Source organism: Mercenaria mercenaria, chromosome 17 (assembly GCF_021730395.1).
Source record: "Mercenaria mercenaria strain notata chromosome 17, MADL_Memer_1, whole genome shotgun sequence".
Taxonomy (NCBI): Eukaryota; Metazoa; Mollusca; class Bivalvia; order Venerida; family Veneridae; genus Mercenaria; species Mercenaria mercenaria.
In genome coordinates, this window is record NC_069377.1 from 10,933,186 (window position 1) to 11,005,022 (window position 71,837).

A 71,837-nucleotide genomic window follows, 5' to 3' on the forward strand; every position below is an offset into this window, starting at 1 on the left:
AAGCCAAGTTGATTCATTGACTTTAATATAGCATGGACTTGCATATAAATAAGTAAAATCTCATATCAATATACCGTGTTTAGGAGACTATCCTAGGAACAATGAAATTGCTTACATTGTGTAAGTTTTAAGGGGTACAAACAAGAGCAATACAAGACTTTCTTCTGGTTAGGAACATTAGAAAAAAATGAGGTATTATAAAGAACAATTACAAGAAACGGAGGAACTAAAAAGGAAGAAGAAGTAAAGAATGTGAAAATACCCAACGTTGCCAAATTAAAAATTTATGAATAAACTATCGGCTTTTACACTTGAACTTTTGATAACGATTTTGCATATTTTGACAGTCAACGTTTATGGCACGCCAAATGTCCAATAATTACGTGATTCCATGTTCATGGCCGAAAATCTAGGATTAACGATCGATAAACCAGGTTTTTAAATTTCACGATAATATCATAATGCTAGAAACATGCTGTGCCTTGTTCCATTCAAATGTACTACGTGTATTAATTTTGTTCACTTATACATCATGTATAAAGAAATAATTATAAATTTCGTAAAATAAATAATTTGATAAGGAAAACAGTTTTCTGTATAGAAATAGAAATTACCACTCAAGTTTGGTTGGAAGGACCGAAAACCATTTTTTTTTTTTTTTTGGTTTTGCCCTATGCCGGTTTAAATTAACCCCATAACACAATTGAATATAGATAAACATTTCCGAGTGTATGATTGAATCTTGAAATACTGGCAATAGCAACACAAAAATGTAGTGTTTGTTTGTTTATTTGCTAGTTTGTTTATTGTCGCTTTTCCAGAAGTCTGTTAGTTATTTAAGTTGGAGGATGATTTGTAAGATACAGAAGACGCTTCAATCCCAGAATCTTCCCTGGTTCCTTTTAGTTGGAACAGCGGGAATACGAACATACGATCCCTGATTTCGTAGTCAATGTTATCACTAGAGCACTGCGTCCGCTCAAAAATGTATTGAAATAGTAATCAAACTTGATGCTTTGGGCAAAATTACTGTAGTTTTATATCCCCTTTTTTTAATGTTTAATGATTCCATAAAACAGCACAGAAAATGGTCGATATTCTCTATTTTAATGTTTAAGGTTTATGTAAACAACACCAGTAACTGACTTGGTGACATGTTTAAGGACCCTGTTAACCGCACCAGTTAATGATTGAAGAATATATATATTCTCTTTTATTTTAAAGGTTCTGTTTACACATTCCAATATGACCTAGCTTTTAAAGCGACGTGGTAGAGTGCCCACCCTAGGAGAGGTCCCGGGTTCGAATCACGGTCCTCGCTGTAGTAAATATATCGTCACATATCCGTTACATTCACTGGTAAGAAATGACTGATGGGTTAAGTTTGTAAATATGAAATAGGAGGAATATCTGTTAATTTACATTAAGATCAGAGTTTCTTGTTTTTTTTTTTCTTGGATTTTACGTCGCATCGACACATTTTAGGTAATATAGGGACTTTCCCAAATTGATGGTGGATGAAGACCACGGGTGCTCCTCCGTGCATTATTTAATCACGGGCGGGTACCTGGGTAGAACCACCGACCTTCCGTAAGCCAGCTGGATGGCTTCCTTACATGAAAAATTTACCGCCCCGAGAGAGGCTCTAACCCACATCGGTCAGGGGCAAGTGATTCGAAGTCAGCGACCGTAACCAAACGACCATGGATGCCCCGATCAAAGTACCGATCCCTCTTGAAGGTAATATCTTACGAAATAAAAGTAGCTCATATTCATTCGGTAATCGGTATCATTCGTAAACACCATGTATCTTTTTTTTCACTCGTGGCTACGTCACTGGTTAACATATTGCATCCCATTGGTTCATTCGGTAATTTGTTTGCATTTGCTGATAAGGATACGGGGTGTACTGTGATTGACTGCATGTAATAATACAAGTTAAATCAGACGTAATATATGTTATCACCAAACCTTTTTCGTTTGTATACAATCTTTATAGGAAACAGCGTTAAACATCGTATTTTTACAACATAACGACATTCTCGCAACTTGTCTGCAAATATTTTTATATTCACTTATTGTAATTCACTAAAGCTGATCCAGTGTGGTGGTTTCTTTTGTGCTACGTGAAGGGTGAACGTTGTCACCTGTGCACATGGAACTCATGTTGTAATCAAAGTCATATACAGAATTCACAGAGTACATTTGCAAAAATTAATTATTTTACATGTTAATGTCGATTAAAAGCATATTCTCAAAATTTTCCCACTTCTCATTAATTAATAGTACATTTATTAAAAATATCTTGGCTATATAACTTTGACAGCACATACACTAAGTCAATGGAATGAACAAGAATAATGTTCGAGAATGTTTAGAACGTGCGCGGACTGTTCTACAGTCAGAACAGTCACGTGATAAATATTTATGAGGAGCTTGAGCAGGACTTGGTTCCTATCCACTATGGCCCTAATTTCAATAGGGCTGGGCACGAGACTAGAGCAGTAAGTAGTTAACCTCATCTGTATAGATCTAGGTCATTCTTCTTTATCTTCATAAATCCGCCATTTTCTTTTTGGTGGAGTCAATGTTTGAAAAATCGATATTCTATGTAGCAGACCATTACCTAACAATAGAGAGCCGCACCCAGAGGTGACTCATCGAGAAACAATAGGTGGCGCCTAAACGTGTTCGGACACGCATAAGGAGAACAATACAGTCCCTTTATTTTAAACAATAGGACGGATTCTATTTCAAGGATCTAAGCCCAGTTTCACTTTATATTGCTACTATTCAATTTAACCCCAAAATAAAGAACGTTTAATTAGTGAGTTAGTGTCAATTTTGACGTTCTTGGTATTTAACATTTTTGGTAAGCCCCAGTGGTGTACATTTCAAAACTCTGATTCCCAACCGGAAATGACGTCATGAAAATTCAAAGTCATCGAAGAGGCTCGAGACCGTCATCATTGGAAAGGTCTTGTTGAGTAGGTTCAGAAAATATATACTTTTATGAGTCTATCACGTATGATTTTCTAGATATCGGGGTTTAAAAGAAATCATTCATGCGTTACAACCCGGGTTTTCTCCTTCGTTATTAGACAGAACATAGGCATGTAGGGTATCTAACGAAATGTCTCGATGAGTGTTTTCCACTTTGAGAGTCAAATCGACGTTAAAATCACTCATGCGTAAAAACCACTTTGGAACCTAAGGTTGGGTTCGAACCTAGTGAAGTGTTAAGCCGTCATAAAGATCTCGTCGAGAAGGTTCAGAAAATATATACTTTTATGGGTCTATCTGGTAACCAAATAAAGGGATTTTAAGCGAAATCATTCGTGCGTTACAGCCACCACCACCGCAGCCACCACCACCACCACCGCCACCACCACTACCACCACCACCACCACTACCACCACCACCGCAGCCACCACCACCACCGCCACTACCACTACCGCCAACACTACCACCACCACCGCCACCACTACCGGGTGTGTGCGGAGGAGAGGGATTATTAGGAGGAGGAGGAGCGAAGATGAGGAGGAGGAGGGCCGTGGTGGTAGTGGTGGTGGTGGTGGTGGAGGTGGCTGCGGTGGTGGTGGTGGTGGTAGTGGTGGCGGTAGTGGTGGTGGCGGTGGTGGTGGTGGCTGCGGTGGTGGTGGCTGCGGTGGTGGTGGTGGTGGTGGCTGTAACGTACGAATGATTTCGCTTAAAATCCCTTTATTTGGTTACCAGATAGACCCATAAAAGTATATATTTTCTGAACCTACTCGACGAGACCTTTATAACGGCTTAACACTTCACTAGGTTCGAGCCCAACCTTAGGTTCCAAAGTGGTTTTTACGCACGAGTGATTTTAACCTCGATTTGACTCTCAAAGTGGAAAACACTCATCGAGACATTTCGTTAGATACCCTACATGCCTATGTTCTGTCCAGTAACGAAGGAGAAAAACCGGATTGTAACGCATGAATGATTTTGTTTTAAACTCCGATATCTAGAAAATCATACGTGATAGACTCATAAAAGTATATATTTTCTGAACCTACTCAACAAGACCTTTCCAATGATGACGGTCTCGAGCCTCTTCGATGACTTTGAATTTTCATGACGTCATTTCCGGTTGGGAATCAGAGTTTTGAAATGTACACCACTGGGGCTTACCAAAAATGTTAAATACCAAGAACGTCAAAATTGACCCTAACTCACTAATTAAACGTTCTTCATTTTGGGGTTAAATTGAATAGTAGCAATATAAAGTGAAACTGGGCTTAGGTCCTTGAAATAGAATCCGTCCTATTGTTTAAAATAAAGGGACTGTATTGTTCTCCTTGAGCGTGTCCGAACACCTTTAGGCTCCACCTATTGTTTCTCGATGAGTCACCTCTGGGTGCGGCTCTCTATTATTAGGTAATTGTCTGCTACATAGAATATCGATTTTTCAAAAATTGACTCCACCAAAAACAAAATGGCGGATTTATATAGATAAAGAAGGATGACCTAGATCTATACAGATGAGGTTAACTACTGCAGTGTACTATTTTACTCCTTTCACAACAATAAGTAGACTACTCTCAAATGTTTAGAACACTGTCAAGAGAAGTTAAAGAAACATGGCCGTTGTCAAATGTAGGCGTTTATTAAAATCTTTTATGTTTTTCCAACTGTATACGAATAAAACTAATCCGATTTTGACCCTCATAAGCGTTAACAAATCTTCGTGCAGGACAAAAATAGCTAATTTATTACGCATTTTCATAAATATAATTTCATGGATTTCTTTTTCCAAATGTTTGGATGAGGCGTTTTTATAGTCATAGGTGTACACGAAAATAATTTTAGGTTCAAATCATGACCGGAAGTTTTTTTGTTTTTTTTTTCAAAATTCTAAGTCTTTGGACTTCTCATTACGTCACACTTTCCGGCGAAGAACGCGCTTTTTATACTACAATGCTAAAGTTATTGACCTTTATTTTAAGCACATTTCTGATCCACTACATTTACATTGTAATTCACTTAAAAGCTATATCGAAGTAATAGCGCCCTTTTCAGCACTGGTTATTCACGCGACATCTAATCTAGAAATTATCATTACGACAAAAAACAACTAAAAGTGTGGAGAGAATTACTGTAACCTCTAGAAGCTTTCAATTCAATCCACTTGTCATGATATTTGTATTGTATGGATGTTATACGTATCCATGTTATATGTCATGTATATCTTAATAAATAAATATGTTTAAACCAACAACAAAAAACTTGTATTCAAGGTGAACAAGAAAACAATACGTTTAGTCTACGTGTCATATTTTTATGCAAGAAAAGCAACACTTCACATTTCTTTTGAACTCCTCTTTTAAGTTTAGGAAATATACAAACGCATGCTACGAGTGAAATCTAAAAGCATTTTTCGAGGCACACAGAAAACAAAGAACTCTTCCAACTTTCTTTTGCCTTAAAAGGATAGGCTTTATTGTTGAGTGCAGTGACACACTGCGTATTTGATAAAGTAAACATAATATAATATCGGAAGTTCACATATTCGTTTATATTCGCTACCGTATTCACATGAAAAACATTTAAGGCAAAAAGGATACACGCGATGGATAATTATCGAAAACAAAAGTTGATATGTTTTTTTCTATGTATGGTTGGCATGATAGCAATCATGTTCGAAGTGATCGGTTGTTTTACCGAAGCATGGCTAAGATATGATATGGACATACATATTGAACGCCTCTTCAATTCATATAAGAAAAAGGGCTCGGTGTCCATTGGATTATGGACAGTCACAGCCTGCGAAACCGAAGAAAGCAACTCCATTTATACGGTCAAACCTGTGACAGTATGCAAAACAGCTACTATTGAGCAATTAAACAAGGCCATTGCTATGTCTAATGGCACTTTCAAAGGTTTGTTTGTTAGTGATCTGTCTAAACGTAAATTTCCCAGAAAGGGTCTCTAGATAAAATAATAAATACCAGAAAAACTTGGATCAGTTAATTGCTGTAAGTAGTATACACGTATTGAGAGGCTTGCCAGTTAAAAGTCAACACTATTGCCCGGGGTAAGAAGGTCGAGGGTCAATAGTTTAGACTATTGACCGGCAACCCAATCAGTACTTTTTTTATGACATGACGTCAGAAAATAATTTTCACAGCTTTATTTTTTTAAATTTTGACTTAATAATTTTATCTAATACTAACATTTATTGTGCACATCATATACTAATATGCATCACATGTTCCACATGTTCTTTCTGTTTTGTTCTGTTTTGTACTGTAAAACCATGTTCTTTTTGTGTTCTGTTCAGAAAAATTGCACATTGATGTTTACAAACTATGGACCAGTGATTTATATAAATGTTTAAGTCGTAAGCACACTATACGTAGAGATTCGCTTAAACAACGATTCGGTCCAATGCACTTTGTTTAGATTGTTTACATAATTTGTAACTTGTTAAAATCTGGAAAACAATATTTGTGGCTATTATTTATGTTTGCTTCTTTGATTCAGAACAAGGGAAGGAATTTCTGAAGAGTTTTCTCCCGCAAAAGATTCTAACAGTAGCCGGTGGATTGCTAGCAATATGCAGCTTAGTGCTAACACACGCGTTCGCCAGGAATAAGCCGAATGAAACTACGGGATCTTACACAGTGAGCGCAGTTTCCTGCATAGTTTGCTGGGTCATATCAGGTAAGACATAGGAAGACTGTTTACACCAAATAAAAAGTTCCTGCTCATTGTTACACAATCTGAGTGGCCGAAAACAAAGTTCCAAATTGTTGAAGAAATATGGTATAATGAGTCATATAAGGATTCTTTAGTATAGTCAATTTGATGTATATGACTATAAAACATAAATCATAAAACATAAAATACTATGTAATTCATATATGAATTATAAGAGACTGCCACAAACAAAGTTGATGTAACAGTTATATTTTTGGCTTAGTTTTTTTAGAAAAGATATAGACCACTTCCATTGCGAATTTCTGGCTATATATGATTCTTGTATCAACGAATTGCTCTAAAGTACTGAAACGTGTCTCAATCAAGATTTAATTGTATATATGAAGTAAAGAAAATAATAAATATAATGTAACCAAACTTTGTTTTGGAGAACGATGCAACGCGCAGTGCGGAACTGAACTTTTGGGCCTTTACACATACACCTTGATCTCCCCGGACAGCACGGTAAGGCTGAACACCACTAAATCCGGCTGTTCTTTATTTCATATAAAATCCACTTACTTTATAACGGTTTTTCGACATTCTCTAGCATATCAGATTTTCAGAGACTTATATGCCCATATTGAATTATATAATTACTTTAGAAAAAGAAAAAGAAAAGAGGGTGTTAGCTTTTATATAAGAAAACTACAGTTCGTTAAATACAACCCGCTGAATTTACTCCTTTTCGCTTCTTTCAATTTCTCTTTTCGAGACCTTAAATTCTTACGCCGCCATTTTTACCTAGCATGCGATAGGAACATGCCGATTTCGACAGAATGTTAAGTAATACATGCTGAAACGCAGTAGAGTAAAAGAAAACACGATGCTATTGAGAAAGGGCACGAGGAAAGGGAGAAAGATTAGCACTATTTATATTTGGACTACTTGTGATAGACCAGCGGAGGCTTACATTTGATTTGGTAGTGATCTGCCTAAATGGATGTAGCGCTAGGGGAAGTAATCGCTGCGGGGGAGTACTTAGTACGAAAAATTAAAGATGAAGTAAACAACTTTATGTAAATTTAAAATGATTCAAGTTGTATATATTTTTATAATATTTAGGAAGTGTTAAACGTGCACATATTTTGGAAAGGTCCTTTAGATACCTAAACGGCTAAAACAAAACTGATCCTAATCCATCATTTGTTGGAAACCGGAAATTTACGGAAATCACCGGCAATTTTCTGCCATTTTACAGCCGTCTGCTCGCGAATTCATAATAAACATGTCAATAAAGTGAATATCATCATTTTTATTTGAACAAGACTAAACACATTTTTTATTGAATTTTATCCATTATTCACTACTGTCACAGATTTTTGAGAAAACAAATGTTTCAGTTTTATGATATATATGTATGATTATGGGGTTACTGCATAAATAGGGGTATAAAAGATATCAATTTTCTGCAACATGGTTCCCCCAAGAAAGGTCTACTGTATAGGTTACCCTTAGCTGTAACCTGAGAGATTTGTAAGATACAAAATGTATGTTATTCACTTCAGTAACCTACATTTTTTGTTGTCATAAGAATTTCAGTCACTTGTTTTATATGTTTAGAGATTTTAAAGACCTTTCTCAAAATTTATAGGTTTATATGATTTCTAAATATAATAAAAGGACATAAACAATTTGAGAATTTTAGCGAATAAAGTCTCATAAAGCTTTATGCTCAAGCTTAGAGAAAAGGTTTTCTGATCATTTTAACAATTCAGACAAACAAATACCGAATATAATTAATTTGTTTTCCTAATAAATGCAGTCTAATTATTTAAACAGATGCACTGCTGGGCATTTCACAACCGCACACGAAGTTATCGGTTGAATAGTGCACGTATTTTTAGTCAAGCTGAATGCAGTTTCATAGAGAAACTTAGTGTTAATGTATTGAAATAAGAAAAAATAGTGTTTAGCGGTTTTAAGTTTATTCGGAACGGTCAAAGGCGAGCTAGTAACCTTTACATTTTGTGACCCGGCGGTCTAGTGGTAACACGTTTGACTATTAATCCAATGGTCCGGTGTTCGAATCGCGGTCCAGGCACTAATTTCTGAGATGCTCTTGGGTGTCTCCCATCTAACTAAGAGACTAGTACTGGTTCTTCCAGGAAAGACGGCTTCTGGCTATGTGCCTGTACTAGTAGAGGATGGATTTGGCGCCCTAAGTGGCTGCGTTTGCGCTATGTATTTAGCGTCTTTGAACATGTTTATTAGGAAAAGGGCGCTATATGAATCTGGTATAATACATAACTCTGGTATAATATATTGTTTTCAGGTGCACTACTGTTTACAGCTGTGGGTATCCAGAACCACAACAATGCTAATTTTGAAAAAGAAACTCGAATGGAGGCTGATAAACCGGAAATAAGAGACATATTGACATTTTCAGTCGGTTCTCAGGCTTCCATCATTTTGTTGGGTATGTATACATCATGTGTAATAGTAATCACCCCTCAACAAAACTATATATAATAGTAATCATTCCGTAACAAACCTATGTGTAAAAGTAATCATTCCTTAACAAAACCATGTGTAATAGCAAGGACGTAAATATCTACGGTGAAAATTGACGATAAATATAACAAGCAGCTTCTAAATAAATTACTATTTCGTTTCCAAATGGATTTATATAACGTTTGGACCATTTATGTAGTGAATGATTTTTGTTGCGCAGGTTATCGAGATCGGCCGAAATTTTTTAGTGAAAATCGGAGCCAAATGACAGAATAAAAGTAATAAAAATGGCGAGAATGAAAATGCGTAAAGTTTTCACCGTAAAGCAAGATCCGGACAATGCCGATAAACTTGATCTTATAATGAGCTTGTTGACTGATTTATCTGCCGACATGAATAATACTTACATTTTTGATTTTTGATTTTCTCGGTGTTTAATTCGTAATTTAGCTTTATAGTACCTGTATGTTTTGGGTACATTTTCCAGCCTGATTTCGCAGAAGTACGGGTTTTGAGGCTATTGCCGTATATTTTTACTTATATTCAGACCTCGGTTCAATTTAGATTTATTCTTATTTGAAAAGAATTTTGTCAGCGTTTCATGTATTCCTTCGAAAAAAATATGCCAAATAATGGTTTACGGACTTGACGTGGGGCTGGGTGTTAATTTGTCGATCGCTGATTGATTATTCAATTACTGAACAAGTGCTCGGTGAAAATCGACGATTATTGTCGGAAATTGTCGAAGGTAGCGCAAAGGTTCATGAGAGAATTAAAAAGTTAGTCTCGTTTACTGATAATCGATAATTTCTTATTCAGTCAATTTATATGTCCTTGGTAATAGTAATCATTCCCTAGCAAAAACTATGTGTAATAGTAATCATTCCGTAACAAAACCTACGTGTAATGGTAATCATGCAATGGCAAATTACATGTCCATTACCTTTATCTATCTTGTTATGTTTCAGGAATTGGAGGTTCATTTGGAGTACTCCTGGCACCAGTTATAGCTATAATGATTGTCTGCCGCATTAGAAGTGGTAATGGTGTGGAGGGATATACAAAGCTGTCCGTAATGCAGAAAGATTGTGCTTAATACCTACGACAACACCACCTACAACCGCAACATCAACATAAATTTCAGGATTCAATGTCTAAAGTCTGTCTCGCCTAATTTTGGATGATTTATACTCCGATGCGTTCCAATACTTCATATCAGCCCAAAGTTGGGGAGACAGTCTTAGTTCCAGGTTACCGAAACAGTTTACTCCCTTTGCAAATCTTGCAGCCATTTGGGGGTTAAACTTGTATATGTGCCATAAGGATACTTTATAAAATCAGTTAAAAATCTAAGGACACTTGTCAAATTTCTTCCCATGTGCAGAGATTACATACGTAGCAACAACACAAGAACATTCTTTTATCGGTAAACAGAAGATAAATTCTTGTCTAATCTGTAGTAGAGGGCTGCCAGGGGAGATAATGTGTGCTATGTGAAAACTTTCACAGGGCTAAAACATTGTCATATTAAAGTATCTTCACAGTTAACCCCCTTTGCAAGGTAAATTCAAAGGTATAGTAGATATCTATAAGTTTTCCTCTGTAATAGCTGTCAGCTTCCTACCGTCTCCATGGCGTTTTATCATTCTTCCACATCCGCTTCCGCTTCAGACAGACAAGCTCTGTAAAAAGAGATCGAGGTTCCTAATGACCTATCGTTTTATATCTTTAGTTGCTGACAGGATGGATTACATGCTGATTTTTTTCATTACATGATTCATAAACTTACGCGTTATATTATGACGATGTTACATTTTTTTTGTATCGTTAATTCAAATAAAATTCTCTCGCCATCCATTACCATACTTCATTTCTTTCAGACTTGCACTTTGATTTGTTTTGTGTTTCTTAATTCACATTCTGGCACTGCCAAGCTTTTTCCTGCTTTAGCAACAATTCTTACACGTGCATTTAATGAGAATAAATTGAAATTGTATTGTTTTCGTTTGTCTTTATTAGTCTTTATTATGAATACCAAGAATTCTTTTGATGGGAACTTAAAACGAATTTATGATACCAACATTTCATTTAATGATATCTTAAAATGTATTTAGTGATATCACAAAACTGATTTATTATATGATATTCTTAATTCTATTTAACAAAATCTTAAATTCATTTTTAATTATTATTGGATATCTTAAAACTGAATTATAGATTTCATTAAATGGAATTAAGGAGTTCAGGATGTCCGATAATTGAACTGTAGATTTTTTTGTGAAATCTTTAAATCATATAAAAATGTAAATGATTAAGGATATCATAAAACAAAGAATTTGTGATATCAGAAAAATGATTTAATGATATCACAAAATGAATTAGTGATATCCATAAAGGTATAAAGGATGTCCAGAAATGAATTTAGGATAAAGCAATTAAACAGTGAATAAATAGTAAAACGAGACCCCATATAAAAATAATATTTATTTCTTGTTGTAATTGGTTCGCTATGTCATAAAAAGTGTAATTATAACAGGTAAGATGAAAATGATAAATAATTTTATATGTCTGAAGATATAATGTATACTGGTATCTACTTACAAAATATTTCACATATAGCGTATCAGTTGACAGCGGATTAAGCATCTCATATAACAGGCATTTTTGCCTGTTCTTTATCAACACGAAACGAAATTATATCAATTGGTAAAGGATTAAACATTTCATACAACATACATGTCTGTCTATTCTGTCTCTTTACGAAACGAAAATCAAGAATTATATGAACAGGTAAACAAAATATCTTGATTTGTTCTTGATAGTGAATATGTAATATATGTATGTGTTTTCTCGACAAGACTACTGTTCAATTACAGAGAACTGAAACATAAAATTTATAGAAATACAATAACAAACTGGTTAACTTTAACAAGATATATTTGTAAAACACGCACCCCAAGATCACTATGACTTTTGTCCTTTGACCTGCTGACCCCCAAAACAAGAGACAATCATCCGATGAAATTTGACAACTGTAGGCCAAAATGTTCTTCAGTTATCGAGCGGAAACCGTTTTCAGTCCAAGTCACCGTGACTTAAACCTTTGACCTACTAATCCCCAAAACAATAGGATCATTTACTGACCACAGGCAATAATCCTATGAAGTTTGACGCCTGTAGGCCAAATACCGATTGGAAACCGTTTTCAGTCCCAATGTCACTGTTAAATTACCTTGACATTTGACTTACTGACCCCCAAAAAAGAGGGGCCCCTAGTGACCACAGGCAATCCTCCTTTGATGTTTGACGCCTGTTACTAAGGCCTCTGCGATCTTCAGTTATCGATCAGAAAGGGGTAGACTGACGAACAGAAGGATGGTCCGACCCCGTTGGGAGGCATTATAACTATACAAAACTGAAGATCAAAATGTAAGAATATTGCAAAACATATCATAGTGTATTTATGTCTGGAGGAAATGAACATACAAAAATCATTCAGAACAGGATTTCATAATATTTTCTAAGTATATAAGTTTCTTTAATGCACCGATAAAAGGGACAAGTTAGGATGAAACAATAATCATTTTCAATTTTGATTAACACACACACACACACACACACACACACATATAAAAAAAAATAATAATAATATCTTTGATATCAGTACCAATATGCCTACCATTTTTTATCATTAATCAAAGAATGTTAGGGTTATAGCAAGATTGCGGACAGTGGTGACATCTGAAAAATCGTTCTCAGTTTATATGTTTTTATTGAGTAAATATTGAAGGATCGGTGAGACTTTTAGGTCGGGGAAGTATTTAGGAGAACTTTGCTTACCAATGTGTAAAAATTTGGGACTTTTAATTGAATAATGGATGTAGCAGCTGACTTTCAAATACCAGTGCAAAATCGTTTTCATTGTCTAAGTGCGCGAAAATATAGTTCTAAATATACACATGACAGGAAATACGTGAACAAACAACACGTATTTCAAATTGTTTTTTAATCTGCCATGGCAAAATGATGAATGAGCCGCTCCATGAGAAAACCAACATAGTGCATTTGCGACCAGCATGGATCCAGACCAGCCTGCGCGTCCGCGCAGTCTGGTCAGGATCCATGCTGTTCGCTAATGGTTTCTCTAATTGCAATAGGCTTTGAAAGCGAACAGTATGGATCCAGGCCAGACTGCGCGGATGCGCATGCTGGTCTGGATCCATGCTGGCCGTAAATGCACAATGTTGACTTTCTCATGGCGCAGCTCAATTTTTCTTTCCATGGTAGAATCATTTTGCTATGGCAATGCATTCTGCCATGGCAAAAGACGGCTTTGCCATTGCAAATTTATATTTGCCATGGCAAGTGTAATCTGTTCATACATATTGTTTTACAAAGAAGACTAGTTGTGTTACGAAATCAAATTGTTCTAACTTTCAAACTGGTTAATAAATATTACAATTTAAGACACTTCATTTTTGTGTGAAGCGTCTGAATTTGCCAAATACCGGCGTGGCGAAAAGAAACCGGTGGATATTTATGAAAGGTAGTTTCAGAAAAAGTACTAATTTCACCGACATATTTTGTTTGTCCAGTGACCAGACGTGTAGCCTTAACATTCTCGTGTGTTTCCAAGTTTCAGTACAAGAAGGTTATCTCCACTTGAAAAAGAATTTGAGAAATTATTTTAAAACGAACTTAACAGCTGAATCCATATGTATTGCATTCACACATCAAATGAACCACTTCCGTTCTTTTCATCAATAACGATATACATGTACCATTGACACTCCACTCCGATCTACAACGACTATATCTTAGAAAAATGAAACAAGCACAGTCAATCCAAAAAGAGGCATGTGCATTTAAAAATGCAATGACAAAATCGTGATGTCGACCTGTCAGTAGAGACATGAATACGCCATAAAGAGATCCAATTTCTACCTCGATACAGTTTCATAGATATCTGTGCACTACAAAATTGCCTTTATGGTTTGTCGATAAAGTGACGCACATACATACAAAAACACGAAGATTTTTTTTCTTTCTTGTTTGTTTACATTGCACAGGATAGTTATTATTGTTTTCAGATATAAATCGTAAGGCTAGACTTGTTGATATTTAATGATAATTACCGGCTATTATTTTTGTTATTTTTTATGTTATAGATAAATATTAAGATCGTTAAATTATGACCAATTTGTGCATGAGTAGCTTTAATCTTATATTTTGATAACAGAAGTTTGCACTTAGCCATCCATTTCTCTTTGATATGTAAAGTAAAGATATGTGCTTTGAATTTAGGACATATAAACGCATGCATCGAGTTAAATCTTAAAGTTTTTTTTCGAGGCACACAGAAAACAAATAATTCTTCCAACATTCCTTTCCCTTATCAGGAGTGGTTTTGTTGTCGACTGCACTGACAAATGGCGTATTTGATAAAGTTAAAGTTAAAAGTTCATAATGATATCAGAACTTCATCAAGTCGATTATATTGGCTACTGTTTTCATATAAAACATATATTTTAAAGCGAAAAGGATATACGCCATGGATAATTATCGAAAACAAACCCGGATAAAGTTTTTTCTAGGCTTGATCGGCATGATTTCAATCATGTTTCAATTCAGCGGTTGTTTTACAGCATCGTGGTTAAGATATGATATGGACATACATATTCAACACGATTTCAGTTCTTATAAGAAAAAGGATTCGGTATCCATTGGATTATGGACAGTTACTCTTTGCGAAAGGAATGAAAGCGGCTACGCGGCCGACCCAGTGACAGAATGCAATTCAGCTACTATTGACCAATTAAACAAGGCCATTGCTATGTCTAATGGTACTGTGAATGGTATGTTCATTTGAGATACATGTATATCTAAAACAGGTGTCAAAATATTACAAGAAACGTAGTTGACTGTACACCTTTTCTGCACTTGAAGGTTTTTCCTTCATTTCGTTTTAAATATAAAGCAATGTTTTAACCTGAAAATCCTCAAGCCCTAACTGAGAATGGAACCCGGAATTTCTCATACCTAAGATAGACACTCTAGTTCGCCCTTAGACTCTATCCTTCTATATGCACCCCTCAATTTTAGAATGTGTCCTCGAATTCAAGAAGTGAACTTAGACAAAAATATTTTCAATTTTTTCCAGAAGTCATTTTAGGGAAAATTAGCCCGCTCCCTAGCGGCCATGGTTTTAGATGGCAAGAACTGATAGAGAGGAACATTGCTGCGAATCTATTTTGAAATCAAGCCATAAATTTCAGAGGAGATTCTAAAATTACCCATATATCCATACAGGGATGATAACCATTTTTATAATGAAACACAATGATATGAAGGAATTTGGTAAATATTCACTAAAGGAACTTTGCTACGAAAATATTTTGTAATTTGGCCAACGTTTTTTTTTTAAAGTTTTCGATATAGTCATATCGTTAAAATTAACCAGCCCCGTTACGGCAATGTTTGGAAACGAACTGAATGATTTCAAGGAATTTGGTAGAGGTGTATCCAAGCCGGTACATTTCTGTGAAATTATTATATTTTTGGTTGCTATGACAACCAGAATTCTACATGGATGATCTACATTTCAAGGGCTCTGAAAGGGAACATTCTTATGAACTTTGGTTGAAATGTGGTTGGTGGTTTAGGCGGAGATATCCTCTAAATAAATTGTGGAAGGACGACGGCCGGCCTGACGACAAACATCGAACGAATCTAAAAGATCATCATGAGCTCTTCGTGACTTATAGTATTTTTTTTTTAAATATATGTGGTAATAATACAAAAAAGTGGAGCTTTAATGATTCTCCGAATATAAGATTTTTTTTTTCAATATAATGCCACGGTAAATCATCGGTTTTTTGCGTTCTTTCCGAAAATGCCATTTTCGGACGACATATTTCTCGCGTTTTTGTCTCCTTTCAGAAGAAGGGAAAGAATTTTTGAAGAGCTTTCTACCGCAAAAGGTTCTAACAGTGGCCGGTGTTTTGCTAGCATTTTGTAGCTTCGGGCTGACATCCCTTAATCCAGTGGAAACTGCAGGATCTGACATAGTGGGCGAAGTTCCCTGCGATGTTCCCTGCGAAGTTCCCTGCATTGTTTCCTGGATCATATCGGGTAAAACATAAAGAGGGCCGAAAAATACATTAAATGATAATATTACATGAATAAGGATATCACATAATTAAAGTAGTGATCGGTGGGAAGTTGGTAAAGCAGTAGCAGCAATGATAAAAAATTGTATAAATGATAAAAACTATGGTGTTCCGTTTGGACAATCGTGACTTTTTATTGATTCCTAAACAGCGATGCACGATGGTACGATGATGAGAACGCGATGGCGCCATGGCATGATGATGAAACAACGATAGTACGACGACGAAATCGCAATGGTACCATGGTGATATGTCGATGTAATATCGCGTTTTCATCATCGTAGCATCGCATTTTCATCATCGTACCATCATGCAATAAAAAGTCCAAATGGAACACTGTAAAAACAGAATTACAACTAAATTGAGTATTTAGCAGTCTTGAGTCATGTCTAAATTTTATATACAGTTCGTTGGTAAGCACAGGCCAAAGACCAGCTAGTAATTTTTACATTTTGTTTTCAGGGACGCTTGTGTTTGCTGCTGCGGGTATCCAAGATCAATACAATGCTAATTTTGAAAAAGAAGTGAAAATGGAAACTTCAAAACTGGAAATAAAAGACCTGTTGACAATTACAGTCGGTTCTCCGACCTCTATCATTGTTTTTGGTATGTACAAACTATGTGTAAGAACAATCATTCCGTAACAAAACTGTGTGTTATAGTTTTCATTCCATAACAAAACTATATATTTGTTATTTATCATAGTGACACTATGTGTGTTAGTAATCTTTCCGTAACAAAACTATGTGTGATAGCAACCATTCCGTAACAAAACTATGTGTGATAGCAACCATTCCGTAACCAAACTATGTGTACCAGTGATCACTAAATAACAAAAAATTAATATACTAGTACCAAATATAATTTTAATCATTAAATTACAAAAATATGTATAATTATATTTCGGGTGTATGTAAAAAGGGTGTGAGGGGAAGTGGGGGGGGGGGGGCACGTAAAGATGGAGGGAGGTAAAACCATAAAAATATAATACAACATACGCTGCGGAGAAGAAGCAAGTTTAAGGTAGGACTTCGCCTTAAAGCGTCAGTACCCATTGTGAAAACGAGAACATGAACGTGTTTGGGGCATGCCAACCTCATACTTGCCTTCTTTTCAACTTCTTGTAAAATAGTTCCCCATCCTGATAAGCTCTAATACAAGTGACAAAATAAAATATTTCATATAATGAAACATATAAAGAGGGACCGTCCGAGGTTTCACTACACCAAGATACTCAATAATTTGTCGGAATTTAGAGCACCAATAGCGTAACCTTTCGGGGCAGGACTAGACAGTTTGCTTTGTAAAAGTCCAGTCCCTCTGTCCGTTATGTGTAGGATTTAGGAGAAAAGCACAATGGAGTCTCACACTTCATAAAATAAGATAGCACTCTGACTAATTGCACACCAAACAGGCACTATATGCCCAACCATTTTTGCATTTTATCCTCGTTTGATAGATTTTCAACAGTTTTTCAAATATTTTATTTAAATAAATAATATGCTTATCTTTTCGTGTTCTCAATCCCTCATATAGTATTCGGGTGTGCAAGACTAACTTTAAGACGTGTTGTATTTCTTTAAAAGTTCGAATAACCCCGTGGTAAAATTTAGTGAAAGGCTTCGTGTAGTTTTTGATAGCGGTGACCGTGTTATAATAGTTTTCTTGTACTATACAGATCTCTGTGATTAACATCCATTTTAAGGATGCTCTTGCAGAAACGAGTAAGCTGTAATACATTGTTTATAGACCCCTTATGATGTTGCTTGCTGGACACTCTTGATGCTTTATATACAAGATTTCCACAAGGTATGTTTGTTCTATTTCAGGAGTGGGAGGTTCAGTTGCAATGCTTCTGGCAGTGACTATAGCTCTAATGGTGATCTATCGCACCAGAAAAAGTAAACCTACGGAGCGACATTCAAACCAGGCTATTTAACGTAATGGAACCGCGACGGCAATCGGCAATCTCCGCTTGATAACGTATTCGCCGAAGAATACCGAAGTAGAATTTGGAGATTGCGAAATCACACGGAAATTGCCGAAAGTCATTTCGGGTCCACTACCTAAAAACAGTTATCGGCGTCGAAGGATTGTGTTATACTCGCTGCCTACCTGAAGCCGTTTTCAAATCTGCCATTGAACAACAACCACAACAGCCACAACAACAAAACAACATTTATCTCTATGCCTGAGAGAGATGTACAGTTTGTATAGTGGCACAGGGTAAAAGGCAGTTAGACAAACTTGAATGTTGTTCAGTTGCTCAAATTATTGAGCTGATTCGTAGGATGCCATTATATTGATATGATGGAGGTACAGATATTTAGATAATTTCGACTCCCTCCTTTTTATAAAGGAATACTACTTGCTAATATGGAAAAAAAACACAATATATTGCCGGTAAGAAGGATAACTATGTACGTCCTTGATATTTGAAAGTCTTGTGTGTGTTTCCTCGTTATTATGACGTTTGACGCTATATGAAGTGATAGTTGCGACGTTCAAAAAGCAATTATTGCATAAAAATATGCAATCATTCAGTCTTATTCTTTTTTTTGATAGGAAAACAAAACGAGCCGTGTTAGACTGATCTTCAAAGTCAGCTTCTGGTTACGCAGTATTATAATAATAAAAGAAGCCGCAAAACCAAAAAAACAAATACAATGCTTTTTTAATATAGTTTATTTGACAGATAAAACAACTGAAGTAAAACAAATACGTTTAGAAGAAACAATGACAAAAGGGCAGAGTTATGAAATATTGCTCAGATATTTGGTCATACTTAGACGGAAAGTCACGCGTAGTTGGTGTGATTTATAAAAGAAAGAAAAAAATTCGAAATGCACAAACTTGCGATAGATTAACCCTTATCATGCTGGACACGATTTGCGACCAGTGTAGATCATGATCAGCCTGCACATCCGTGCAGACTGATCATGATCTGCACTGTTCGCTCTTCAGTCTGAGTCTGTATATTTTTGGTAATCACCCCTTTTGGCAGTTAATGGTGCTGTTCGAATTGAAAGATGGACAAGTTCATCATAGAAATTTAGCGTGGTACAGGTTAAGTGAGCATCCTGGACCATTTTTAACTATTAGAAACATGAACGTGGTCGAAGGTGCAAATGTCGAATGAAAAAGTTACAATTCATCATACAGAATCATTTATAAACATGTTGCATTGTTTACGAATCATTGTTCCCTAAGGTTACATTTTAACAATTCAATTCCTTATTTATTTCATATTAACAATAAAATATTCAGATCTCATTTTCAGCACTTTAGAGCATTTCAATGATATGAAAACCATATATGGTCATTTAGTATGACATGTCTTCTTATCAAAAATAGTAAAAATAGACATTTTATGTTGTATATAAGAAAAATAATCTGTTCTGAGAAACATCACCCTCTAAAAATGCCCCCATGAAAACAGCCGTTTAGCAATCAAGCGTAGGTAGAAAGTTTTCGCAAAGAATAAAACTTATTCCAGGAAATTCACAATGAAAATGGTCTAGATCTTTTCTCAATACAATAAGCAATAAAATTTAAGCAAAAAATGCAACTGTCACCTCCTCATGTCACTCATTACACCAGATTTCATCCATAGCATGGAACTACATTTTGGACTACTTCACATCTTACACTGGGTAGTCACTTCCGATTTGGTGTAATCCGTCCTAAACTGGAGGTACTTCCGGTTGCCTGTTGCCTCGCCAACAATGACGACACTGTCATTGAAAAATGATGCACAGTTAACCGGGGCATAGTACGTGCAAAGTAAGCTCATGCCATCTTTAACATCCCACACGCGCATGCTCAGTCCGGCTGACGTCACTAAATAATTTCCGGAAGTTGAAAATTTTATATCCTTTATGTACGACGCATGCTCAGTGGCTATTCTAAAGAGCGAGATATTTTTATTTGACGTGTCCCAAATGTAAAGTTTTCCTGATCCGACGCCGTTGACAAGATAATGACCATCGGGAGAAAATGCCACATCGTAAATATCTGTATCATGGTCACTCATATCACCAACTAAATTGACACTGCTGCCACTAGAAAAACAAATACAGGGTCCATTTAAAATGCTTGTAAGTATCGTGAACATGAATTTTAAAGGTCGGGTAGAGACGAAGGATTGCGGGGTCGTGAGTTCGGTCCCCGGGCGAGGCGTATGTTCTCCGTGACGATTTGATAAAAGATATTGTGTCTGAAATCATTCGTCCTCTACCTCTGATTCATGTGGGTAAGTTGGCAGTTACTTGCGGAGAACAGGTTTGTACTGGTACATCCAAGAACACTGGTTAGGTTAACTGCCCGCCGTTAGATAACTGAAATACTGTTCAAAAACGGAGTTAAACCCCCATACAATAATGAAATATCCGACATTAAGAATCTGACAGACTAAGTACTTTTTTACTTCCTGCATCTTTCAAATTCAATAGCCATTAAGTATAAAACTTAAAATTATTTGCAAAACACTTAATATGGGCAAAAATGTTAACCGTTCATGCAAACAAAAAGATGTTGAGCAAAGTTAAATATATACACTTATATAGTTACAACTCAAATACATCATCGAAGCTGGGATATCTGTTAGTATGTACCTGATCCAAGTAGTCAAGTTTAAACCGGTGTTACGGAAAATGATCTATATCTGTATATTTTTGTCTTACTTGAATTCCCACACTTGACACACTGTTCCAAAGCATGCTGCGATCATATATTTGCCCCCTGCATTGCACGCCGCCACCCTAGTTATAGCGCCCCCACTTCTTGACTTCCATTTTAAAATTTCTGAGTAGCTATTGATGTCAAAAAGGTGAAGTTCACCGTAAAATGTTCCTAAAACATAAAATATGAAATTTCAATAAGTTTGCACTAATTATCGTAAATTTATGTGAAATTACTCTATCATACGACAACAAAAGAATCATATACTGCTGTATTCGGGACTCACAGACGAACAAGATAAAAAGGGTGCCTCTAAATTCAAGACTTATCAAAATGTGCGAATGATTCCAGTAAGCATAGCAGGTCGAAATACACAGATCATAAGATCAAAAACATTAGAAAACAGACGCTTTAACAGAAACTAAAAAGCCATTTGTCATGCAGCCGCAGAGTGTAATGAAATGGTTGCTAGTTACGTATTTTTCTTGCAGAAACCAAAATCGATCAATCTATTCAGAAAATGAAATACTGTGAAACAAAACAAATAGAAAAAAAAACTGAATTCTTAAAATATTATAAAAGATACGTACATTCAACACTGACTGCCTCACTGAGACGAAATACTTTTCAGCACAGTAAAATGTGCGTTCTCCTACAAATCCAGCTGACCCCTCCACCCCCCAACCCGCTCACCTCCACAAAAAAATAAAATAAGCATGTTTCACTCACCTACGACGACGTGTGTATTGGTCAAAGTGAAAGAGTACGGCGACTGAACGTTTATGTATGAGCTAGAACCGCTTAGCAGTGACCTCACCTCTATAGCAGCGTATTTCTCTGATCCTGCCTACAAATAAAAAGATGCTGTATTAAGGACACAATAATTCGTTTGTTTTGTTCTGCCCGGGCCCAATAATTCGTTTATTCTGTTCTGCCCGGGCCCAATAAATTGTTTATTATGTTCTTTCCGGACCCAACATATATTCTGTTCTGCTCGGACCCAACAATTCGTTTATTCTGTTCTGTCCGGACCCAACAATTCGTTTGTTCTGTTTTACCCGGACCCAACAATTCGTTTATTCTGTTCTGCCCGGACCCAATAATTCGTTTATTCTGTTCTGCCCGGACCCAACAATTCGTTTGTTCTGTTTTACCCGGACGCAACAATTCATTTATGCTGTTCTGTCCGGACCCAACAATTCGTTTGTTCTGTTTTACCCGGACCCAACAATTCGTTGATTCTGCTCTGCCCGGACCCAACAATTCGTTGATTCTGTTCTGCCCGGATCCAGTAATTCGTTTGTTCTGTTTTACCCGGACCCAACAATTCGTTGATTCTGTTCTGCCCGGACCCAACAATTCGTTTATGCTGTTCTGTCCGGACCTAACTATTCGTTTGTTCTGTTTTACCCAACTTGAGCAAAACTACAGAGCGATACGAGGCACTTTTACAGAAACTTTTGGTTTTCCCTAGTTTGAAAATACAAACAAATCATGAAGCGATATCGGGAAAAGGGCAGTTTTAATTTTCCTTACTTGGTGCCTTCCAAGTTTAGAAGTACATGTACAAACACAACGAACCCGTATCAGGTTAAAACGATTATGATCTCTGTTTAGTTCTGGAAAGAAACAATTAAAACGGTGTGATATTGGAGAAAATTCTATTCCGTAATGCCTAGTTTTGTACCATATGTCCCTAACCAAAATAATCGTCTGAAAAAAGTCTGCCCGACTCCTAATCACAAATAAGAACGGCTACGTCATTTTTCCCCCTATTTTTCTTTATTCCATATTTCGTTCAACATTGATTAACCCTTACCATGCTGGACACGATTGATTCTGCCTTTGCGACCGGTGTAGACCAAGATCAGCCAGCACATCCGTGCAGTCTGATCATGGTCTGCACTGTTCGCTATTCAGTCAGTAAATTTTCAGTAAACACCCCTTCAAATGATTAACGGTACTGCCCAAAATGGACGATAGACAAGTCCATTATTGAAAATTAGCATGTTAAGCGTTAATGCTATATTGACGGCATTCTGATTACTTTCATTTCACTAAAAAGAAGTACCTCATATCCGCCTGAATGACCATGGTCAAGTACGAATAAACGACTGCTGTCGGATGAGAACTGGGCCATCTTGATGAAACCTTTATGGGCGTCAGTGTACGTTTCTGGAGACTGATCAAACTGTGCAGCGTCAAGCAATCCACACTGCTTCATCCAGCCTTGTGCTATAGCTAGAAAAGAGCCATTCGGTGAGATCACACATGTCAAGTAATGGCCGCCGCCGACAGGAGGTACTGCTCCGCGGAGAAGAGTTGCAGTGTCCCAAACTTTCAATGACCTAAAATAACAAGTATGACAAGAATTAGACAGTAAAACGTATGGTGCGTGTACTATTTTATATTTCCCTATGTTCCCTCATACAAGCGATTTGTATGAGTTATGACCTGTCATTGAACTGAGCACGAATACATCCAAGTTGACTGAAAACGTCTGGCAATGCAAGACGTGTTTATTTATTTATTTATTTATTTATTTTTATTTTTATTTTTTTTTTGTAACATGTGTTTATAACTAAACATGTGCTCAGCTCATAAACATAAAAATTCTAAATCACTAGGTTAGACAGAACACATTTAAGGTTTCGATGGAGGCCTTGAGAAACAAAAATAAAACAACACCAAATCATAGAAAGAAAGAGTTGTTTGACATGAAAATTGAACAGCATGTAAAACATGTATATTACTTTACGAAACAAGTGTCAGTATACTGATATAAACATTGAATTCCGGAAAAGGGCTGCCTAAAGGGGCTCCACTTCCGGACAGTTAAACGCCTTTAAAAACTCACCATTTTCAAAGAACAGTTACACATGTTCGTTTTGATGCATTTGCAATAGCGTGCGAGTGGTGAAATTTCGCATAACAAGATGGAACACAGTTTTCAGCAATTGTTTATCTTTATTTATTTACAATTGGCATTCATTTTCAAAGGGAGACAACTGTTCCCGATTGTTTAAAGTACAAATGACATTCATTTTCAAAGGGAAACAAATTTTTCCGATTATTTTAAGTAATCTTTGAGAAAAAGTTGTCTCCCTTTGAAAATGAATGCCATTTGTAAAGAAAAAAGATAAACAATTGCTGAAAACTATGTTCAACCTTGTTACGTGAAATTTCACCACTCGCACGCTATTGCAAATGCATCAAAACAAACACGTGTAACAGTTCTTTGAAAACGGTGAGTTTTTAAAGGCGTTTAACTGTCCGGAAGTGGAGCCCCTTTAGGCAGCCTTTTTCCGGAATTCAATGTTTATATCAGTATACTGACACTTGTTTCGTAAAGTAATATACATGTTTTACATGCTGTTCAATTTTCATGTCAAACAACTCTTTCTTTCTATGATTTGGTGTTGTTTGATTTTTGTTTCTCAAAGCCTCCATCGAAACCTTAATATAGTTTTGGATATCTTTGCGGTGACTTCTGGGGAGAGTTAAGGTAGGTTCAGATTAGCGTATAACTGGCATGCGTTTTACAATAAAATGTTGAAAAATGTCAGTTCATTTTGCAACGGCAGTTCATTTTGCTACACAAAGAAAGTCATGATTGAATTACGACAACAAATATTACCTATCAATGGACGATGTGACCAACTTATTTCCGTTTTCCTCTAGTGATATCATGCTGACTCTGTGAGAATGACCCCCGACGGTTGCAATAACACTCCAACTTCCGCCTGTCTGTCTCCACACCTTCATAGACCTATCCGAAGAACCAGTAAACATGTGTTTACCGTCTGGGGTGAACTTGATTGTCCAAATCCAGGCATTGTGTTCCTTCAGCTTTGTCTGATAAGTGCCGTTGTTGCCGTTCCATATACTGACACAACTATCATCACCGCCCGTCATAACCTATGTTAACAAATATGTATAAAAGACTGTCTTTAAACCTTCTACCTCCACAGCCGTACATGTATATACGCATGTATACTGGTGATTCCTTAAAAGTTTGAGAAGTCAATTTGGCAGACAGACAGGCAGATGGACAGAGACAGAATATAGAATCAGACAATAATTTATGACTACAGAATTGACCCCATGCATGCATAAAAAGACAAGGGGAAAAATGGAAATATTTCAACCTTAAATTGTAACTGGCTTCAATGTGAAATTCAAAGATACCACTTCTTTTCTTATGCTTTTCTTTTGTTCCAGTTTAGTAATGGTTGCTCTCTGAATGATAGAAGTTACTGCAGACCGTTACCGAGCAAAGGATGTGTCAATACAAAGAATTACCTGCGAACCACTAGGATGAAATGTACTACAGAGGTTATTGTAGCAACTTCCGGTTTCTTTCGAAGTAACATTATACCCGTCAGTATCAAGGAGGATCAATCCTTCAAAAGAAAACATTCCAAGATAAATGAAGTATATGCTGTATATGTTTATATATCAATAAGTTCCCTAGTAAAATCAAAGACTAGACTTGTAAAATGTACGGAAATACTACTTTAGTGAACTCATGTAGTCTTTTTCAGACTGTCCTTGCTAGTGTCCCAAACATCGTGAGTGTAACGAACGGTAACTCTTCAAGAGTCAAAGTGCCATTCTTACAAAACTATTCATTAGTACCCGTAATAATATACAATTACCAATCATTACAATTTTCATACCCCTTAAGCACATCACAGCCAGTTTCTTTCCATCCCTGGAATAGTCAAGGCATGTCAGTTCTAACCAATCAAAATCTACTGTTTTTACGTGACTCAAGTCGTCTGCCGACCAAATTGAAAGAACGCTGTTTTTGAAGGCTGTTGCAATTTGCCGGTTGTCTGGAGAAAAGTGTATGTATACCACAGCCTTGTTCGGTGTGCTCTTTGAATGTAACTTGAAATAAAGTTAATACAAGCAGTTTGAAAAATAGATAAAATGCGAATGTTAAGTATCAAACTGATTCCTAATAAAAGTCATGTGCTTTTCAGGTTCTATTAAATAAAATTACCAATATAAATCTGTATAAAACAAAACTGGGTAGATCTACAAGGTTCTCATTTATTTTTTTAATGACGTCCTTCATTGAATTCAGAACATAAAATGAAAAAAAATTTATAGACCAGTTTAAAACGTCTCCAGGAAATTCATTACTTCGTGTGTTTTCAGGAAATTGATTTCTTCGTGTATATTTAAAAAGAATGTCTACCTGCACACCGGATTTGTCCCAAAGCATAACTTCACCAATCTCTGTACCATTAGCAATAGTTTCCCCTGAGCGTGAAAAGCAAGATGGATTCACCGGATGTAACATCAATTGCATTCCCTCATTTTTATCTGGGAATATCGGCCCCGGAAGTGACGTTATTGTCACGATCTCTGCTCCTGTTGTTGCATCCCATATCCGCATAGTGCAGTCATCAGCAGAAGACAGAATAAGGTCCCCTGGAAATATTAACAGGTTATCTATCGTGCTTATATAATGTATAGCTGTGTTGTTGCACGTTTTGTTTTCCAGTCAAATAATTCTCTGTTTTTGGTGTTTTACAAATCGGGGATTAGCACCAGAAGGCAGAAAGTGCCTTCTTTATCAATATATAGATTTTACTTCGGACATTATGTATCCATCCCCTCTAAATACATCTAGATATAGATCTAACATCTTGTACATCATCTTAATTACGTGCTTCAGTAGAATTAAAGAATTTCAAGCATAGATAGCTTAATGCATATCTAACGTCGATGAAGCGTACGGAATACTCTATTATCTTGGAACGACTTACCTTTAGGAGAATAGTCGCAGCATCGAAGTGTCTCTGTATGACCATGCATAGTCATCTCGCACGGATCGTCGTAGTCAGACTCGTGTAGATTCTCCATTAACGGCAAAGGTAGATTCTCTTTTGACAATCTGCCAAGCAGTTCCCTTACGTTACTTCCTCTCGCCTGTTGAAGCGCCATCTGATACACGCCGGTTGGTTCCCTGATCAGAAATCCTAAATTTGATCCAACAAAACGTGTCAATCGTTTAATATCGTCAAGTCCAGAAAGTTTCGTGGCTTCTATGAGTTCACTTAAACAATTGTAACCATCGCCGGCTTCGAACTTCGCCTCTATGTATTCTAGGTCAATCACGAGCTTTCTAAATCTGTCCCATTCCTCTATCTTGATGAGATGGTAAGGCAGTTCGGTCAATTTTCTCCTATTCAGTTGTCTCCCCGTGCTACGATTACCACCTAGCACAAGTGATTGTTTTGCAATCTTTCTGTCTTCGATTTTCGTCTCTCCCTTGCTGGTATACGGTTTACCATCATCCCATTTTCCCTCAAAGTAATCTGCAATGGCTGTATGAGCCTTTCCTACAAAGAGGTCGGTGTCATTGTTGAAGGGTTTTTGGAGGTATCTTTTCTCCGCAGTTTCCCAGAACTGTCTGTGATACCACCCATAAGCGCTAATTCCATCCGTACCCTTCTCGGCGAGGTAAATTCCAAGTTCGTTTCTGACCCGCGCCCAAAGCAGAGGAGGTATACGCCTGATTGGCGGAATCCACCACTGGAAAATGCTATCTAAAACTTCGTCATCGCATGAAAGGATATCCTCTAGTTCAGCTAGGGACAGACCGTTCTTGGCAGCAGTAATATAACCCAATGCATGATGTACAAACATGTCACCAAAACGAGATTCTAACCGATCAAACAGTTTAGTTATCAGACCTGGCATGTCGTCTGCTAGTGCACTAGAATCTACAGTGTCAAAAGACTTCCAGCGCTCTGCAATATCTACAACCAGGCGGAGGAACAAAGGCAGCGGACATTTTTTGAAAGCGTCTATAATCAATGATTTCTGAGATTCAGTCACACGTCTGTGTTTCGCTTCTAGCATTTTCTTCAAGATTTCTGGACCTTCATCCAAGGATAATGGCCGCACTTCTACAAAAACAGCATCATTGAGGTGAGATTTCAGGATATCCAAAGACCGTGTAGGCAGAGATGATACAACGAACTTCACATTCGGAGGTAAATCTTCTGACAATGAAAGCCATGCCAAGTTCTGTCCAAAGTCTTCATTATTCAACTGATCTAGCGAGTCAAGGAATACTATAGCGGGTTTGCTTGAAGTTGCAAATGCGAGACAGGTTCTGAAATATTTCACAAGGTCCTTGTACGAGGTAGGTATAGCTGACAAGTTTTTGTTGTAAACACGTGTTATCTGAGCGCAGACATTTAGTAGAAGAAGTCTGGCTGAAGCTGTCTGACCTGTGGTTCCTAGAAAGCGAAGTACTACTACAGCGTGTGAGAAAGCATCTTTGGCCTTTCTTGCAGCGACGGCCATTAGTGCAGTTTTACCGCAACCAGACTGTCCATGAACCACAAGCGGCTTAGTTGAAGAAGACCGCATATAATCCATTATATGTCTAATTTCATTCTCACGGCCGACAAATAAACTAGCTTTCTCACTGGCATGACTTCTATGCTGTAAAGCCTCTTGAAAAACTCTGTCCTCTTCAACATGAAGCCGATTTTCATAGTTTTCTAGTATCCCGTCTGCCATTGTTTTGCAAACGTGCTCGCACAAATCCTTGATCTTCTCCGCTACCTGTTTAGGTACAGCTTCTTCATATATCATATCTTTGACTATTACCGGAGGTACCTTGCTTGGGATTTTCTTTTTTCTGAGCTCTGCAAGTTTATCACGAGCATATTCGTCAATATTTGGACCAACTAAGTCAAGGATTTTGCGATCTTTATGAAAATCCTCAGAAAATTTCGCGAGATCTCTGCGTATAAAGCACGCTTGAGTTTGAGCGGTTGGATTGTTGAAAACGCCCGTATGTATTTCTGTTTCAGTGACGGAAATGTGATACTTGTCACATTTCTTGTTTTGTTCTCCGAAACAAGCTACCGAAGCTTCCCGAAACTGTTTCTGGATGCCTTCAACATCATCCCACCAGGTTTCATTATCCTCCGTTCTTGGTTTTAGTACAAACTCGGAGGGCACAGCGTTGTTGTCAAGGAAATAGTAGTTATTGATCAAGGACGTATCGTGTCCAGTCTGTTGTAGATGATTCAGAAGAGTTTCAAACTCCGACTGTTCAATCTGGGCTGGCAAGGGTCGGTATCCATACTTGTGACCCATCAGACACAGAAATGCCGGACCAACGCTGTCTTTGACGCACCTTTAATTGTTATGGAAAGTAATTTTTGCAATGTTCGATATCGAATAATATATGCTATTTTTTCCAGTAATGAGTTACATACATAGGTGTTAGTTTTCAAAAGATGATAACGTTGTATAGTCTCCCTCCTATAAAAGTTCTTAATTTCATTTTCTGATGACCATTTTACTTCTGTGCAAGAGACAGGGTTCTATAAATATTTGGTAATAACTAATAACATCATTTATCTTTAATCTAAACTTCACTGTAAGAAACAGCTTAAGTTGATTAAGAAATTAGGAATAGAACCCAATGAATAGGTAATGGAAATTATTTAAAAAAAGAAAATAGAATGGTTTTGTTTAATCAACTTGTCATAGTATTCACAAAACATATATCAATATCATGGCACATATTCGGTCGGAAGCTGATCAAAAGTGTATAATACCTGTGTATTTCGTTGACACACATTTCAACTGTACTATGATCAAGCGTGGCTTCCTGGGTAACGCCCCACCTCATATCAACAGTACCAAAGTCAACACCCAAACGTCTGCACAAACCTCTTAGGTACGGATACACATCTAGGAGGGAAAATGAACTGTAATTTACGGGTGCAAAACCTAGTTTAAAGCGGTCTTACAGACTTCAAAATACATGAGCATGGCGATTAAAAGGTAAGGATAGATTTCCCCGATATCACATACCACAGCAAATGTAGCCAGGACCGGACAACGCACGGTAGGCCCGCCATAAAGAGAAACTGGAATGGAAAGATACAACAGACAGGTATTTGAAAGATGCAAAAATGGGAATAGGGTTAAGAAGGGATGAAAGTATTGGGGAAGGGGAAATACATATATCATTACAGACAAAGTATAACCGCCTGACATCAGACTGTTATGGCATGTAATGTGTTGCAATATTTACCTTTTGAATAAATATATAAATATATAAAGATAGACACTAATACAAAATATAATATTGCAACACATTACACGCCATAGGATTTGCATGTTATATAAGATTTTCTAACGCTTTTTTTTTTTTACTTAATTTCCGCACTGTTCCCTCTTGTGAATAGTCCCACATATCAGGCCAAGCATTGAAAAAAATATGCAATCCTCAACTGAATTTATTGCGAGAAGAACTTGTCTGACTGTGAAGAAGTTGTCAAGAATTATGCATATTGTATATTACTTCAGAAAAATGTTTTAAGTGTAAAAAATAAATTCTGATTCACTAATTACGCTGAAATTAAGAGAGAGAAAAACTGTTGAGCACAACATCTATTAAATTGTATGAAAACATGTAAAAACTCTCCAATTCTTACAGGGTTAATTAGCTTTTAACTGACATGAATTATTGCCTAGTATTTGCCAATATGCAGGTAGCCCATTAATGCTTTGAACATGTGTCATAAAGTAAATATAATGTAGGATTAAATCTTGGTTGTAATTATTTGATCTCTGGTATGTCTATCATATAGATATGTTTACATAGTCATTATAATTCATAACAAATTAATTTAATAGAAGTTTTTTTAAATTCAACGGTTTAGAATATAGCTCAATTTTCAGTCGCGAAGGACCGTAACCTATAGATAAAACTAGTAGATATAATCAACGACTGGTACCGGTACAGCAATTATAATACATATTCGAGTTCGGACCTTTCAACTAAAATGTATACAATTCTTTATGATAAGAATCCCGTTTATGTACGAGTGCTTTACACTTGGTCCTCTAAAGAACCAGGGTCTTAGAACTGTTTCTTGCAAGTCAAATCCCCCACCTAAAAATACTAACATTCTTCAGGCGACCCTCCGTGGCCGAGTGAATAACTTAATGGTAACTTATTTTGAATTATTAAGCCCCCACCCACCGCTAAGGTTTCGAAAACCTCGCTTGAAGTGTAAGATTCTTTCATGTGAGGAAGACATACAGCTGACTTTTGGAAGGTTTGTCGTTCTACCCATATACCCGCTCGTGCCTGAGGTAAGGCACAAAGAGCACCCTAGGGTCTTCCTCCACTGTGAAAACTTGAATATCCCTATATGACCCGACCATGTCGGTGTGACGTTAAAGCCCTGCTCCACGGCTATTCATATTCTACTGTGTGTATGCAGCCCATGATTACAATAGGTAACAGTTAACGGCCACGCGCCACACTTTAGCACGCAAAACCACGTGTATTTTATATAGAATTTTATATAAAAAGACTATTTTGACAGGCGTCACTGTTCATAGTCAGGATTTTCATGCTTTTTCAGTGACAATTTAAGGTTAAAAGGTAGGACTGGAACAGGTCTTTATATACAACAGAGTCTATTAGCGGCAACAAAGTCGCTTAGATACACGTAATTATTGAAAACTTTGTGGTACAGAGACAATCTAGTAGACCGTGAAGAAATCGAACTATGACTACAAGCTTTCAATATTAATCATTCTTTCAATAAAGTCGTTTACCATACTCCTAAAAAGTACATTAAACTTAAACGATGCATGTTTAATGATAAACTTTACCTATTCTGATAATAAATCATTTGTCATTTTAAAATGTGCCAAGGCGACTACTTCTCTCACAACGTAGCTTTGCAGAAGGATTTAGATTTTGACTGCAGATTCTGTAAACAGCAGAAGAAACAAAAATGCACGCCAAAACTGCCTGACAATTTCCTCTTCCGTAGACAAACCACTTACCAACATAAAATTTCCGACTTCACTAGGGAATATACTAATACAAAATGGCTGATTTTCCCAGATGGATCGGTAGTGTCTTTGATCCACTTTCACAAATTTATTGTATCTTTTTTAAAAAAAATAATAAGATCACTACATTTTACCTTTCATGAGGTGGTTTCGCTCTGCTTTAGTATCAGTGAAAGTTGAACTGACAAACACAACGACCTTTGGCTGTGCTGTTGGCACACTGGATATATCCACAACCGTCATGTCGCCTTCCAGGATCTGACCCACAACTTCCTGTTGATTAATATTTCTAATTAGATGGTTATTACGAATTAGACTAAGGTTCGAGACAAAAGCCACAACTATACACACTATATGCTATTGGTGTAGAAGACGAGACACTGGCATATACCAGTACCCATTTGGGCCGAATTTGCCATGTCAAGCCGAGTGCACTTTTAGGCGAAGAGTAAGATCTCTTAAATTGACAACAAAAATATGTTTACAGAGTAGTATGTACATATTGAATGAGAAATATGACATCTGAAAGATTACGTTCTAGTTCGGCATAATATGTTATATATATATTAATTCGAGCTCCCAATCTGTCCCTGTCACACAGGTTTTGAATGGGGCATTGTCACGAACATATGTATTATAGATAACTTGATGTTAAAAACATGGTAATGGAAATACCGCATATACCCTTACCTTAGGAATAGCTCTACGTGGCTTCTTCAAAATGTCGTCTGCTTTTTGTAAATACTCCTTCCACGGACTTCTCTGCTCCCGGTTTTTCCCGCCCCATAACTCCATACCGGCCACTTTATCCAAAGCTTGTTTCCAAGGCAATTCATCTGCACGTGCAGCGTCCGACTTGTCGTCTGCTTTTGTTTCAGGCACGTTTTGTTCTGCTTTATAAGCTTTGAACATTTCTTCCTGCTGTGGTGCTTGTTTATCAGACGGTTCGTCGACTCTTGCGGGACGAATTTCATTTTTAACTCCAGTTTCTTTTTTCTTCGGTTTCGAACTACCCGATCCCATAACACAAAATAAACCTTATTTAAACTATATTGTCAACGCTAATATTATACGAAGTTATTATAGTATTATTGTATGAAGAACCCAAACCGATCAATATATATGATTTTAAACCTGTTCAGTCGACCGATGGTCACTGATCCGTATACCTTTTAGAAATACGTTTAAAATTCCTTTTCAAAATCCATTATTTAATGATTCACTCGTACTACGTACAAACTGAATAGGAATTATAAATGTATGTTTTCTTCGTACTTACGGATTTGAGCTCGGGTAGCTATATATATATTGAATTTTCTCAAAGTACGGAATCGATCTTAACTTATACATGTACGCTGAGCCTGTCGGCATGGTGGACAATAACAATTACTGTTATTGATTTACGGTTTTTATGTTCCATAGTAAATCTTGTAAACAATTGAATAGCCTTTTACCAAACTTGGGCATATGTCTGCAAAAATCTCCAATTAAGTTAGTGGATCAGTAATGACAATCGACAATTTCCGTGCGATCACGTATCGGCACCCTTAATAATATTTTTTAAAAAAAAAAAAACAGAAAATTTCAGTCTCAAACGGAAGTCGAGAATACGTAATCGAGAGGTACTTGCTGATCCACGCACTGCCTTAAAATTTTATTGCATTCAGTGAATATTTGGAAAAGTATATTCGGTAATGTCATATTTACTTTTTCACTATTACGGACAGACAAAAGAGGTAAAATTGGGCTAAACCCATTGCAAAACGTGACATAAAAGATTATTTGTTTTGCACTGTTAATATCTCACTCAACACCAGAGCTTCCATTTTCGCTCTGGATTCCGCCACTCTAGAAGACACCATTCGGCGACAGTTACTTGAAGGACAGTACGCTAGGAAGCATACTAGTCCTAGAGAACAATACGCTGGGAAGAAGACCCTAGAGGGCAGTACGCTGGTAAAAGACGTGTCCTAGAGAACAATACGCTGGGAAGAAGACTTGTCCTATAGGACAGTGCGCTGGGAAGGACACTGTCTAGTCCTAGAGAACAATACGCTGGGAAGAAGACTTGTCCTATAGGACAGTGCGCTGGGAAGGACACTGTCTAGTCCTAGAGAACAATACGCTGGGAAGAAGACTTTTCTGTGAGGACAGTGCGTCTGGGAAGGAACACTGTCTAAGGTCCCAGAGAAACAATACGCTGGGAAGAAGACTTGTCCTATAGGACAGTGCGCTGGGAAGGACACTGTCTAGTCCCAGAGAACAATACGCTGGGAAGAAGACTTTTCCTATAGGACAGTGCGCTGGGAAGGACACTGTCTAGTCCCAGAGAACAATACGCTGGGAAGAAGACTTGTCCTATAGGACAGTGCGCTGGGAAGGACACTGTCTAGTCCAAGAGAACAATAAGCTGGAAAGAAGACTTTTCCTATAGGACAGTGCGCTGGGAAGGACACTGTCTAGTCCTAGAGAACAGTACACAGGGAAGAAGACTTGTCCTGTAGGACAGTGCGCTTGGAAGCACACTAGTCCTAGAGGGCAGTACACTGGTAGAAAACTTGTCCTAGAGGACAGTACGCTGGTAGAAAACTTGTCCTAGAGGACAGTATGCTGGTAGAAGACTTGTCCTAGAGGACAGTACGCTGGTAGAAGAGTTGTCCTAAAAGAAAGAACGCTGGTAGAAGACAGTAAGCTGGTAGACTTGTCCTAGAGGGCAGTGCGCTGGGAAGGACACTAGTCCTAGAGGACAGTACGCTGGTACTAGACCGCTGGTAGAAGACTTGTCCTAGAGGGCAGTACGCTGGTAGAAGACTTGTTCTAGAGGACAGTACGCTGGACAAAAGACTAGTTATGTGTAACAATATAATTTGGAAACGGCCAGTTTTTTTTTTCATTCCTTTACGTCGGGAATATTTTGTTTTACATAACTATAAAACTTTTTGTAATATTTTTTTCTCAGCATTTGAATAATTATCAGGTTTGAGAAATAGCCTCGAATTGGAATTTGAATAAATGTCTACCGAAATATTAGCTTGTACGGGTCCATGTAAACAATGGGCCATTGGCCTACCAAAAAAATATTCTGCCCATCTGATTCATATGGACATAGCCACAAATTTTCATATAATGGCTATGTTTCGTTAATATATTAAATGAGTAACTGATGTAAATGTGAAAAGATCAATATTTATTATCAATTGTCACATCTGACCCTAAATATATGAACTACACGTATATTATTACTAATGACAATGGCCGAGCAGACATAAAAATGACAAGAAGAGATGGATTTAAGCTATGCATTAAGACTGTAGTATAAAATGATATGTGTTAAGAAAATAAGAACTCAAAAAAAGGTATCACAAGCCTAGCTTACATATTTAACTGACTGTGACATTCCTACAGGATACTACTGTTCAGTCTTACAGAGACCCAGTGATCTGAAGGTAATTATTGAATAAATAATCAATTTACAGAAGTTTTGTTCATTTGCCTGTAATGAAAATTAAGTTTATCAACTTTCTACAGAGTTTGCTTCATATAATTTAAAACAAAGCCGATTTCGAGGGAAATGTTTTTTTCTTACATAGATTCCTAATTCAGAGTTTCCTTGTGTCATTCTATTGTATTGTTGATTTTAAAATCATTTTGTGTTGTCGACATATTTCTTTTCATCTAGAGTCAATTGCTTTCTGTTTTTCAGGATGGAGAACACCACAAACAGTATATCATACAACTTTACCATGGAGACCACGGGCACCCAACTTCTCGTTGTTAGGTCTCTCTCAGTTGCCATAGCAACGTTGGGAACCATTTGCAACACCATCATGATCTCTGCTATAATATACGGCAAACTGTACAGATATTCTATTTATGTGAAAATTCTAAACCTACTTGTTTGTAACCTCATCCACTGTGCCATCTTTCTACCACTGATCGCTGTGCAAGCATTTACAGGACTATGGACGAATCAAAGTGTCGTCTGCAACTTAATTTCTTACGGACTTTTCTGCAATCTTGGAACGGAGTTATTTGGGTACGTCTGCATTTCACTGAACAGATATTTCTGCATTTTAAATCAGAACTTTTACATTAAACTGTATGGAAGCACCCGTCTGCTTGTGATAGAATGGATTATATCGTGGTCAATCTATCCAGTGATACTCGCCTTCCCGCTATTTGGAATATTCAGTCATTACGAATACGTTCCACAGAAACTCGTCTGCCACCCTTTTCTTGGAAAAGACTGTACAGGATATTGTCTGTTTGTATTCCTTTTCGCTATCTTATCAACAGTTCCAGTCATCGGATTTTGTTATTTTCGAATAATCATAGTGTACGTGAAACTACAACTGAAAATTTCTGCGAGTCGTGATTCTTCTAAAAATAGTTCCCAGAATTCCTTTGACAAGTCAAGTAAACATGGAAGCAAACATATGACCCTCCGGAAAAAATCTGAACTGAAGATGGCATTCACAATATTGGCGATAATTCTATTCTTTGGCACATGTCGTCTGCCATTTATTGGCTTATACATGTACGACCCGTCCATGTTAAAAGTAGATCCACTGATTCATACGCTGGTGATATACATTGGATCTAACCTTAACTGGATAAATCCTATCATATATGCTCTTACAAATACACAAATCAGGAATTCTTTACAAAGAATGGTGTCGTCATGGAAACATACTGTCTGCAAATAATCTCTTAAATACATTTATACAATTTTTTGTCCAAAATAGCTGAGTACATTAAAAGCTCTGCTGAATAACTGACAGACAGCTGCAGAAGTCTAAGTATTTTTTTGAAAACTTAAGTTTATTTCTTTGATTCAAAACTTGAAAAAAAAAATCACTATGTTGTTACCCAGCAGGAGTTGCCAGTAAATGTATCAATCAAACAGTATTTTTTCTAAAACAAGCTCAAAGATTCCTACTCAACCATGTGTTTATATAATTTATACTATATTTTGATGTATAAATCAAAGTAAATAAACAAATAAAACTGGACTGACACGAGTGTTTGATTCACATTTTTCATAACTGTTTTTGTGTTGATTTTTTTATCTCAATAACAGAGACTACTCTTGATAAATATGCATTCTAGGGTGTTAATGTGAACAGTTTAAAGTTCTTAAGATATCTCAGATTTTATGGAGTGTTTCCTATGGTAATTCCAGTTATTTTGGGGGAATTTCGTGTTTGAAAGAAATCAAACGTTGGCTCCAGTATTCTGCAGTAAGATCGCTATTACATGGTTACAGTATATGTATATCCTAGAACCGGTACCGTATATATAAAATGTGATAATGTTAATATTACAAGAAAGTTTTAAAAGCTAAACGTTCTTTTTTAAACTTTTTACTGGCAATGATTTTACTTTTTGGTAATAACACTTAAAATTCGTCATACTATGACCTTTTAAGAAACCTAAGCAGAATGGTTTAAAGCTCATTTTACCCTACTTTTAAACCAATCACAGGCCAACATTTTTAAAATCTTCCAAATTTATTTATTCATGAAGAGCTTAAAAACTGTACTGCCAGACATAATTTTAACGTTTTAGTTGATGCTAGAAAAACTCGTGTGAATGAATGTGTAAGTTCATATGCTACTATAATGAAATAGTGCTTAAAAGAAAAGAATTTGTTTTATTTGATTTCTTCCATAATAGCTGAAGATTATGGTATACAAAAAATCCACCACTAGTTGAAGGTGCAGACAGAAATATATATATATATAAATGTGTAACTGCTTTGAGGTAACTCAACAGAGCCTCATAACCGCCTAAACAGTCACCCTTGAGCCAGATATTTTCATCCGCACCTTCAACCAGAGAAAGATCCTTATAATATACTAGGCATACATATAACAAAAATCAAAACTTAAAGTAATACAACTTAAAATTTATTTTGAAATCTTATAACTTAATTACAATTTATACAAATATATTCATGAGCAAGATGTTTTTCTACACTTCTGAAATTTTTAAACAGGAAGTTAAGAATTATCACTTAGAACAATCAGTTTCATTTCTTTGATTTGGTAAGTTTCTATTTAAAGTTACTGAAGAGTACCTATAAACTGGAACGACTATACCTATTAGACCTTCCTTAAAATACAAAAAAAGTTTACAAATTACCAGTTTAGCGGGCTTCTTTATTTTATTTTTACTTTTATAAATTAAGCTTATTGTAAATTGAGGGTTGGACAGAAAACTGTCGTAACCTGTATTAAATAAGGAAGGAGTTACGAGTTTTCCATTCAGCCCTAAACATGTATAATAATGTTATCTCTTCATGAAATGAACACCAAACTTAAAATCCATTCCATATCATAAAGACAGTTTCAAAGCTTTAAAAACATTCGTTTTTTTAATGAAAAATATACACATACTTTTAAAATATCCCCTACCTGCAACATTTACGTTCATACCAATAATTATAATAAAAAAAATGTCTACTTCTACTGTATAGAGAAAAATAAACAAATAATATCGCAAAACTTGAATCTTTAGGCGCAGAAGTGCTTTAGAAATTTAAAGGGAGTTGATGCCAAGAAAATGATGTAAATGAAATAGATGATGCAGAAAGATTGATTGAAAAATTGGACATCAAGAAAGTTGTTACAATGGAGCTCTTAGGGGAACATTACTATAATAATTTTGATGTTGTTTTTTTGCAGGTTTAGAACAGCTTCTTCAATGCAGAATTAAATGAAACTCCTCACTGTTGTTACCAGTAATTTGCCTATTTTCTATTTCACAGTCAAATAAAATGTAAAGGTTTCAGCCAAAATTTCTACTTAGTATAGACATAAATTTATGGTTCTAAAATTTCAAATATCAGATCAGTATGAAATGGGATTAAAGTTTTGGCTTGAGGCAAACCACAAAAATTATTTTTCCCATAATTTTAATTCGTACACAGTGCTTAGAAGATGTTATTTATTTGAGGTCAATATTACAATTTAGTAATCATATTTAAAAACAGCTGAATGTCACTATAAAATAGCCAGCAAATCAAGTGCCCTTGGTGAAGAACTATTCCAGTTTTGTTTTTTCCCTCAAATACTATGCTTGCATAGCGGCTCCTTCTTTCTTCGCCTCCAATGACAAACCTGAACCAGAAAATCCAGATGCTCCCTAAAATAGAAACATAAAATAACAATGAATTAACGGGCTTGCTTGTTGCATTATGTTATACCTGTACATTTTCTTCTACTTTATAAGAAAAACTTTGATCCTCCTTTTCCATACCAAGGTTTTTCCTTGATTTCTGTTTAACCCTTAGCCTGCTAAATTTCTAAAATGGACTGTTCCATCATTCAGTTTGGGCAACACCATTTATCATTTGAAGGGGTGTTTACTGAAAATTTACTGACTGAACAGCGAATAGTGCAGACCATGATCAGACTGCACAGATGTGCAGGCTGATCTTGGTCTGCACTGGTCGCACTTGGTCTGCACTTGCCGCCAGCAGGCTAAAGGTTAAAAATAAAACGATACTGTTGCTATTATAACAGATCATTTAAAGGAACTCCAAGGTGGCTGATACGAACTTTACAAAATACATCATTTCTGAATTTACCATACCAGTTTGTTGGGGGATTTTCCATCAAAAATTTCTGCCAGTTAAGACAACATTTTTCCTAAATTAAATTTTGGTTTTATTTGTTGATGGATTTTATCAAATTTTCAGAATACCTTAGCTAGCAGAAAAGCAACATTTTCATGCCAAAAAATTATAAAATAGAAAAAAAAATTTTGCCCAATTTTCATAATTACATCTGTGGCTATAGATTCTAAAATTGCTACTCTTTACGATATTTTAAAAATTAAAAAAGATCCTAAGAGACCTGTAGAATGTTGTGTAGTTTATATTGGTATAGATTAGATGGATCAAACAATAACAATATGAGCCGTTCCATGGGAAAACCAACATAGTGGGTATGCGACCAGCATGGATCCAGACCAGCCTGCGCATCTGCGCAGTCTGGTCAGGATCCATGCTGTTCGCTAACAGTTTCTCCAATTCCAATAGGCTTTAAAAGCGAACAGCATGGAGCCTGACCAGACTGCGCGGATGCGCAGGCTGGTCTGGATCCATGCTGGTCGCAAACCCACTATGTTGGTTTTCTCATGGCACGGCTCATATATATTTAATTTTATTCTTTGTATTGTGGCTTATCATCATAGTAAATGACTGTGTCAACGTACAAATGCTGTAAAATAAAGTATTCCTTTATTTCACAGAAAAATTTTCTACGGCTCAGAAAAATACCAGTGCTAAAAAAGTAAACTTCAAGCTTCCCGAAGACATCTGATTTTACAATGCAAAATAAAAAGTACTGAGTAGGAAATTGAACTCACTTATCATGACTAATTTTGCAGTGAGAATGATACATACTGAAGGTAGACTGTAAATTAATAAGGAGAATATAAACAAAGTAGTACAGTAAGTTACGATCAACCCTCATTATAGTGTATTGGACTTGCTGTTAATGACAACATTTGGCATTTTGTATCAACTGGACAATAAAACAGCACATATACTGACATTTATGACAATATGAAAATATTATTTATGAAAATATATATATATATTGCCAAGATGTCATTTACCATATTTGTACAAAAAATATATCATTAGTGACCTTTTTTGGTCAAGTTAGATTCAACAGTACCCTACTCTATACTGGTAAATAATAATATTAACTAGTTTTGATGCAACTTAATAAAAATAAGATTTATAAGGTAATGTATCATTTGAAACAAATGTTGTTGTGTTATAACCCTGTGAATGCAGCTTCACTAGTAAAAGTGTCCATACTGTTTCCAAAAAAAAACAAGAGCTGTCGGAGGACAGCAACGCTCGACTATTCAACAGCCTTGTCAATTGAATTAATACAAAAGTTGAAAAAGGGGCATAATTTTGTAAAATGCAAAGTAGATGTATTGAACCTCTGTAATGCATGTCAATAATCATGACAGTTAACAAGTGTGTGAAGTTTCAATCCTTTCCAATTTGTGGATACTGAGATACCAGCTTACATACAAAAACTTAACCAAAAACTGCTAAGTCAAAAAAAGGGGCATAATTTTGTAAAAATGAAAAGTAGAGTTATGGGACCTTCACAGTGCATGTTAGATCATGATAGTGAAGAAGTGTGTGAAGTTTCAATCCATTCCAATTAGTGGATACTGAGATATCAGATTACATACAAAAATTTAACCAAAAACTGCTAAGTCGAAAAAGGGGCATAATTTTGAAAAAAAAAAAGAGTAGAGATATGGGACTTGCTTAGTGCATGTCAGATCATGACAGTGAACAAGTATGGGAAGTTTTAATCCATTCCCATTATTAAGTACTGAGATACCAGCTTACATACAAAACCTTAACCAAAAATTTGTAAGTCGAAAAAGGGATATAATTTTGTAAAAAAGTAAAATAGAGTTATGGAACCTGTGCAATGTAGGTCAGTTTATCACAGTGAATAAGTGTGTGAAGTTTCAATCCATTCCCACGAGTGGTTACTGAGATACCAGCTTACATACAAAACCTAACTAAAAATTTCTAAGTCGAAAAAGGGGCATAATTTTGAAAAAAAAAAGAGCAGAGTTATGGGACTTGCTTAGTGCATGTCAGATCATGACAGTGAACAAGTATGTGAAGTTTCAATCCATTCCCATTAGTAAGTACTGAGATACCAGCTTACATACAAAACCTTAAACAAAAATTTGTAAGTCGAAAAAGGGACATAATTTTGTAAAAAAGTAAAATAGAGTTATGGAACCTGTGCAATGTAGGTCAGTTTATCACAGTGAATAAGTGTGTGAAGTTTCAATCCATTCCCACAAGTGGTTACTGAGATACCAGCTTACATACAAAACCTTAACTAAAAATTTCTAAGTCGAAAAAGGGGCATAATTTTGAAAAAAAAAAGAGCAGAGTTATGGGACTTGCTTAGTGCATGTCAGATCATGACAGTGAACAAGTATGTGAAGTTTCAATCCATTCCCATTAGTAAGTACTGAGATACCAGCTTACATACAAAACCTTAACCAAAAATTTCTAAGACGAAAAAGGGGCATAATTTTGTAAAAAAGCAAAATAGAGTTATGGAACCTGTGCAGTGTAGGTCAGTTTATCACAATGAATAAGTGTGTGAAGTTTCAATCCATTCCCACAATTGGTTACTGAGATACCAGCTTACATACAAAACCTTAAACAAATCGGGACGTGGATGCCGCCGACGCATGGGCGAGTCCAATAGCTCTACTATTCTATGAATAGTCGAGCTAAAAATAGAAAGACAAGAGCATTCCGTAAGACAGTGTGCTTAACTATTTGACAATTTCTAAGTTAAATAAGGGCCATAACTTGGCAAGATTTATGTACTTTTGTAGTTAATAATTAAAATTTAAAACAAATTTACATTTTATAATTGCAATAATAACAATCTGCATGCAAAATTTAAACAGAATTTTCTTAGTCAAAAAAGGGCCATAATTTTAACTAAATTCAACCAAAAATTATCTAACTTGGTTTATCCAGTAGGTGACTAGGTCGGATAACTCAGAAATATTGTGTGAAGTTTCAATCCAATACATGAAGCTGTCACTGAGATACAGCTCCGTACGTAGCTGGTACGAACATTTTTATCTAAATTTTCTAAGACGAAATGGACCATAATTTGAATTAAATCTAACTGATAGTTATCTAACTTGTTTATGTCAGTAAGTCTGATGACTTGGAAACATTGTGAGAAGTTTCAGCCCGATAAATATAGTTGTTACAGACAATAAGCTTAATAGTAAGTTGTATGCAAAACTTTTAACAGAGTACTTTCTATTAAAGTTGAAACTGGGTAATAATTTGAATTAAAGTTCAACCAAGAGTTATCTTACTTGGCTGGTTATTTCGACAAGAAAACATTGTGTAAAGATTCCATTTCATACATGCAATGGTTACTGAGATATGAATTTGCACACAAACTTAAACCAAGGTGTGACACAGGCGCCTGGGTGAGTAGAATAGCTCTCACTATTTTATATAGTCAAGCAAATATTTTTTTGTTCAACAATAAAACCATTTTCCACATATGAACCTGATTTTAAATTTTCACTTAGGGCTGACCTACATCTGTGTATTTCACACATGAAAAATATTTGGAAACTTATACTCAAACAAACAAGATTTCCACAATACCAATACCAGGTGCAAACACAGTTTATTTAATTAATTCAATGTGGGTGAGTAATGCAATATTTGTGTGTGAAATTTCAAACACTGCCATGTTTTCTTTTAATTCTTGGTTGTTGCTATGGTAACTCACCCTCTGTAGCTGTATGATATCTTTTTCTGTCATCTTTTTACTATTTATGGGATCTAACATGTCCTTCTTGATCAATTTTTCAACACAGTCCATTGTGACTACACATCCCCTGAAAACAAAGCCCAATATAAAAGTGCTTTAAAATAAATTATAATACTGGGAGTAGATGTTTTTAGAGCAGAAGACGTGATCCAGTGGTAATACTGCCTGACTACAAAACCAGGGGTCCTGAGTTTAAGCCCCTGCTCCTCAACTAACAGTCCCATTTGTGGGTGCTTCTGGAACTTGAGCATGTTCTGTATATGGAACTAACCTCCAACTAAAATTACAGTCGTCTGGAGGAGTCGCTCACATGGGTTTCTGGTGGCAACTATAAATAACCTTACAGACAAACAGACAAAATAGATGCTTGTATGCTTTGTTGGTTTTCAAGCTACACTGACATGATTTAGGTCAAATGGCATCTTTCCATCTTTAATGGCGGAGAAAGCTCCAACACTATTTAAGGCACTGGCATGCACTTGGGTAAAACCCCCAACTTTGCAGATGCCAGCTGAATATCTTCCTTGCACAGAAGAATTCTACATTCTCAATGGGGTTTTAAACTCACACTTAAGAGACAGCTGATTCAAAGTGACATTACCAACTACACTACCCTTGGAAGAACAGATGTGCCGCGCCATGAGAAAACCAACATAGTGGCTTTGCGACAAGCATGGATCCAGACCAGCCTGCGCATCCGCGCAGTCTGGTCAGGATCCATGCTGTTCGCTAATGGTTTCTCTAATTGCAATAGGCTTTGAAAGCGAACAGCATGGATCCTGACCAGACTGTGCGGATGTGCAGGCTGGTCTGGATCCATACTGGTCGCAAACGCACTATGTTGGTTTTCTCATGGCGTGGCTCAGATGTGTCATACTGCACACATTCTACACTTTAAATCTGTTTCGTTTTACAGTTTACAGGGGTCAGTCTTGAATTGTTTAATACGCAACACTAGCCACACAAAGTTACATTTCAAAATATATTATTAATACATGACTTTATCAAGTGTATCACTTTTGCGAACAATTCCGTAGGACGAACAAAGGAACAAAAAAAAAGAACAATGTAAAAGTCTGTAAAAGCCACCTATGTTCCAGTACATGTATCAACTTGAGCTATCACTAAAGGTGACGCTGCCATGACACAGGGAAAGTAAAATATCATCATAACCTTTGACCTTCAAGTGTAACCATGACCTTAGACCTTCAAATGGTTAAGAAAATATGAGACAGACACAAATCTAAGCTATTTGATTTTGTGACCTTTGTGACCATGACCTCGGTCTTTTTGACATGGATTGTGCACTTTGTATGCAATCTGGATGAGGTTAATAACTGATGCTTACTTTACGAAATTCATTCTTGTAATTTAGAAGATATGGAGTGGACACAAATTTAAACTATTTGATCTTTGATCTCTAAGCATGACCTTGACCTTGAACTTAGTGATCTGGGTCATGTGCTCTGCACATCATCTTGACAGGATAAACAACTGAAACTAGTTTATTTAAAATCTTCCAAGTAGTTCAGATGAGAAATTAAGTTTTTTGACCTTTGATTTACAAGTGTAACCTTAACATTGGATAAAGTGACTTTGGTTGTGCATGTTGTCTCCATGCGGTCAATAATTGATGCTAGTGTTGTAAAAACCTTTCCAGTGGTGTAAAAGATATAAAGCAGACAAAAAGTTAAACTATTTGACCAAGTGTGACTTTGACCTTGAATGCAATGACCTAGGTTACGAGCTATGCATGTCATCTTTATGAGGTAAACAGTTAAGTCGCACAGGCAGGAATTAGGACAGACTGACAGACATGTGACTCCAATATAGCCCCCTTATACTTTGCATCTGAGGGTATGATAATACTTATATTTATCTAAACTGCCTTGAAATCTAGAGTGAATCACTTGTGCAGGAGCTTTTCAAGTTAGCCACAAATATTCAGAATCTGCTCCCACACAACCTTCCTACTCCTACTCAAGTGTAATCATATAACTTTTGCTGAGCTCTATTCCTCTGTAACGTATGTAGTTCATCAATTATGCTACAGCAATGCAACAAAAGATATTCCTACATGTTGCCTGACTAATAAGAACAAGGAATTTCTTTTTAATCTATACATATTACCCCATACCTTTTCATTTAAAGCAGGATAAATGAATATGCAATATTTGGGGATATCACAAGGACACATGTTGGGAGAAAGGCGGACATAAATGTTAAGCAATACAAATTAATTCTTGGCGAAAATAGAAAGGGGAATTGTTAAAAGAACATAGGATATTGCAAGTAACTGTAACAAACAATAAAAGCAGAAAAAAGGATGGCCACAATCGCTACTTATCACTCACCTGAGTACTATTAACTCAAGGTCAAGTTCACAATGAATCATACCTATGTACCAGTAAAACATACCTCGCACATAAATTTGCATATAAGTTTGGCCATAGTATCAGGACTCAAAGGGCTAGAGTATGAAATCATGTAAAAATGTGACATTTTTTTTATTTTTCAAGGGCACATAAATTTCAACCCACTAATCTGATCTTGCCAATATTCATACCTTAACAAGATCTAATTGGTATATACTTTGTGTAAATATGATATAGATTGGTTATGTATGATCTAACATTTACTTACGAGGTCCTTAAAACTGCAGCCGGAACAGAGTTGCCTAGGACATCATTAGTGACTGCACAAACATACCTTGCCTACAACATAAAGATACTGTAAAAATTTGACTGTGTTTTTTTTTGTAAGTATTTCAAGCAGACGCCATCAGTCAACCTGCTACTGGAGACCAGTCTTGGAAAGTTGCTTTGCTATTGGTTAATTTCAAAAATATGCTGAGAAACAGCCAATCAGATGCTCAAGTTTTGAAACTGGTTACCAGTTTCAGGTTTATAATCTCTGACCCTGGATTTTGTAAATAGCATACCTAATTTACTGGTTATAAAGTCAAGTTTCAAAACTCTAATATCTGCTTAGCTGATTCTGACATATGAGCCGTGCCATGAGAAAACCAACATAGTGGGTTTGCGACCAGCATGGATCCAGACCAGCCTGCGCATCCGCGCAGTCTGGTCAGGCTCCATGCTGTTCGCTTTTAAAGCCTATTGGAATTGGAGAAACTGTTAGCGAACAGCATGGATCCTGACCAGACTGCGCGGATGCGCAGGCTGGTCTGGATCCATGCTGGTCGCAAACCCACTATGTTGGTTTTCCCATGGCACGGCTCATATATCTTGAAAACGATACAGTTGCATTCTACGACTGATCTAGAAATTTAGTTTCACTACTACACTTCTTTTTAAAGCCATACAATTCAGTTAAATATGCCTGTATTATCACAGACTTACAACAGTTAAACAGTACTCACTTCATTTCTTTTTAAAACATTTTTGTTATCTGCAAACTTTTGTTAACTTTTCAAGATCGTCAAAAAATATCTTTAGAAGTGATAACACCGGTAAACTGCCAAAAAGAAGTTTTGTTTTTTCCAAGAGATCAAAGTAGTGACCTCACGATCGATAAATGCTCTAAATGGATGGGCTGTAAATAAAACACACAGTATGTCTCTGCCTTGTTTCAGTTTATACATATACTTGACATTCAGTTTAGTTTACACTTATTTATTTAAGCTTACTGTGATGGAAGTTACAAGCATATTTGAACAACTGTTGAGTCTGCTCCTTGAGAACCCAGTACTGGTGTCATATGAGAAGGTGTGGTCATGACCCAAGTGGGGCTCTAACCCACAACCATTACACTACCACTATGTTTGGCTCAACAGTAAGAGTATAAGACAATTTAGAGGTCACAAGTTCATTTCCCTGTTGAGGTAATAGTTCTATGGTAAGATCTGACAGAAGAAACTATGCCTGAAGTCATTCATCCTCAAGCTCATTTATTACCTGTTTGTTAATGAGGGCTGTTTTCGAATCTCTATCCTTGATGTCTGTGAAGTGAACATCAATCAGATCTTTAAGCTTGATTGGTTTACCACTCATTGGACACCGTACTTTCTCATCCTGAAAACATTGAATGATAAATTTTGAAACATAACAAAACATTCTCTCTCCTGCTGAAACTGATTGTAAGATTACAAACAGCAGTTTTCCTTAATTCTCTCTAATGAATATATTGACGTGTTTGGTAAATGCACTGGATCAAATTGAAAATTCATTTAGTTTCACCAGCATAAAATTTTGTGGGTATTGCATGAAACTTCTATTTCACTGATATATGTATGATTTGCATATTCCAAGTTTTAAGGATGAGATAATGTTTATTCAATAGAATTCAATCTTGTGGACTGGTGAAACCATAAAAAATAAGTTCCCTTTGAAAAATAATGCTTTCACACTCAGTCATACATAGAAAACCTGCTGATTTTTCAATAGATACGGTTTTGTATGGACTTCACTCATTTTGTGGCATAAAAAAGCAGAAATGAACCTGCACAGTCTTGGAATCAACTACAACAAAATTTATACAACCACTCCATTGATTGCATAACTGCCCCCAAACAATGATGTATAAAGAAATAAATACTTACAGGCTTTTCCTCTGTTTTTGGGCCTGCATGTGGGGTAAGGGAGGGAATCCAGAAACTTGGTAGTTCTTTCTTCTTTCCATCTTTCATGTTTGATACTGAAGCTTGACCACTTGGACCTTTAAGAAAAAAAAAATCTGCCCGGTCATCAAGCAAAACGATGAATTTCCATTCCATAAATTTTTCAGACACATACTGTTTTCTTTATATGACTTAAAAGTGCAGTTACACAAAATTTTCAAAAATACTCGTAGACAAAGTATTTGGGCCCAGAAGAAAATTCAAAACCAAGAGAATACTTTCCAAAACTTTAGAAAACATCTGATGTGTTGTTTGTATTGTTTTAATGTAGCTCTATGTGGATAACACATCCAACTTGAAAACAAAATTGTGTTGTCTTAAAGCAGCATAGTTATGCAGGATATTTATTTGTTTTAGTATAAGATACAAAATATCTGTCACTGTTTGAACATAAAATGCAAAATTTTCACATCAGTGCAGCCACAACTGATAATCTAAAATCTTGTGTTCAAAAGTGGGAGATATGAAACGGGATGTAATATATGTTCACCAGTACAAGTTTTTACTTTTTCATAGCATTTAATGTGAAATCATTTTATTCGATGGACATGAAATTTCATAGTTTCTGTCAAAACGACTGTTTCGTGGGAATATGAATTTATGGTAACACATTTTGAAACATAAAATGAATGGGAATTTTACTGCTTCATAGGGATTCAATCTTACCTGGCTTGTTATCTTTGAGAGACGGAGCTTCAAGAGTTCGGCTGGAAAATTTCTTGACTTTTTCTTCATCTTCTAACTTCTGAATCTCCTCTGCTTCTGTCTGTATATTGTTGGTAAACATGTTAACACATAAGTATATGTGCAAATGTTAATTTTTACATGGCTCGATTTGAGTGGCAGTTAACCAAAGATGAAGATAAAGCTGTATATTCTGCGAAAAACAACTGAGCCGCACCATGAGAAAACCCACACAATGCGTTTGCGAGCAGCATGGATCCAGTCCAGCTTCGCATCTATCCAAGCAGTCTGGTCAGGATCCATGCTGTTCGCTTTCAAAGCTTATTGCAATGAGAGAAACCATTAGCAAACAGCACAGATCCTGACCAGACTACCCGGATAGATGAAGCCCAACAAAATCTAAATGAAAATATTTCAACAAGTATGTAAGAATGAAAACAATCAAGGCCTCCTTTTTGTTCATTGCTTCATTCAAATGCTTAGATGCTTCACCGCTTGGGCTAACACCCTCATAGTTAAATTCCTGCACATCTGAACTCCCCATGATAACTCTGGTGACAAACCATCCTCAGGCCTTGATCACTTGATAAACAATAGATACTGGATCCTGTTGTCATCACTGCTGTGATGAGGTTTAAGTTTTATGGATAGGTTCTCAATTTTAATATATTAGTATCTTCTGAATAATTGTCCCTGTCACTTAATGTGTAGTGTAAATTTTATCACGAAACCTCACACAGGGATATGCCTTTAAGTTTAAATACAAACCTGGGCTTGAGCATGACATATTCTAATTATGGGAAAAAATTCTGCCAGATAACATTAATATCTCTTGACGACTTACAGACAAAAAAAAGTAACAGGCCTATGACCTTGACCTTACAGCTCAGGGTCTAGATTTGCACACTACACACCGTCTCCTTATTGGAAACAATTGTAAAAGGACATATCAAAATCACTGGTGGAAGATACAGTTTAGACAGGACACAGAACAGACGCTCTTTTTGACCTTCAAATTTGACCTAGATGTTAGAATAAGTTAGCGATATCAGCATGGGTTTCAAGCATGACATATTACAGTCGACATCGTACTTGCGACCACCTCTATTAGCCATTGCGACCACCTCTATTAGCCAGTCATTTTCTGTCGTTTATTTTGCATGAACTCCAAAAAGAATTCATTTCTAACATATCTTAAATCAGTGTTTCAGTTTCCAAAGTTGAACCCAGCTCACCTGGTCGCTTAATAGATACTTTTGTCGAATATTTTACCTGTCGGGACTACATTAATGTGATTGCTAGTCGTTTAATAAAAAAGTGGTTTAATGGAATGAATTTATGTACTGAAAACTTTCGGGAGGGATTTTGACCGGTCGTTTAATACAAAAATCACTTAATAGAGGTGGTCGCAAGTACGATGTCGACTGTAATATGTCATGCTTGAAACCCATGCTGATATCGCTAACTTATTCTAACATCTAGGTCAAATTTGAAGGTCAAAAAGAGCGTCTGTTCTGTGTCCTGTCTAAACTGTATCTTCCACCAGTGATTTTGATATGTCCTTTTACAATTGTTTCCAATAAGGAGACGGTGTGTAGTGTGCAAATCTAGACCCTGAGCTGTAAGGTCAAGGTCATAGGCCTGTTACTTTTTTTTGTCTGTAAGTCATCAAGAGATATTAATGTTATCTGGCAGAATTTTTTCCCATAATTAGAATATGTCATGCTCAAGCCCAGGTTTGTATTTAAACTTAAAGGCATATCCCTGTGTGAGGTTTCGTGATAAAATTTACACTACACATTAAGTGACAGGGACAATTATTCAGAAGATACTAATATATTAAAATTGAGAACCTATCCATAAAACTTAAACCTCATCACAGCAGTGATGACAACAGGATCCAGTATCTATTGTTTATCAAGTGATCAAGGCCTGAGGATGGTTTGTCACCAGAGTTATCATGGGGAGTTCAGATGTGCAGGAATTTAACTATGAGGGTGTTAGCCCAAGCGGTGAAGCATCTAAGCATTTGAATGAAGCAATGAACAAAAAGGAGGCCTTGATTGTTTTCATTCTTACATACTTGTTGAAATATTTTCATTTAGATTTTGTTGGGCTTCATCTATCCGGGTAGTCTGGTCAGGATCCAGGTTGTCATATTCTGTCGTTCATTGCACATAAACTTCAAAAAAAAAAAAAAAAAAAAAAAAAAAAAAATCCATTTCTTATACCATTATTTTATATTTCATTTCCATTTGTTAACAAGTTTTTATTCATAAATTGCACATATTTTGTTTTACTTATAATTATAATCTTCTTCCCAGTAATTTTGTTCACAAGACAGAACAACTGCAACATCATTTTAAGAACATTCTCCAAAACTACATGTAGGAGATATCAATCAAGAGCAGCTCATTATCACAAAAGAGAGTTATCATAACTTTTGCACTTCCTTCTGCGGTTCAAGCATAATCAGCATCATAATCTTCAATGGAATAAATAGGGCTCTAATGTAAATATTTGAATCATATTTCATAGTGAAAATAAATCTGTTTAACCACTGAGTGTCAAGTTATTCAGCTACTAGTCTTAAAAACAGCAAGTTTCATTCTGATTTTTATTTTTTCAATAAATTACTGGAAAAGAAAATTTGTTTGTTTTACATGCAAGACCAAATCTGTTTCTCTTGTGAACAAAAGATGTTACATTTTAACCAATGGAATGTCCACTTGAGAAAATACTGTACAGATCTGGTGTTCATTCAGAGAGAGATATTTCAATCACTGAAACAAACAAATTTTCTCTCTGAACTCATATCATAATCACATGACATTAAACAAACACTTATTCCAAGAGAGATACTAAAAATTACTCCAATAAAGTAACTTACTTACCTTAGCTTTTTGTTTCTGTTTCTCATATTCTTTAAGTTTTCGAGCAATTTCTTTCTTTTTCTGTAGAATATAACTTATGATTGCCTCTTTGTCATACAAATACCCATCTTTCCTGAAAAATAGCAGGAATATCAACTTCAAATACAGAGCCACACCATGAGAAAACCAACATAGGACATTTGCAACCAGCATGGATCCAGACCAGCCTGCGCATACGCACAGTTTGGTTAGGATCCATACTGTTCGCTTTCAAACCCTATTGCAATTAGAGAAACCGTTTGAACAGTATGGATCCTGACCAGACTGTGTGGATGCGCAGGCTGGTCTGGATCCATGCTGGTCGCAAATGCACTATGTTGGTTTTCTCATGGAGCGGCTCAAATTTAATATATATAATCAGAGTTTTTCATCAGGAAATTTAGAACAGGCTCTGACCTATCAAGCTGGGAAATTCATATGAGAAAATTTCTCATTTCTTAAAAAGATCATTTTGTTGAAACAAAACCTTTTATCCTTCTGCAAAAAGAGCTCTGTGTTTGTTTGTTTGTTTGTTTTGGGTTTAACGCTGTTTTTCATCAGTATTTTAGTCATGTAACGACGGGCAGTTAACCTAACCAGTGTTCCTGGATTCTGTACCAGTACAAACCTGTTCTCCGCAAGTAACTGCCAACTTCCCCACATGAATCAGAGGTGAAGGACTTGAATGATTGCAGACACAATGTCATTTATCAAATAGTCACGGAGAACATACGCCCGCCCAAGGATCGAACTCACGACCCGCGATCCGTAGACCGACGCTCTACCTACTGAGCTAAGCGGGCGGGTTGGAGCTCTGTGAATCAGGATGAAATCTGATGGTTTTCTTATCCTACATCAGCTTCAATTTGTGAGATACAATTGCCAAAATAAAATAAAAAAACCCCCCAAAGAACTGGACAGTTCCTCTGCCACATTTGGGAATAAGTAAGCCATTTTTCAACTGGGAAGTGTCCAAATTTCGGTCTTTTTTATTTAAGGATGAAAATCCCTTATAACACTTCTGCACAAAAAGTCATTTCATATCACTGTAACTGTCAATTTTGCTTACCTGACCACATACATGAAGCAGCAACCTATCTCCAGCAGTCAGTCAGCTTCAGTTCCCTGACAGTTTTTTCTCTAATTTCCATCTGACTTAAACAGCCACCTGCCTTTAGCAGTCATACTGTCTCACTTTCTTGACTGGCTACTTCACATAAGATTGATTGCACTTAGAATCAATTTAAGTATTGTCTTTATAAAGAAGGATATTTTTGTAAAGCCCGGACTTTTAGCTATCAATTCTATAATCCTATCATTGCTTTTGATACAGAAAGAAACCGAAGATCATGACCTTTTCATCAGTCATAAAATACATATAACAAAAGTTAAATGTCTGTTTTACATGCCAGTTCAAACTATCTTTCTCTTTTGAGCACAGGACCTTACACTTTCACCCAAGGCTATGCTATTGTGAAAATACTGTATCTGGTGCTTGCTTGGTAAAATAGATTTTGATCTCACATGGAAACAATCAAATCTTCTCTATATATTATACTCACGTGACAACAGGATTTCTACATGGCTGCAGTGTAAGACAACAACAGTCAAATTCCTGAAATGATAAATAATACACCAGTAGTACCCATAACACTACAGCACTTCTAGTGTTAGCTGCCCGCCCGCTTAGCTCAGTAGGGAGAGCGCAGATCTATGGATCGGAGGTCGTGAGTTCGATCCCTGGGTGAGGCGTATGTTCTCCATGACGATTTGATAAAAGACATTGTGTCTGAAATCATTCATCTTCCACCTCTGATTCATGTGGGGAAGTTGGCAGTTACTTGCAGTGAACAGGTTTGTACTGGTACAGACTCCAAGAACACTAGTTTGGATAACTTGCCCGCTGTTACATAACTGAATACTGTTGAGAAACGGCGTTAAACCCAAAACAAACAAACAAATCTATTGTTAGCTGATTATTTCATTATTTATTGTATAAATAATAATAAATTCATTTGAATTAACAACAAACAATTGAGCCCTCCTATCACTGTAAATAGAATAATTGTCATTATTTGTTTGGTAAATGTTTTCTTTTTTTTTTTGAAGAATTTTTTTTTTTTTGTTCTTCATACACAGAAAATGTATTAGAAATTCATTTCAATTTTTGCCATAAATATTCCCTGAAGGCAGAGGACCTCCAATGACAACTAGCAATTTCTATTTGAGAACATACTCTCTATATGCAATTTTGGCATTCCTCACATTGTATGGAAATCCATGAGCTACTATGAGCTAAATTAAAAGCCTAAATATGCAGGGCACTGTGTACCAAAGTTAAGAGAATATGAAACTGCATGCATATTTCTGACTGGCATTATGAGTCCATTACTATCTTACAAAACACCGAGGGGCCTTCGTGGTTAAGGTCGCTGACTTCAAATCACTTGCCCCACATCGATGTGGGTTCAAGCCTCACTCTGTGCATTGAATTCTTCATGTGAGGAAGCCATCCAGCTGGCTTGCGGAAGGTCGGTGGTTCTACCTAGCTGCCCGCTCGTGATGAAATAATGCACAGAGGGGCACCTGGGGTCTTTCTCCACCAACAAAGCTGGAAAGTCGCCATATGACCTATAATTGTGTCAGTGCTACGTTGAACCAAACAAAAATAAAAAAATAAATTTACAAAATGCTGCATTATCCTGCATGCACTCACCTTCACAGAATCTTTGCCAAGTCTCAACTGTTTACTTCCGTATCCTGATTGTGACTGATCTTTCTGTCTTTCATGATAGGAGTATACTGTTCCTGCAGTACAGTTTCGTGAATGCCGAGTCATGTTTTACCTCAAAATCCAGAATCTGAAATACATCAAGTTACACCAAATTCTCCCCAGTACTGTACTGTATTAATAACATTTTATGAATGGTTGTTTACAATTATAACTGGTGTGCTTAGATCTTACTGGCATATATGGCCCAAAATGTGTACCGCTGCACAACTGTATCCATTTGTAACCTACTATATGCATTTGGTTACTGGGGTTACTTACTATATTGCTAAGGGTAACTCAGTAACTAGAAAAACAGACATGATTTTTTCCCAACAAAACCTTATAAAAGTCATTGGTTATGTGTATTGCTACACATTTAGAAAAGAGTAACCAAAGCAATAATGTAAGTAACCCCAGTAACCAAATGCATATAGTAGGTTACAAATGGACACACTTGTGCAGAGGTGCAAATTTTGTGCCATATCTATTGCTCACCATTAAAAGAATTATATCTTGGGTGCACATTTTGTGCCATATCTATTGCCCACCATTAAAAGAATTATATCTTAGGTGCACATTTTGTGCCATATCTATTGCCCACCATTAAAAGAATTATATCTTAGGTGCACATTTTGTGCCATATCTATTGCCCACCATTAAAAGAATTATATCTTAGGTGCACATTTTGTGCCATATCTACTTACTGGAAGCTAATACCTAAAAAAAGTCCCTCCAACTTACCTAAGACAGATCTATGCTTGACATGTACCTAGCATTTTTATAATGAAATAATCAGTGCTAGCCCTGGCCATAATTGATTAATAGCCACTTTTTTCAGGGAAAAAAATTAATAGACAAACTTGGCGTGCACGTAATTCGCATGCCCTTTCGCATTTCAATGAAAAACATCAAACAGGGTATTTATAACTTTTTTTTCATGAAATGATCATTATTGTTTTGTCAGGGCTCCCTCAACTAATGTGATTAAACTGCAAAATAAAGTGTTTTTTTTCATTCTTGCAATGATTGCCCAAACCAAGAAAACCCTTTGAATATAAATACAACTGAAAAAAGTTAATTCGTATCAGCAAAAAATAAATCAACTCCCAGTGCTATAATGCACTCAAAGTCACAATCACTTTAAATAACAGGTGTGTATTGATGCTGGTTCTGAATTAAATACATGTCAATAGCAGTGACATCACTATGACATCACATGGAATACAAGTCTTCTTTGATCTGCTGGTGTCTTCTTTGATCGGCTGGTGTCGGCACACATTAAAATAAACAGTTGTCAAACAGGTTAAACCCAGTTTCTGATGGCAGGTGTCAAAATTTTGGGTAAAATTAAGTTACGTTATTTAAGTCAGAGAAAGTGTCAGTGATAATATTATGTTTCTAAAGTCTTGGTTTTGAAAAATACAAGTAAAATTAAGTGGATTTAAGGAAATAATTACTGAGCCAGTCAAGATAAGATACTTTCTAAAGGTCAAAAACAAATGTGTAAGCAAATGTAATGTAAATCCCTACTGTTAATTTGTGCTTGTCCGCGGACAGACGGAATGCAAAAAAACGCACTTGCTGTTCGCCGTCTTAAAGTCTCTAGTCGGACATAGGAATTCCACATCTGAAGGAATTATGTTTAATTAATTTGTTTGTTTGGTAATTAATGGCGATTAAATGATCAAGGATAAAGTGATGATAATTGTTGCTGTAAACTTCTATACATCAATAGTGCACACATGCGGATCAATTAGTGAAGTATACCTCGTATGTGTGTTGGCGATAAACAAATCACCGTTTAGAAGGGGTAATTATGCCTCTGGGCATGTACGCTTCCTGCTACCGACTTTGCACGTTTTTGTTGATAAAGCTACGTATGTTCCTACAGTTTAAGGACATTTTTTTGCAATATTTTTTTTGTAGCATTTTTATAAATTAATCGCCATTTTCTATCGCTAAAAATTGCGTTTTAATCGACACTTTAATAAAATAATCGCCATTTGGCGATAATGTCGACTGGCAGTGCGAGCACTGAATAATAAAATGAGAGAATTTGTCATGGAAACTTAGATCATACACCACCACTACAATCATACCCTCGTAGCGATGGATTCCATCAGGAATGTGGTGTCGAGAGTGATTAATATAAGTTGTAGAACTTCCTTCACAATCAACCTCAAATAAATTATTCATAAACTAATCTCTTGGGTCTCATATTTTAGCTTATTTTGCAATTTGCGTGGTTGACTAAAGATATGACCCACACTTTTCTTTTGATTTTTATTCAGCATTGAAAATATTCCTCAAGAAAATGTAAGTTACAGACATTTACTTAATGTCACTTAACTGATTATTAAACAATCAGTTCCGTGCCAATTATCATTATACCTTGTTAAATAACAAAATAAATTGGTGCATATTATTATGCCTAATTTATTTATTTATTTATTTATTTGCTGATCGAATTTCAAATAGAATTCATTTAAGGGATAGATTCATTCATTAATCTAGCTGTTATCCTCAACAGTTTATTTGACAACAAACGAATCGGCACGGAACAGTGTGTTCATTTGGAGTTCCTTGGTTATTTAGGTTTTGAAAGAGAAGGTAAACAATCGGGTGAACGCTGGTATCTGTAAACCAATCAGATCCAAGTTTTAAGTGAAGACTGGTTAAGACTTATTTGTTATTTCATTTTCAACACAATTAAGATATAAATAACCCTAAATCTCTAGAAAAAGAAGGTCTGTACCCCTAGAAAACCCCTAACAGGCTTGTCTAGAGGTACGGATCCATACCTCTAGACACTTCCTTTTCAATAACATAAGGGAACATTGGTAAAAATTGAAATCTGACCAGATAAGGCCATTAAGGGTGGAAATGGGCTACTTTGATTAGAATTTGATAAAAAATGACAAAGTTATTGCAATACTGAAAATACCATAAAACCTTAGAAACAGTTGATGTCAAGATACGTACAATACTCCAAACTTTTCTCAGCAAATGGTGTGTCATAAACAAAGGGAGTTAACTAGTGTTTGATAAATGGTTTTTCATATTCCCGTCTTGCAACGTGCTGTACCGTAATATACAACTAAGTAAGAATAATTTGGCATGGCTAAAATATTGAATTATTCAAGTGTTAGGACGCTTAGATTAGATGATAAGCTGTTCAAGCAGTAAAAAATAATAATAATCTGCTGAGGCTGGATTTAACCTGTTGATGTACTTGTCCCATGATAAGTCATTTGATAAATCCAACATCCAATCATAAAGCCAAGGCACCTGACCGATATGTGACTGATTCAAGAATTGTACCATGAATTAAGAATAGTGTTGGTATAGGATATTTCCCTCTAGTGACGACGATAACTGACCAGTTGTTTGGGTTAAATTCCAAGTCCCATCCAACTCCCACTTTTTGGGATGTTCAAATCATTTTAAATGATATTTGATTGATTAGCACATGTAAGGGGAAAGTAGATAGCAGTATAAGCTGCAAATAGACGAATTTTTAATTGGAAGTCTTGTAGGAGATCATTAATGCAGGTCATGAAGAGAGGAGTGTCGAACATAGTCTAGGAAACCGGTATAAGATGGAGTAATATGTTTCAAATCAAATCAAATCAATTCAAAATTTATTTGATTATTGTTGGAGAGATTTCAACAAGAGCTATCCAACAACTACTGAATGGAGCCTATTATCTAGTAGGCCTTTGACCCATTTAAGCGTAGCCGTTTGACCATTTACCCCAAAGTTATGGATGTTTAGAAGGACTTTTTCATTACTCACCTTATTCAAGGCTTTGCACATTTCATGACCTCTCATGAACATACTCATTCAATCTGGGCCTGCTATTATTTTGCTTGGTTGCGTTTTGTAGGCTTTAAAAATGATCTTTTTAAACATTTTATTAAGTATCTCAACAGTAGTCTTTAAGAAGTTTAGTATTATTTCTTATGCTTTCGTGAAAATCGCATTTTGGTGTTTCATTAGTTGTCTTATGTACCAATTTAACTTTGTCATAGATACTAATAGTTTAATCCAAATGCATGTATCTTAATTTTTACTCTATTTGTCTTACATATGTGTAAAAATAGATTTATTATGTCCTCCTTTATAGATGCTTTGTCTTTGTTAATTATAGTTTTATACATGTTGTCGGAAAATAGCTCATTAGCAACAATCAGGCTCGTTGGTCATCTTCCAATGGTCACTTGACACTGGCATTATTCCGAAAACTGGAAACACCTGTTTTTAAATTGGTCAGAAATGCAAACCCAATAATTATAGGCACATCTCCCTGACTTGTATAGCATCCAAATTATTGGAGCATATACTTGTCTCCAACATAATGTCATACTTCAATAAGAACAACGTCCTTAGCACAAAAAAGCATGGTTTCAGGTCAAAGCATAGTTGTGAGACCCAACTCATAGGTTTTTCTCAAGAAATAGCAGATAATCTGGAAAAAGGTCAACAAACTGATGTAATTATAATGGATTTTAGCAAAGCCTTTGACAAAGTAGAACACCATAAATTAGTCCACAAACTCAAATACATAGGTATCAATAATAAGGTCACCACATGGGATGCTGCGTTTTTAGAACGTGGCTTTCCCTGTTGGATATGCTTCCTTGTTTTTAAGTCATTTCTCAGTAACAGATTTCAGCAAGTCCTTGATGAGGGTAAAGTCTCTGAAAGGTTACCAGTCCTATCAGGGGTCCCCCAGGGCTCAGTCCTTGGCCCCTGCCTATTCTCGCCTAAATTAATGACTTGCCCAATAACATCAAAAGTCGAGCCTGTCTCTTTGCTGATGACACTATTGCCCAGCCAGCATGACTATATCGGCCCGATATAGGTATAATGTCGGGATGTCGGCAAAATGTGCCGATGTAGAGCCGACGTCAGGCCGTTGTAGTACCGCAAAATATTGAAATCGGTAGATCGACATCAATCAGTGTAACTATTTCGTACGTCGGATTTACATCGGGTCGATATTGGATTCTCTAATATAACTATATTTTTCAAAATATTATTGATAAACGTGAAAAAATAATCTAATTGTTTATATGTGCTAATTTATTAAGCAAATATGATGTATGCCAGAATTAATCAAACTAGGTTCCAAGCAAAATTTGTAGACGGTATTTATCAAAATTTTATATGTAATAAAGGGAGGTAATAATTAAGAGACATTTTTATTTTTATGTAAATGTCACCATAGAAGTATTTATATTTACAAAAAATTGAAAATATAAATATGTTCAAAATTCTAATTGAACAATTTTAGTGTTAAGAATATACAGAAAGCTTACGTAACTATATAAAACATGCAGTATAAAGTTGTGAAACATATTATATCAATAAAATCAAATAAGCATCATACACATGATGCGAGACACATCAGTTCTCAAGAAAATTACTCTAAGAATTTATAACGTGTATATTTTAAGAAAACTTTGATATTAAAGGCACTGCTTGTCACACTATGTCGCGACCACTATTATGATCTGCCAATATCGGGCCGATATCATTTTGATGTTAGCCAAATATCGTTTGCCAATATCGGACCAATGTCATTATGATGTTGGCCCGATACCGTCTGCCGACGTCGGGCCGACATCATTCCTATTTGCAGCCGAAATTGAAGCCGATATCGGGCCGTTATAGACAACGACGTCGGTTTGATATCTGGCCGATATAGAATGCTGGCTGGGTGTTTACCTAACCATCAAATCCAAATCCTACGTAGAAGGCTTACAGCAAGACCTATACTGTTTAGAAAAATGGGAAAAAGAATTGTCAGTGGAATTTAATCCCGATGAATGTGAAGTTCTAAGAATATACCGTAAAAGAAATCCTGTAATATACCCTTACACCCTACATATTGTCCAACTTAAAAAAAAAACAAAGACAAATATCAAACAGGGAATGCCACGCACCAAAAACGCAGCCTCCTCAAAACGAAACCCACAGCACGCAGACGCGTGCACCACACACACACACACACACACACACATACACACACACACACACACAACCAACACATTAGGACAAAACGAACAAACAAAGGAACACACACACACACAAGACACAAAACCAACACATAAGGACAAAACGAACAAACAAAGGAACACAGTGGGGCACCGCCTTGGAACGGCCAGTGGCAAAACACCACCGGGGAGCTTAAACCGGTTTATGGTGCGCACCCAACCTCACTCTTACCCCCACCATGTTCCAAAGACACGGGGCAGTGTAAATATAAGTAATCCCCTCCAGGTGAATTTCTTACACACGTAATGGAAACAAAAAGGCATGACATGTAAAACACAAAAATGCTCGTGTATAAATATATAAAAAAAGCAAACCTTAAGAACCAAAAACGTATGTACTCAATGCCTTTTCAGAAGACAGAGCAACAAGAGAAACACCCTTAAGGGCCCGACGAAACAGACCAGAAGACAAATATCAAAACAGTTCAGTCCTGGCAGGATTTATAAACTGCTTATCATAGAGTTCTCCCCCTCTTCCGTCAGACGCAATCAAAGAGGGAAGCGTAGTGTCCAACTGTAAACGGGTTGAACACTAAACATGCGGTATGTCTCAAAACAGTCGGGTCGTAACCTCTTTTAATAAAACGTTTTATAATTCTACCAAATACATTTGGAAAATTAACATGACCCAATATCTTACGAAGTTTGTAAACCACATCCCCATAAAAAACGGGTTTAGAAATACCTTCTCGCAGAAGTATCTTTAAATTACTATTGAATTTTAAAACTAAATCCACTGACCATGCAGTAATAATTTGACCTGGTCAAATCATATGAATAACATAAGATCCAAACTCAGTAATACCCTCCGCTTCATCGAAAGGAATGTAAAGACTAAGTTAACAGACAGGTTAAATAAATGGCTTATAAATAAATGTCCTTCCCAAGGTGGAGTACTGTTCCACAGTCTGGCACTCCTGGCAAAAATATCTCGCTTATAAAGTATAAAGGATACAAAGAGCTGAAGCCTGTTATGTTTTTAATGATTACCAGTATAGCAGTAGCGTCTCAGAAATGTTAACAGAACTATATTGGACGACCCTAGAACAAAGAAGAAATCATTCCTCACTAGTTACGTTCTATAAGATAAGAAATGAATTACTGGCAGTGGACTATCATCATTTCACACAGACACGAACTCTTAACAACCTAATTCTCCAGTCCAAAACAGTGTGCCATGCGAATCCCCCCTCCCCCTCCCCCTCCTCCTCAGGACTATCAGGCTATGGAACAGTTTACCAATACATATCCAGTCCAGCCCAAGTTTGCAGACTATTGTCAGCGGGCTGGACTCGCACTAAAATTCTCTAAAACTATAATCTACTGTTTTTAACTGTATACTTTGGGTCTTTTATCTTTTTAACTTTGCACGCAACAATTCTGATTAAAACACTGTTTCCTGACGGCGCCTGCTAGTCAGCTGAAGCTGAAGTTGAGCTTGTGTTAACTTGTTATATTGCTTCCAACGTAAAATTAAGCTTTTTGTAGCTTAAATATTGCATCTTTAAGTTATATGAAACTTATTTAGATGTCTTTCTTTATACAATTTGATATTTTGTCACGTTTGTTAGTGCATATTTCGGTAGGGATTGACTTAATTTATTTAGATTGTTCACTGCCTTTCCTAACTTGTTGAAAATAATGTAAGTGTGAAACGGCATGCCCGAAAAGCGTTTCCTTTTTTTCAAGTCCCGTATTTGTATCTTATGAATTTTGGCTTGTATGTTGGTGCATTCCCTTCCTCTCCATTTTCATGCTCCCCGAATATATGCCCCTTTTTTACTTATCCTTCTTAACCACGCTTCCCACAACATTTTATCAATTTCTTGATATCCACATTTTGATTTATTTCTGCGCAGTGAGACGAGAACGATGTGATTCCATTTGGCGACATATTCGTGCGCAGGTATCCCCAGAAATTGACTTCCTGTGCGCAGCTTGCTATCGAAATTGATATTTTTCGATAATAAAAGTTTTGCTGCAGATCATGGTCACTGTAGAACAGTTGTACAAGAAGTTCGGGGTTCTTGCTGATGCAAAAGATAAAGCAGGAGAGGTAATGTAAAATATTTCGAATTGGAACTGAAATATGTCCTGCGTTGAACGTGTAATAAAGTGGGTGGGGTACTCGCCGGTTACCACGATTCGTATAATAATTTTATCCTGTTTTTTTTTTTTTTTTTTGTCTGTTTTCTGTCTGGCAGAAGTGTAGTGCTTGTAGGTCAGGGCTCTCATTTGGAAAATTTGGGGCCGAATATCGGCCCAATTCCGGCCTCAAAATAGTACGTTTTTTTTCCCCCCTATTTAAAAAAAATTCCTCCTCGAGTCCAAGATCATCAGTGCTAAGCGCTTTGCAGTTGACTTGTTGGCCTTAAAATTTTGATTCCGGAAATTCCGTGGCTCAGAGAAAGAAATACAAAGTGTGTTGCCTGAATATGGTTGTCTATAATTGGCAGAATTCATACAACAGAGTTTATAATTAACAGAATTCAAGTTTGGGTCAGTAAAGTTGAAAAGAGTGTTTATATTTGTTTGCATTTCTTTTCGCGTTTGAAATTCCCCCTCAACAGTCATGGGTGTAACTGTTTCAAGTTATCGCAGTTTATAACCCATTTGAGTTATTGGTTATATTTTCATAACTTGTTTCAGTTATCATAAAATATTACAAAGCCCTCCTGTGCTAATTCCTCATTTTGAATGTGACTAATGCAATTATTTCCTGAATCCTTGAACTCTTGTCTTTCCAGCAAAGCAGTAAATTTTTTCACGCAAGGCTGATAAAGTTTTACGCAAAAGGTTTAAAGCTATAAACTCTTAGCATCCCATTATGCTTATCAGGTCATGATCAGACTAAAAGAGAATTTGATTAACCACAGATTGCTACTTATTTCACTGTATAGGTCACTTTGTCTTTGTGAGAACAGCAAAAAGACTTTTTTTTTAATAACTTACCTGAGTTAACTTATATTTTATAACTAATATTAATACAGGTTATAAAATGCTTGAAAAAATAACTGAATTAGGTTACATAACTTAAAACAGTTACGCCCCTGACTGCTCAAAAGAATTTTTTGAAAAATCATGCGAAATTCCCCCCTTGCATGGACCCTGTCCCAAAAAGCAATTGAGAGCCATGTCGGTACTATAAGAAACTTCCAAACGGGTGAGGGGGATGGTGGGAATTGGACACCCGCAAATTTGGCAAGCAAAAATCCAACATAGAAGGGTAAAAACATGCCCGGGCATGCTTTAAATGATTCATATGAAATTTGAATAGCAATTTACTGTTGTTTTCCCATCTAACACAGTTACCTGTCCAAGTGTAAGTATTGACCTTATCAACATTTATAATAGGATAAAGGAAGTGTCCGGATCCGTACCTCTAGAATCTGATTCTAGAGGTACGGATCCGTATCTCTAGACAAGCCTGTTTGGGGTTTTCTAGGGGTACGGACCTCCTTTTTCTTGAGATTTGTGATTATTTACATCTTAAATTTTGTTGTGAATGAAATAACAAATAAGACTTAACCAGTGTTCACTTAGAACTTGGATCAGAATGGTTTACAAATACCAGTGTTCACCTTCTCTTTCAAAACTGAAAAAACCGAGGAACGCCAAATGAATGCACTGTTCCGTGCCTATTAGTTTATTGTAAAATAAACTGTCCATAACAGATGAATGAGTGAATCTAACCCTTAAATGAATTATATTTGAACTTCAGCAGAAAAAAATAAATAAATTGGGCATAATAACATGCACCTCCTTATTTTGTTATTAAAGAAGGTATAATGATAATCGGCACGGAACTGATTGTTTAATAAACAATTAACCAACATTAAGAAAAAGAAACTGTGAAAACGTCCCTTGTATCTCGTAACGACTACCAAATGTGTGGAAAACATAAATGACCTTTAGAAGGGTTAATTATCTTTACAAATTGTTTTTTTTTTTTTTCACAATATATTTTACATTATTTAGTTTAAAGCTACTTTCCATAGAATCGCAAGCAATTTTTAATATCATTTGTCTATATTTTCTTAATGGTTTCAGACTATGCAAATAGCAATTATTTTATCTAAATTCCATTTTGTTACTTTGTAATCGCTTATTTTCCTCGGAGTACTGACACCTATTTTTAGAATGTGAAATTGAAAGTAGACTATGATAATCAAAAGAGCGCACACTTAGCTGGCAAACAGTAACAAAATGGCTGCCCTAGCGCACAGTAAGGCTTCTGGGTAAAGAAATTGGGTACTTAACCGCGAATATTCTGATATACGACCTTATATTCATAAATGTTCTTTGGGGGTATATTCAACAGCTTAAAGACAAACTGTCAGGGGATGTGACACAATTTATTGTACCCCCCGACAACAAAGTTGTAAGGGGGGGTATACTGGTTTCAGGTTGTCTGTCTGTCCATCTGTCTGTCCGTAGACACAATCTTGTGCGCACCATCTCTCCTCATCCACTTGACACAATTTAATGAAACTTCACACAAGTGATCAGTAACAACAGTAGTTGTGCATGGGGCATGTTAGGTTCTTTCAGAAAAAAAACTTGCAGAGTTATGGGACTTTGTTTTTTGTTACTATACTATATACATAGACACAATCTTGTGTGCACCATCTCTCCTCATCCCCTTGACACAATTTAATGAAACTTCACACAAGTGATCAGTAACAACAGAAGTTGTGCATGGGGCATGTTAGGTTCTTTCAGAAAAAAAACTTGCAGAGTTATGGGACTTTGTTTTTTGTCACTATACTATATACATAGACACAATCTTGTGTGCACCATCTCTCCTCATCCACTTGACACAATTTAATGAAACTTCACACAAGTGATCAGTAACAACAGTAGTTGTGCATGGGGCATGTTAGGTTCTTTCAGAAAAAAACTTGCAGAGTTATGGGACTTTGTTTTTTGTTACTATACTATATACATAGACACAATCTTGTGTGCACCATCTCTCCTCATCCACTTGACACAATTTAATGAAACTTCACACAAGTGATCAGTAACAACAGTAGTTGTGCATGGGGCATGTTAGGTTCTTTCAGAAAAAATTTTTGCAGAGTTACTGGACTTTGTTTTTTGTCACTAAACTATATACATAGACACAATCTTGTGCGCACGATCTCTCCTCATCCCCTTGACACAATTTAATGAAACTTCACACAAGTGATCAGTAGTTGTGCATGGGGCATGTTAGGTTCTTTCAATGACAAAAATTGCAGAGTTATGGGACTTTGTTTCTTGTTAACATACTATGTACATACAGTCTGCATATGCAGTCTTGTGTGTGCCTAATCTTCCGAACCCTTGCACACAATTTAATGAAACTTCACACAAGTAATCAGTACCAACCCTAGTTGTGCATGGTGCATGTTACATTCTTTTAGATAAATATTCTGCATAGTTATGGGACTTTGTTTTTTGTTACTGAACTGTATACATACAGTCTATATACATACAGTCCACATAATTATGCAATCTTGTGTGCGTCAGATTGCAATGTACTGTGTCAGTGCATGTGGGGGGTACATTCATCACCTTTAGTGATAGCTCTAGTTATACATGAATTTAAACGTGATGTTAATTTCTTTTAAATGCATGTAGGGCAACGCGCATACTTTGAGAATGAATAGGGTGTATTAATCAATTTTGTATGTAGCTGCCAAGGGAGAAACGCCGTTAGTGAACATAATGAAGAGCAAACAATTACTATGCCAGGGAATATGACACCACTTACTGTACACCATTTTAAAGGTATTTATATTGTCTTTCAAATGCTTGAACATGCAGTGTTCTATCTTGGGGAAAGTACTTCTAACGGCATTCTCATAGAAGACATCAGGTAGAAGACTGAATGAACTACCTAAATCATACCAGAGATAAAAACCTGGGCCATAATGAATTTGAAGGACAGTAAATATCTTTAAATATCTGTAAAATGATGTATGATGAACTGTATTATATATTCCCTGAAAAGGAACCTGTGCCGCACATGTTTAAGCTCCGTCGGCCAATAAACGTTAGTGTTTGCAAACGGTGTTACTGCTGTTTCTGTTACTGTTGGCCAAAAAGTGGTTATCTTATAACTGCTAAGTGTATTCGACGACAGTTAAAAGTTTACCATTGAAATCTTTGAAAGTACGCCGAATTTAACAATTATCAACGTTTCACTGTATAAACCAGAATTATTTGACCACGTACAAGTAGGGCTTTTGCCCCCTATAAATCTACCTCCGGTAAAAGGAGGTAATCCCAATGCAAAAAAGTATGTTTTTTCCCCAAAGTTGAATTAAAAATTCCCAAATGATCATCATGCCTTTTAAGGTTTTTGCTGTTTTAAGATAGTTTTGCTAATTTGTATGTATATTTAGGTAAATTATAATACTGTTGAACAGTTACTGAAATGCAATTCATTAATATTTCACACAAAAACACATTTATAATAAATATAGATTTTGGTAATTTGCAAATTGTCCCAATTAAGACAAATTCTGAGAGCATTTTCCCAATTCCAACGGTGTTGGTGGCATTCCCAAATTGATGAAAAAAAGGCCTGACAAGTATTATTATTTTTTTTATAACGAAATGTAATTAGAGTGTGGAAAGCAGCTTTAATCTCTGCCAGATTTATTTGGTGCTCCTCGGTTATTTTCGTTTCAAAGGAAAATGTAACAAGTCGGATGAACGTTGTTATCTGTAAACCATATAGATTCAAGTTCAAGGCGAATACTGATGGAGTCTTATTTGCTTTTTCATTTTCAACAAAATTCAAAATGTAAATGACCCTTAATCACTAGAAAAACGGAGGTCCGTACCCCTAGAAAACTGCTACCAGGCATGTCTACAGGTACGGATCCATACCCCTAGGATAAATCCCATCTTCCGGTATTTCCGTCAAAAGGACAAGAGGGTTGGTGAGATTTAACCTACAATAGCAACAGTACAATATTAGCGGTTATTTTTGCCAGAAGATAAGCATTTAGGATAATTCTTACTTTCTCACAATGAAAATACTATTAAAGTATTTTACGACCTCAACAACAAAATCTTTGTATAAATAATTTGTTTACCTAGAATAGAAAAATGCGAATATTTTCACACCACCGGTAAAGAGCTACGGAAATATAAGATTTCAAAAATAAAGTAAACTTTCGGGATATTTTTGCTGCAGCTTATTTACAGCAATGTTTTACGATAAGCTCCAATATTTTTATTACATTTTCTTTGTTTAAACCTTCAAAACAGAACAGTGTCGATATGTTTTGATCTTTCATTTTTCAGCATGAAGAGGAATTCCTGTATATTATAAGTGCAGTTAAAGGAGGTCCAGGAGAGAAAAGACTTGCGTCACAATTCGTCACGCGCTTTTTCAAGTACTTTCCGAAGCTAGCATACCAGGCCATCAATGCTCTGTTCGACCTTTGTGAGGATGATGATATCAATGTATGTTTGTCTATAATTCTAACCTTTACCATGCTAAATTTCTAAAATGGACTGGTCCATCGTTCAATTTGGGCAGCACCACTTATTATTCAAAGGGATGTTCACTGAAAATTTTTCTGGCTGAATAGCGAACAGTGCAGACCACAAACAGCGATGGTCTTGGTCTGCAGTGGTCACAAAGGCAAAACCATTTGCGGCTATTAGGCTAAAGGTTAAAGTACTTTCCCTGTCTGTGGTTACCGATAGCTTTGGCAGATGTGTATGGTTTTAGTTGTAATGAAATGGCAGATGTGTATGGTTTTAGTTGTAATGAAAATAAGTTAATTTAACATACATGTTTCTAGATCTATGCACAGATAAAATATCACCTGAGGTAAATGGTGGAAGTGATGTAACTTTTATAATTTATTTTGATTTTATTGATAATTAAATTCATCTGTTTGTAAACAGAGTGAAAGTATCTTTTTAACAGATTTAATGTTTTGTGTGTTACTGAATTTTTTTTCAGAATTATTTCAGGGGTTCCACTAGACCTGAAAACCCAAGAGTCCCAGGACCCTTGGGCCCAAATTTTGAAGGGTCCTTTTCCAAAATACAGGAGTCCTGTCCCAACACGTCCATATAATTGACTATATTTTTTTTATTTAGTAATACGTAGATCTTTACCTAAGAAAACAATAAACCCAAGATCATGTTTCAGCATAATAAAAATGTCAGTTTCAGGTCACATAGTCTCATATTGTTACTAATATTTATCAAAATTCATGTTATTTTGATTAGGTTTTTCTTCTATATTTCATTTAATTTTTAATAACAGAACAGTGCTATAACACTCTATAAAAATGTATCCAAAATGTACTATCCGGATACTGGTACACTTTCGGAATGTCATCGGAAAGTAGTTTTTGCTCAGTTTACTTGGCCAACTAAGCTAAATCAGAGATAGTTCCTCAAACAATGATGCTACTTATCATTAAAAACTGCATTGAAAGTCAGTTTTTTTAAGGAATTTTGGAAAATATGCATATGACATCGGGTGTAATTAGACTCGTGAAAGGACATTCTAAACTTATTTTTGCTTTCAAAATTCATCAAAATTTGTGAAGTTTCTTGTTGAAATTACGGTATAATCACTAAACAATGGTCTAATTTAAAGTTGGCATGAAAAAATCTTGCAGGGCACTTTTCACATACTAGGTAATCAGCTGCTTACGATAATTTAATAATTGGCGCCTTTTTTGACAGTACACAGGATCGATACTCTTTATCAATTAATTTCAACACTTCACTGATTCTTCTTACCTATGTGCACTCACCGTGACGTAACTTGCTAATATAAAAATAAGCGAGGCATGTCTACAGGAGAAAGGGCGGGATTTAGCAGAAGATCAAAGTCAGGAGGGCATGACCGCGAGTGTTTATTTTGGAATACACGTGTCTATCGTGGAAATAGTTTTACTGAAGGAAATGAATGATAAGAGAAAGGATTATCAAAGGAAAATGCCTCCGGGTCCCGAAGGACGCACAGGCAAGTATCATGCCGGGTCCTTTGAGCGTCTTTTGAAAATCTCCCGGGTCTGGACCCGGGGTCCCGGGTCAAATGGAACCCCTGTTATTTTGAAATTCATCATTATAGTTAGGTGATTTTTCAATGACAAACAATTGTTATGTCCGAGGTCCATGGTACAAATGTCATATAATTATGAAATTTAAAACAAAATAAGCTAAAAATTTGATTAACTACATTTTGTATCACTTTGAATTTGTCCACATAATGATTTATAACTTAAACTGTATTTTTAGATCAGGAAACAAGCGATCAAGGACCTCCCTACACTGTGTAAAGTGAACGCTGAGCATGTACCAAAGATTGCCGAGGCTCTGACACAGTTGTTACAGTGTGAGGATCCGATAGAACTCGGTCTCATACATACGGCCCTAAATCAGCTGTTCACAATAAATGCAAAAAGTAGGTTCCGCTTTGTTTTTGAGAAGTTTTCACCAACAGGTATTATTCAAGGCAGTGACTATAGATATGTCATGTCGTGTATGTGGTCATTTTGTGAGAGAATAGTATGTATTGCAAGAGAACGTATTGACTGATATTGAATTTACAGTATTTTTTTCGTATTCATGTATCTTGCATTACATGCTGTAAAATCATTTAATTTCGTGGGCATCAGATTTCGTGGTTTTGATCAAAACGGCAATTTCGTTGGGATATGAATTCGTGGATTTCATCTTTTGAACATAAAATGAATGGGAATTTTATTTGTTCGTTGGCATTAAATTTCGTGGATTGACTCAACAACGAAATCCACGAAAATTAGTCCCCCACGAAAATTAATGATTTAACAGTACATGCACTATTAACTGACAGTAACTGTTGTTACCATAGATTTGAAAACAGAAAGCTTTTTTCAGTTCATTCCAGTGTCTTTTTTCCTTATATAAGTACATGTATATATTGCAGGTTAAACTGTATCTCAGTCTTTATATAACAGTTGATATACATGTACATTTGTTGCATCATTGTTTTAAGAATGGTTATGTTCTTTCCATGGCACTACATTGTACCCTTGCTCCTGATCTTGTTTAAATTTAGTGTTTATTTGATTTTGTAGGTGTGTTAAATGGTATATTTACACAAATACATGGAGATGATGACAGAGTTAGAGACAATGCGATTAAATTTCTGTTTATAAACCTGAGAAAATTACCAGAGGACACATTGAATAAAGAATCACAAGATTATATTGTAGACGAGTGTAAAAAGGTCAGTTTGATATGTGTGGTTTTATTCAGCTTTTAAGTTTGAATTATCATTGTTCTGAAATTAGTGCTAACAAATTCTTTGCAAGTAAGTGGCACCTTTTATCAGAGTCCGTTACATTTAGCAAAATTTTTCAACAGGAAGGGCAGTAATGTGAATCAGAGATTGATTACAAATGACCTTTCACATGCTGTTATTAGTTTACCCAGAAAAAAAAACTTGTTCTTTTTTTTAAGTCAGAACTCAAGACTTTCAGATTGTTAGTCTGAATGTCTCCCTTTTTGCTAAGTTAGCTATCTTGGTTGGCTGAAAAATGAAAAGCGTTTAACAGCTTACCTCACTGCAGTTCTGAACAAGCTGCAGTTATTGTCAAATAAGACAAATTCTCAAACAGTGACAGGAGAAGTTTGAATTTTGCAATAAGAATATAGGTCAAATATGCAAAAAGTAATGTGTTTTTTAGAACCTAGGGTGACCAGTCTCTTACATAAACAAGCAATAGTTAAACTGGCTTTACTGGAATTACTTGTCGCAGAATTTGTTAAGTCAGTTTAAAAATCACAGATTCATGTACATTGTATTTAAAGTTGGATGTTCTATGTAAAATTTCATTTGATTTGAGACAGATCATTGTAGAATGATTTTATAGGTCTTACCAAAACTTAAATGTCAGATTATTATATAGATGAGTCCATTTTCGCTTTCAGGTATTACAGGATGTAACTAAGGAAGAGTTCATTTTCATAATGGAGATACTGAAATCACTGTCCAGTATGAACACAGTGATGGGAAGACAACAGTTATTGGAAATTGTCACAGAACAAGCAGAGTTGGACCAAACTTTTGAGGTCAGTACAATTTCTAAGTTAATTGATGTCAGTCTTGTTTTTGTGTTTTGGTATACAGATTCTGTATTTCTATACTTGATATACTAAAAATGTAAAAAACACAGGATGATATTTAATTTTACTAAAATCACCAGGACCCCCTATCAGTGCTTTGCCCTGGACCTCCAGCTCAAGTTTTCAAATTTTTCATTTTTCCAACTCGCCCATGTTTTAGCTGTATAAAACAGTCTGAAAAAAAATGAGGCCACCCTGACCAGATGGTTAACATTGCTAACCCCATGGATTTGAAACCTTGTTTCTTTTATGTGAAGAAGCCACCCAAATGGCTCACGTAAGAGGTTCTACCCTGATGCTGCCTGTGCCGGAAATGGAGCCTGGTGTCTTCGTTTGGTATTAAGCTAGAAAGTC

The 71,837-nt window shown here is 36.1% G+C and overlaps 6 protein-coding genes across 12 annotated transcripts in view; 4 read left to right on the plus strand and 2 right to left on the minus strand.

Moving 5' to 3' along the window:
* Positions 1 to 5,504: 5,504 nt before the first annotated feature.
* LOC123537047 (uncharacterized) lies at positions 5,505 to 11,182 on the plus strand. Its single transcript, XM_045320587.2, has 4 exons — positions 5,505 to 5,912; positions 6,517 to 6,696; positions 9,008 to 9,151; positions 10,155 to 11,182. The coding sequence occupies exons 1-4, from the start codon at positions 5,603 to 5,605 to the stop codon at positions 10,280 to 10,282; spliced, it is 762 nt and encodes a 253-aa protein (XP_045176522.2). The 5' UTR covers positions 5,505 to 5,602; the 3' UTR covers positions 10,283 to 11,182.
* Positions 11,183 to 14,589: 3,407 nt separating this feature from the next.
* Positions 14,590 to 19,013, plus strand: LOC128550282 (uncharacterized). 3 transcript variants are annotated; one of them, XM_053529020.1, is made up of 5 exons: positions 14,591 to 15,041; positions 15,347 to 15,543; positions 16,126 to 16,317; positions 16,818 to 16,961; positions 18,185 to 19,013. In XM_053529020.1, exons 2-5 carry the CDS (start codon positions 15,498 to 15,500, stop codon positions 18,292 to 18,294), a joined length of 492 nt encoding a protein of 163 aa, XP_053384995.1. In that variant the 5' UTR covers positions 14,591 to 15,041; positions 15,347 to 15,497; the 3' UTR covers positions 18,295 to 19,013. The 3 variants fall into 3 exon arrangements, with proteins under 3 accessions (XP_053384993.1, XP_053384995.1, XP_053384994.1); XM_053529018.1 differs by lacking the exon at positions 15,347 to 15,543 and having other exon boundaries at positions 14,590 to 15,041; XM_053529019.1 differs by lacking the exons at positions 15,347 to 15,543; positions 16,126 to 16,317 and having other exon boundaries at positions 14,594 to 15,041.
* A 9-nt stretch (positions 19,014 to 19,022) lies between these two features.
* On the minus strand, positions 19,023 to 33,731 carry LOC123536451 (NACHT domain- and WD repeat-containing protein 1-like). 3 transcript variants are annotated; one of them, XM_045319645.2, is made up of 12 exons: positions 32,589 to 33,731; positions 32,033 to 32,171; positions 29,636 to 29,771; positions 26,816 to 29,208; positions 26,242 to 26,477; positions 25,715 to 25,928; positions 25,338 to 25,438; positions 24,673 to 24,953; positions 23,107 to 23,383; positions 21,765 to 21,882; positions 21,038 to 21,206; positions 19,023 to 20,416 (listed from the first exon to the last, which is right to left on the minus strand). In XM_045319645.2, exons 1-12 carry the CDS (start codon positions 32,919 to 32,921, stop codon positions 19,993 to 19,995), a joined length of 4,821 nt encoding a protein of 1,606 aa, XP_045175580.2. In that variant the 5' UTR covers positions 32,922 to 33,731; the 3' UTR covers positions 19,023 to 19,992. The 3 variants fall into 3 exon arrangements, with proteins under 3 accessions (XP_045175580.2, XP_045175579.2, XP_045175581.2); XM_045319644.2 differs by having other exon boundaries at positions 25,694 to 25,928; XM_045319646.2 differs by lacking the exon at positions 32,589 to 33,731 and having other exon boundaries at positions 25,694 to 25,928; positions 32,026 to 32,161.
* Positions 33,732 to 35,602: 1,871 nt separating this feature from the next.
* Positions 35,603 to 36,828, plus strand: LOC123536242 (somatostatin receptor type 1-like). Its single transcript, XM_045319236.2, has one exon. The coding sequence runs from the start codon at positions 35,603 to 35,605 to the stop codon at positions 36,602 to 36,604; it is 1,002 nt and encodes a 333-aa protein (XP_045175171.2). The 3' UTR covers positions 36,605 to 36,828.
* A 2,003-nt stretch (positions 36,829 to 38,831) lies between these two features.
* Positions 38,832 to 57,354, minus strand: LOC123536244 (nitric oxide synthase-interacting protein-like). Of its 3 annotated transcripts, none has more exons than XM_045319239.2 (10): positions 57,270 to 57,354; positions 54,231 to 54,375; positions 53,077 to 53,129; positions 51,497 to 51,608; positions 48,585 to 48,684; positions 47,841 to 47,956; positions 47,197 to 47,313; positions 45,923 to 45,993; positions 43,238 to 43,346; positions 38,832 to 39,044 (listed from the first exon to the last, which is right to left on the minus strand). In XM_045319239.2, exons 2-10 carry the CDS (start codon positions 54,351 to 54,353, stop codon positions 38,973 to 38,975), a joined length of 873 nt encoding a protein of 290 aa, XP_045175174.1. In that variant the 5' UTR covers positions 54,354 to 54,375; positions 57,270 to 57,354; the 3' UTR covers positions 38,832 to 38,972. The 3 variants fall into 3 exon arrangements, with proteins under 3 accessions (XP_045175174.1, XP_045175172.1, XP_045175173.1); XM_045319237.2 differs by having other exon boundaries at positions 57,240 to 57,331; XM_045319238.2 differs by having other exon boundaries at positions 57,232 to 57,320.
* Positions 57,355 to 62,244: 4,890 nt separating this feature from the next.
* LOC123536241 (apoptosis inhibitor 5-B-like) overlaps positions 62,245 to 71,837 on the plus strand; it is a 16,336-nt gene continuing 6,743 nt past the window's right edge. Inside the window, exons 1-5 of the mRNA XM_053529021.1 lie at positions 62,245 to 62,403; positions 67,647 to 67,808; positions 69,612 to 69,777; positions 70,433 to 70,584; positions 71,289 to 71,429. Coding sequence (XP_053384996.1) covers positions 62,335 to 62,403; positions 67,647 to 67,808; positions 69,612 to 69,777; positions 70,433 to 70,584; positions 71,289 to 71,429 — 690 coding nt within the window. The 5' untranslated portion in view covers positions 62,245 to 62,334. The remainder of the gene's footprint in view (positions 62,404 to 67,646; positions 67,809 to 69,611; positions 69,778 to 70,432; positions 70,585 to 71,288; positions 71,430 to 71,837) is intronic.

Coding starts and splice junctions, on each gene's coding strand:
- LOC123537047 (XM_045320587.2), top strand. CDS start 5,603: ATGGATAATTATCGAAAACAAAAGTTGATATGTTTTTTTCTATGTATG. Junction 5,913..6,516: donor GTCTAATGGCACTTTCAAAG/GTTTGTTTGTTA, acceptor TCTTTGATTCAG/AACAAGGGAAGGAATTTCTG. Junction 6,697..9,007: donor AGTTTGCTGGGTCATATCAG/GTAAGACATAGG, acceptor TATTGTTTTCAG/GTGCACTACTGTTTACAGCT.
- LOC123536242 (XM_045319236.2), top strand. CDS start 35,603: ATGGAGAACACCACAAACAGTATATCATACAACTTTACCATGGAGACC.
- LOC123536244 (XM_045319239.2), bottom strand. CDS start 54,353: ATGACTCGGCATTCACGAAACTGTACTGCAGGAACAGTATACTCCTAT. Junction 53,130..54,230: donor TTGGCAAAGATTCTGTGAAG/GTGAGTGCATGC, acceptor TTATCATTTCAG/GAATTTGACTGTTGTTGTCT. Junction 47,957..48,584: donor TCTCAAAGATAACAAGCCAG/GTAAGATTGAAT, acceptor TTTTTCTTAAAG/GTCCAAGTGGTCAAGCTTCA.
- LOC128550282 (XM_053529018.1), top strand. CDS start 14,738: ATGGATAATTATCGAAAACAAACCCGGATAAAGTTTTTTCTAGGCTTG. Junction 15,042..16,125: donor GTCTAATGGTACTGTGAATG/GTATGTTCATTT, acceptor GTCTCCTTTCAG/AAGAAGGGAAAGAATTTTTG. Junction 16,318..16,817: donor TGTTTCCTGGATCATATCGG/GTAAAACATAAA, acceptor TTTTGTTTTCAG/GGACGCTTGTGTTTGCTGCT.
- LOC123536451 (XM_045319644.2), bottom strand. CDS start 32,921: ATGGGATCGGGTAGTTCGAAACCGAAGAAAAAAGAAACTGGAGTTAAA. Junction 29,772..32,032: donor GCGAAACCACCTCATGAAAG/GTAAAATGTAGT, acceptor TTTCCCTCCTAG/ATGTGTATCCGTACCTAAGA. Junction 23,384..24,672: donor GTCACATCGTCCATTGATAG/GTAATATTTGTT, acceptor TTGTTATTTTAG/GTCATTGAAAGTTTGGGACA.